The sequence below is a fragment of the Phalangium opilio genome, unplaced genomic scaffold (assembly GCF_054372755.1).
Source record: "Phalangium opilio isolate 3A_F unplaced genomic scaffold, DU_Popi_V2 ptg000043l_1, whole genome shotgun sequence".
Taxonomy (NCBI): domain Eukaryota; kingdom Metazoa; phylum Arthropoda; class Arachnida; order Opiliones; family Phalangiidae; genus Phalangium; species Phalangium opilio.
Window position 1 is genome coordinate 433,068 of NW_028324167.1, and position 60,948 is coordinate 494,015.

At 39.7% G+C, this 60,948-nt stretch overlaps 2 protein-coding genes across 2 annotated transcripts; both read right to left on the bottom strand.

The window, feature by feature from the left end:
- Positions 1-44,576: 44,576 nt before the first annotated feature.
- Positions 44,577-51,868, bottom strand: LOC149677254 (uncharacterized). Its single transcript, XM_089837254.1, has 13 exons — positions 51,442-51,868; positions 50,990-51,375; positions 50,690-50,905; positions 50,289-50,467; positions 49,992-50,217; positions 49,795-49,911; positions 49,614-49,715; positions 49,202-49,469; positions 48,027-48,183; positions 46,666-46,817; positions 46,212-46,367; positions 46,035-46,103; positions 44,577-44,659 (listed from the first exon to the last, which is right to left on the bottom strand). Exons 1-13 carry the CDS (start codon positions 51,575-51,577, stop codon positions 44,577-44,579), a joined length of 2,247 nt encoding a protein of 748 aa, XP_089693380.1. The 5' UTR covers positions 51,578-51,868.
- Positions 51,869-51,886: 18 nt separating this feature from the next.
- On the bottom strand, positions 51,887-54,062 carry LOC149677255 (uncharacterized). Its single transcript, XM_089837255.1, has 2 exons — positions 52,320-54,062; positions 51,887-51,916 (listed from the first exon to the last, which is right to left on the bottom strand). Exons 1-2 carry the CDS (start codon positions 54,060-54,062, stop codon positions 51,887-51,889), a joined length of 1,773 nt encoding a protein of 590 aa, XP_089693381.1.
- Between the last annotated feature and the right edge of the window lie 6,886 nt (positions 54,063-60,948).

A 60,948-nucleotide genomic window follows, 5' to 3' on the forward strand; every position in this document is an offset into this window, starting at 1 on the left:
ATCAGATAAAACTTCTTTTTTCATCTTCAGAGCGTCCAAAACAATTTGGCAAGACTTTCGTTTCTTAATCATTTCCAGAATATTTTTCGTTATTGGCATGAAATGATGAATTAACACTTTCTCCGCGGATGGTCGTATGTTTTGCAACAAATTTAATTCCTTCACTAACTGGATATATAGGTTTTTGAGTATTTGGACTATCCTTGTATATACGAAAAAAATGTCTACCTGATTTCTTTGAACCAAAAGTGGAAACTGCTCAGTAACAGACAAAACATAATTATCGAAAGCAAACTTTTGCCTCCACTTAGATGTCCTTAGCATTTTTTCTTCTATTATGGCGGAATCAGCCTGAGATTTTCCCATTTCCTTTGAGAGTGATTTTAAATGCATTTTAATGCTATCATCATCTTCAGCCTCACTTGATAGAGCCTTTATAGAAAACAAAAATAGGTCGAACACCACCTCAAATTAATTTTGGACAAACCCACTTCCATAAAACTATATAGTTATCTAGCCATTTCATTCAAAACACAAGAAAAAGGGTAAAATATGTGTCATAATTGAATCAATTACCGTTTTTGAGGATCGTTTTACTTTCTTTTTCGGTTCTGCTTTTTTCATTTCCGGGTCGCCTGGTTTCTCTGTACTTTCTGTTAATTTTCTTTTCCGGCTAAATACTTCTCTCATAGCTTGCACTTTTTCCAAATGACCCATAGTCATTCTTTCATGTCGGAATTTAGTCTTTAGCGCGGTTACCCACGTATTCTATCAGCAAGAGGATTAGAGATAAGATGAGCGCATAAATTTAGCAACAATATCAGAAATATATATATACTGACATATCCACGTTGGTTGGGCAGTCTATCCTTCAAAAACGTGTGTTTTTCAACTAGAGCCACGCCAACCCTGTCAAAATGGCTTCTTTCTGGGTATCTATAGAAATTATTTTCAATATTAGTTACAGTCATAATAATAAAAATTCATGAAAACATACGCGCCATATTGTAGCATATCCTCAAACAGCGTGTTTACAATTATTGACGAATATTTCTTCCGAAACACGGCATTGTCCCTTCCATGAATTAATTTCATTACTGTTGGCGGAAGATCTGGTACCTTGTACACTAGCGGCATTTGCCTTGAAGTCGAAGCTGATTCAGTACTTTCCGCCACTTTGGTTGTTTCAAATAAATCGGGTTTAGACGAATCGGATTGGGACGACGTACTAGGAATACTACAAGACCCATAAAATTACACGCATTACCAAAAAATAAACTAAAGACACACTATTACTTACAGAGTCATTTCTTTTGAACTTTTTTCTTTACAAACTAAGAATAGTTTTGACAATGAAGGAGGAAGGCCTTTATTTATGTCATAATCTACCCAATCTTGAAATTTTTCATTGTAAATTTGTATTATCTCCACTTTTTTGTTAAAAACATTTTCCAATTGGCTCCAAAAATCTTTGACAGGGCAAGACTTTTCACACTCGACTTTTTTTTTATTATTTTCACACGTTACATGAAATTCTAAAGTGGTCATCTAGAAACATGGCATTTAAACTCTGTTAGCTATTTTGTGGTTCAATATAATAACGTCTTTTCCATCTATTCTAAAAGCTGTGAGGGCATAATAATCTATGTTTTTCCCAGGTAGAATAATGTCCCAATCACTGTTTTCGCGAACAATATACGCGTTATAATGCTCCAAGTACTCAGAGCTGTATAACATTCTACCACACAAGTGCCAGGTTTCGTTAATTTTTATAATGTAATATATTTAAAAAAAAAAAAGAGGAAATTCTTCTGGCGCTACAGTTACTGGAAATATATAGCACGCTTTGTACGCAACATACTCATAATTAATTGCTGACGCTAAACGCTGAACATCAGAATCTAAATGGATGAACTGTCTTAGTTCATTCTTTAATAGTTCAGGGAGCTGACTATATTTGAGTTTACTGGTTTTAACCGTGTCACTGTTTTCAAATCCATTGTCAGCACTTTGCTCCCAGCATTGGAGAATTGATGTCTTTTGGCTATAGTTGAACATACATTTTTAAAATTTCGAGATATCGACGCTATATTCTTAAAATACTGGTGTTTGGCTTCGAACCGCATGCACCACAAGCAAATAAGAGGACCATAATTTTTAATTAACCTTGGGTAGTGTATTAAATAATGTACTTTTGGAATGAAACGTGAATTCGGAGTTTCTTTAAGTAAAACCATGGAATCACCGATTAGTTCATAAAGAAAAGGCAGCCATCTGCAATTTATAACAGGTGCTGAAATAATTTCCCCAATTCTAATTAAAAGCAGTAACAACTTCCAAACTTCGTCATCAAACGGTACACAAGAACCAAAAGCAAAGGGAAAAGATAAAGCAAAGTTTTTTTTGGGCAGCTGATCCTGTTAAATTGGCCGAACCTGCCAGTTTTTCCTTCGAAATTGGGACGCTTTTGTTTTTTATGTGCAATTCGATATAAGGGAAAGTTTCTATTTTTTCATTAATTTCATTAAGAGTAATAAATTTAGAATTTATGATGTGATTAAAAACTAATTTTAAAATAAGAGGGACAACACCCTCGTAAAAGTCGTGCATGATATCGGGGGGAAGACTTTCCGTAATTTTGAAGTGCTCAATAATAGAAAACGGAGAAGGGTTTTTAACCCCATATATTGAAGAATTATCCGGATTTTTCAGCACAGCTTCTAAATGATAGCTGTGTACTTCTTCGCTTCTAATGACCAATTTGTTTTCATCAAATACAGAAGATATGTTTTCTTTCATTACCATGCATTGCCGGCAAATTCTACCGGATGAAAAACTTTGCAAAAAACCCCCTACGCTGTGACTCAAAAGGTTGTCAGCTGATATGGTGGCAAGTGCTCCTTTAACAATTTGATTTCTAATAGCAAACCCATTATTTTGAAGATCTTCAAGGTCATCTAAAAGGGGTTTTAGCACTTTGGAGTATCCGTAGTGCTTTAAAATGGGGTATTTTACTGCCATTGCCAAATAAATACTGCTAAGCTTACTGCGTAGGGAAGGGTCGAAATTTCCTATCGTAAAGTAAATTAAAGTAACTTTATGTATTCCCCTTTTTGATCCTAGCGGATTGTTTAAATCAACTTCGTCCAAGTAAAAATGGAGTCTTAAAAAATTGGCATCTTTGGAAAAGTGGATGTGTTTTACATATCTCACCGTCTGCGTAATCAACTAATAATTCGGGGTCATGCTCTATATTTTTCTTTGAAAATTCCTCCCAGACGTCGTCATGGAAAAAAAGCTTTTTTAAGACAGAAATGATTGGAACATAGCTTAGCGTATTTTTGAAAGTTTCCCCATTTACCCGTTTCGTTCCTAAAATATAATCAACTGGCTCCACGTAATCCAAATTTTCCTTACAATATTTTTCCAATTTATAATTACTGTTAATAACACCCAGTACAGAGTTGGTAATTATGCGAGCTTGGTTATCAAAGTTGTTATCGGCATTCTGGGGTTCTCTTTGATAATTTGCGTTTAATGCTGTGTATGTTTCTAAACAGTTTCCTATCAATCCCGCTAAACTGTTTGATATGCATGCTGTAGCGGAAGCCGGCAACTTGTTCTAACATAAAACGAGCAGCGTTTCTGTCTAATTGAGAGTTGTTAAGCTCAACTGTTTCTGCAATGGGATCATCTGGGTTTCTACCTCTAAATTAATCTGATCAGGGTTGTTTATGGGTAAGGGATCATCAACTAAACTTATATCAGAACCCTCTTAATTAATAACAGTTTCTCCCATATTTTCTACAAATATTCCTCCACGGAAATGCTTTGTGTACAAGTGGCTTCTAAGGGACACGTACTTAGTAAAATCGTTTGGACATGAAATAAAACAACATTTAAACTTCCGGTTTGGCTCATGACCATGACAAATACGGGTATGTTTTAACCACTTGGAAACTGAGTGACGTTCTACATTTTTGACACAAATAGAACAAGAGTATAATACCATGTTTAAAGTAACCACTTTATATAATTTCGATAAACTGAAAAATACGTTAGTAAAATTATAATTACATAATTTAAACCGAAATGCTTCAAAACATAATCAGAAGTAAAGAGCAGAAATCATCTATTAAAGGAGAGCCTACCTATGTAAACAAAGTGTGACTGACGTAACGTCTTGCAGCACGTGTAGCTATATAAGGAACGTGTCGTCCGTCTTGAGTTTAGGCTTACATTAGAAACTTCGTGAAATTTCAAAAAAATAAGATCTGGATAAGCGGAAAGACAAAACCTCTCTCTATACTAAAACTAAAAATATCCTAGCAAGATAAAATGGAAAGTCAAAAGGTGGAAAAATCATTACATGATTATTTGTGCCTTTGTACCTTAAGACACTTCTGCAGCTACCCCCCCCCTGCCCCCTGTAAGAGAGCTCGCATGGAGTAATTACAACGGGAGCCTTAGATTTCAAACAACAGTCTATATCAGTGATTTCACTTGTATTCCTACTGTTATGGCTCCATGGGATCGCTCGGAATCGGCAAATAAAAAAACACTATTAGTTTTTTATTTGCCAATGCCTATTTTGATAGATCCCATGGAGTATAATAGAATTTCTAATTTAAAACACAAATATACTGTTTATTTTTTTAAAAAAATCCCGTTGTGATTATTTCCTGCGGGCGTTCCGATAACATGAGGTAAAAATCGCGAATAAAATGGCTGTCAATTTTAAAGTTTTAAACCGTTATAAAGCCGAGGCTTACGTCTAACTACAAGCAAGTGGCAGTGGCCATATTTATGGTTTACCGAGGTTTCGGTTTTTGCCAGCGAAAGCAGAGTTTGGAGGCACTTTCACACGGACTGCCAAAATTATTCTTATTTAGAACATGGGCTGCCACTAGTGTATTCGATATAAAAATTGTCAGACGAAAATTTGCTCAAATTTAGAACACGTGAGCTTGGTGGAATAAGGAGTGTTGGAAAGTACCCTCTTAAACAAGCAAAATTCACTAAGTTCTTGAACTTAACAATTCAAATGAGCTTTGTAAAAAAAATTAAATATGAAACTTACCTTATAATTAAAAGGTCCAACTGGAGTGTTCTGTTTGCTTAACGATAAGCTTAATTCGCTATAATCAGAGAGAATCTTATAATGATGATAACGGCACCGTTCATAAAAAACCCGCAAACGTTGCAACGTGCTAGAAGCCTCAACCACGGAAAAAAACGTGTCGCTCAGGAAAGACTCGGCGTAATTTTCTGGCGCATATTTGACGTCACGGTTCCCAACGACGCGAGTGGTAGAGAGAAACGAGAAAGTCCCGTCTTTCAGCAAAAACTATATTTAGTTTTTTAATTCATGACGTCACGGTTCCCAACGACGCGAGTGGTAGAGAGAGAGAGAGTCCCGTCTTTCAGCAAAAAACTATATTTAGTTTTTTAATTCATGACGTCACGGTTCCCAACGACGCGAGTGGTAGAGAGAGAGAGAGAGAGAGAGAGAGAGAGAGTCCCGTCTTTCAGCAAAAGACTATATTTAGTTTTTTAATTCATCCCGAACTTTCTCTCTCTCCTGCTGCGAAATAAGAGATTGTGCAAATTTGCACACTATCTTTTCAATTTCAGTGAATTTCGCCACTTAGAACGTTTCTTTTTTTTTGCACGCTATATTTTTACGAACTGTTCGTTTGTGAACGGAAACGTTCAAGTTTGAACAGCGTTTGAACACTTTTTTCTAAGGGTGTAAAGGGAAGCCACCGAGTCTTGCGGTATTCTCTTTGTTAGATGCTAGCTCGGCCGCGGGCCGGTGAATATTTTCACCCAGCAAGTCTTTTGTAGCGCCCTTTAATCATAGTAATTTTGCACGGCTGATAGATATTTCACCTTGTGCACATTTTATTTTATCCCAGCCTGGAATCCGTTGGCAACAATTTTCGGAGCACAAGACTCGGATTCGGATTCTGATGCGGAAGACCAAACACTAAAAGCAACCTTAGATGACGAAGGTTGGGAGAGAAAACGTTGCGTAGCGCAGTCCCTACAATTAGTTGTAAATGATGCCATTAAGGCCAATGAAAGATCGAAACAGTTACTCGAAAATGTCCAAAACTGGATAAACCTTTTTCGAAAATCGCCTAAATGGACGGAAGAATTAAAATCCAGAAGTGGCGGCGTTGATTTGAAAATGATAGGGGTTGTTTGCTGGGGAGCTGTTTTTCTTGGATTGGAACGATTTACGAAGGTCAGTTTATTTTAAGAGTCCATCTTTTCTAGAAAGAACCTCTGAATTAATGTTTTTTGTCTAACTTCAATTTGAAAAGTTAGACAGGCAAGTTCTAGAAGAGAATACTTTCTACAATAAACAAATATATTCCACGATAATATGTTGAAAGCAATGGCTTATGCTTTGAATAAAGCTAAAAAAGACGCCAAATGTCCATGAAAAATACTTTCCGTTACCAACGGAAGAAGACGTCGAGGACGCGAAAGAATTCCTCGATATTCTGAGACCTTTAAAGGTCTCAACAGACTTCTTTCAGAAGAGTGATCCACTCTCCTCAAGCGTTATAGGGGTATGTACTTTTGACCGTTTTCCAAGATATTTTCAAGGTGGAAACAAAAAATTCAACGATCGGAGTACTGGAAAACCTCCAAAAACGGTTTTCATCAATGTTGAAGGACCCATTTTACATAATGGCCTCTCTCCTCGATCCAACCCAAAAACAAACATACTTTTTGAGAGTTTATTATGAATATCGAACATCATTAGGCAGAGATCAGTTCTTATTATGGTACAGTTTTTTATATGTTGCTTTTCCAACTTTGAAGAATTTAATTTTGCTAAAAATAATATTCAATTTGATTCACTTTGAATATAGACACGTCAATAATACAATTCCATGTTCATAATTAACATTAATAAAATAAATTTACGACATGGATATAAGTCATGTTTATACTAATATTTCAAATCTTAAGGTTCTTATATACAACCAGTATGGATAAATTGGTATCCAAACGTCAAGTGCGTGACAAAGACAAGCGCACATTTTTTCATTAGAGAGAGTGTGTTACTCGAAGCTGCGCAGGATCCCCCTAAGGTTTGACACAGAACCAAAGCCATACTCGCCGTTTAATAGGTTGGACCTTGAAGCCACCGTACCATGTAATGAACGCAGCCCTATGAGAGAATTGGAAAAATACGTTTTACAACCGAGATGTCTACAGGCTGACATTGCCTTAGATTATAGGAGAGGTCACGAGGAGGGCGCGCCAAAAGAAGCTGCCTTTCGATAAAACACGTAGCAGACATTTTAATGTACCGAGAATACAACAGAAAATAAAAATTTTGCAATTTTTTGAAAATATTTTGATTTCGTTTTGTACGTTTTCCCATTGATAATACCATAAGTAATCCATTACAATTTAGCTAATTAATTTGGCAACAATACACGACTTTATTATTATCAATACTCGTCAATGTGAAACTCGGAGAGGTAAGGACCGGTGTGGGGGGTATGAACGGATAATCGGTTACACACTTTACACAATCTCATTCTCCATGACGCCTCAGTTAAGCAATAGACCAGTACCGTTAGAAAGGGGGTGTAGACGGTGAATCTCTCCCTCTAGGCGCTCTCTTGTAAGAGGGGATACTGTACACGCCCAGTAGGGATATTACACTGAGCTATGACGTTTCCATACTGACACTACTCTATAAACGGCAGTGTGGAAAATCAGGAAAATATTAGAGTAGGGCAATTTGTTAAACATATCGCCATACTACAGATGGAACAAATAATAATTTTTAATTTTTGAAATTTTTTTTATCGCTTACGATGTGTCTATTTTCTTACGACCTCCTTTGTTATTATGAAAACATTAAACATGACAAGAAAGAAATTTTTTACTAAGATTACTAGTAGTAGTTATAAAGGCTAGTAATAAGTCTATAAGAAAGAAGAAGTACCGAGTTCCTTATTTTTATTTAGTGGCAGTTACGACTTACGAGTTGAGGTAATTTTAGTTTAAGCAGAAGCAAATCAATTAAAGATAGAAATTGTCATACTTATGGAAGCGCTTTTATAAACTTATGGTAGTAATGAATCAATGTCACCGAGAGGGGATTGGCTTAGTTACGGGGACTTGACGTCAATATTGGTAGTCTAGATTTAAGAATCTTAATTGTGTGGCGGCTGTGGCCTGAGCTGACGACATCCAATAGAGTGGTTTCTTTCCCATATATGACAACGTCATAATCATGGATAAAGAATGCGTGTGAGGAAATTGTTTTCGCTCTACAGGATAGGCAACTCCCTATTACGGACGACAGCTTATTCTGAATATACTCTGTTACAACATCGGTTGTCAGCACGCGCAAAGCTATTTCTTTATGCAATTTAGCTTTGTGCGTGCTGTCAAGAGATCAAAAACTTCAGGATTTAAAATACCCGCCCATTTTTCAGCTCAAGTGCACCGACCTCTAGTTTCAAATACGTGTAATAGGCTGTATTTAATTTCATAAGTATTTGAAAATTAGGCATAGAGGTCCGTGCACTCGAACTAAAAAACTCGCGGATATTTTAAATCCTGAAGATCCGGAATTTTTTGGTTTCTTGACAGCACTTAAAAACCTACGTTACATAGAGATCTGGCTTTGGTCGTGCTGACAATCGATGTTGTAACAGAGTATATTCAGAATAAGCTGTCGTCCGGGATAGGGATTTGCAAATTCTGTAGAGTGAAAACAGTTTCCTCGCGCGCGCGTTCTTTATATATCCATGGTTATAATCCTCTATCTCTTACTTTATTGATATCCCCCTTCCTGTGGAAAATATTATTTTTTCTTACAAAAGTCACAAACCGAGGTATGAGATATGAGGGTGTGACGTCAAGAGACATTTCGTAGTACCACAGCTCTATTGGAGCATTTACACTTAAATATTTCTATGATTGAATGACTCTATCCTATATCTCATGGTCGCCTTACCAGTGCCACCATCGTGCAGCCCGTGAAACAAATTTTTATTGTTGTTAAATATTGTTTATAATTGTAATATATTTATATATTTTTAATTTTGACTGTAGTTCAATTAATTTATTTTGCCATAAAATGTTAATTTTCTGAGATTAATAAATCTTTTATATCTAAAATGTGAATTCGTAAATATTCTTCTTTTTTCTACCTTCTTTAACATTGGCCTTCCTTTCAAAAGAAGGAAGATTGGGTTCCGAGAGAGGAGATCTTCTCGAAGAAGAAGGCGCTGTCCCCTCTCTTGGAATCTTTCGTCCAACCATAGTAGGTTTCCTTCTAAAGAAGGTAAACTTTCCTTCCGAGGGAAGAGCCTTTTTTTACAAAGAAGGAAAAATTTTCTTCTAAGGGGGGAAACCTACAGTTGAGAAGGGGGAATATCACTTCGAACCCTAGACCTTCAGCCTCTCTGAGTTACTCACCCCTTTCTTCTCTCCAACACCCCTAATCTTGGACGGGGAAGGGAGAGGAGAGAATTTTTCAAAAAGCTTCTGAGAAGGTGAAGCGGGATTTGCCGGTGTCGCCCTCTGCGTCAAAGAAGGGGAAGGTTGGTCTAAGGAAGAAATCGCCAAATTCCCACCACTGCTTTTTACAATGCAATAGTAGGTTTTTTAAGCAACGCTAGTATAGTATTAAGATTTACTCTCATACGAAGTGTGTAGAGCCATGATAGTGTTCAGTGTTGTCTCTAGTGAACGCGGCGTGAACTGGTTAAGTCGCGATGTTCGGGAAAGAACGAGTTTGTCAAACAGGACAAAAACGCGAGCAAGCCAACTTGGTTTGGTAATTTAACGTGGTGAATGCCCCTTTTTGCTTCATAGACCCATTCATTTTACCTTTTTAAACGTCATACAGCTGGATTATTGGAGTATGGACTGTTTTAGGTTAAGGTGACATTTAGTGATCGAATTTAGAATAAGTGACTCTAAGTGAGAAAAATTACTTAGTATCAGCCCTGGAATTACGGTTACTTCACATCTCTACTCGTGCGCGACTTGGATTAGGAATTGGGATTCTATTCCAAAATCACGTCAAAACTAGAGGTTAATTCAAAAAATACTCAATTGAAGTTGTATGGTCTCTGTTGACAAGTTATTGATGACTAGCTGTTACCAGTGGTGTTTCTCGCGTGTAATAAGTATTTCCATCAACAATTTCAGAACTACTTTATTTCCTAAGACCTAAGTAACGTTTCTCCTCAAAAAGAAACATATTTTATATACCAAAACAATGCATTTATACGCAATCCTTGGCGAAACAACGACACTTTTTCAAACTCACGCAGAAATGATTATACATATGTATTGCAATTTGAAATTATGAGAAATTTGATTTTAATTGCGTAGTTAAAACATTTGTTATAATTAGTCTAGGGGATACCTAATAATAATGTTAAAGAAGTTTAATGGATTTAAAGAAACTGTCGTCATTGAAATAAAAAAATTTATAAAAAATGATTTAAGGTGAAAAAGCTGGCATACTTACAGTTTTTAATATGTACTCCGGCTGGATGTGAAAACAAATGTCCTCCCGCGAATCCATTATCGATGGAAATAACTGTTTTCGAGTTGTGATTTGAGTGTTTTAGGTCACCCTTAAAATACTCCCAATAGTAAATTGAAAACTATGGCCGGACGGCAAAATGTCATACTGCTTTTTTTGAAAAGTTAATATTCTTCCAGATTAACAAAACTGAATGGGCTTTAAGATAATCTCAATAATTATTTCTATAGCAATAATATTTTATAACGACTCAAAAAGTTATGGTTTCATATAAAAGTTATGAATATGTTTTTTGTGGAGTTTAATTTTTATATGCTTGTCCTTTAAAATACAGATTAAAAAGGTCGAATTAATTTCGGATCAGTTTGGCCTAATATCGGCAACTTTGGAAATAAATTAGAAAACGGAAAGGTTTTACTGAGTTCATGAGATATGCTCCGTAAGAGAGCTGGTCATAAGGTTTCGTACATCATATATTCTGGTAAAGCAACTCCTGGTCAGGCGTTGTCAAATTAAGGCTTTGTACCGACTAAATAGGAAGATGGCCTGCAAAACTAACCGAGTGTAGGACTTCAATTCTCGCTTCCGTCGTTCTGGAACTAGCTCTAGCATTACGAAGCGTCGGTTGTGTCATACTTATGGAACATATCTTATAGACTTATGGTTTTATTAATATTTTCTGGCATCATTTGTCATTCAAAATAAATTAACTTCTTTGAAATGAAAACTAATTAATAATATATTAAATAATATTTTATTTCGCTAATCTACATTTTGGAAAGATTTCCATGTCAGAAAGCAAATAGTTTATCCGAGTTCTCACGGAGGTGGACATGGTAACGTCTTGAAAATTATAGAGACGCCGCTTGAGTCGCTAGGAATTCCGGGAAAAATCTAGACTCGCGCCATAGCTCGCGTCCTCACTCTAAAGTCAACAGAGAGATTGTAGCAAGCGAGTTGGAGCTTTCGGTTTCTACTTCTGCGGTTGGTCATAAATGTTTTAATCAGGCGTGATAAATGACTAAGGACCAAAACTATTCAATGATTGTACGCTTGTTAAAAATAATACAACCATTAAATAGTATTAGCCCCCAGCTTATATATAGTGAGCTTCCCATCCAATATGGTATCGTAAAACTAAATCTGTCTGAAAAATAAAAATTATCTTAACAAACATTGACAATAGACAAATTACAATTTTGAAAGCTGGAGGCTTTAGGTCTATTATGAAATAATAATGGCCTCTAAGTAAATAATACCCTGTAGAGTTTAACTAAATCTGGAAGAATTGAAAAGCAGTTACTGACACAAAAGTAAATTTTTTTAGGTTTTTTTTTGCTTCTTCCCTTCCCCATTTAACTAAGTAACCGCTTCCCCTATGTCCGTGCAAAAGCTATACATTACGGAAAAAAATTCGTCTAAACTCTGTATTATGATGTCTGTAATAGGGACAACTTGGCTCATAATTAGAGTAATCTCGTAAGTTATTTTCGATATTTGTAAGCAAGACCCGGTTAATACATCTATGGCAAAAATAGGCATGACTGCACGGAAGTGCAACCATTACTGTATATTAAATCTTACATATTACGCATATCCTATTATTTAGGGGTGCATGATCCCCCTCTATTTCTAATTCCGCCCCCCCTTGTCCCTCCGCCCCTGGAACTTCGCGTCCGGTCTTTTGTCTTGCAATTGTACAAGGACTTTCTCACGTCATCGTACACGATTGAAGCGTTCGGGTACCTTGGTAATAATAAATGGTTTTAGGTAAAATACATCGTTCAAGCCGAATTAAGGTGGCGCTTTCTTTTATGGCGTTTAAAACTTTTTAGATTCTTAGACAGAAATTTTTCTCGACATTTTCTTAATGTACATTGAACGTTCATTTTGTAATTTTTGTTATCAAAATAGTAACCCCGCAATGTACTTTTGTTTGCTGTGGGAGCAACGCAAAGAGATGCGCCTATAATTTAAAACAAGCCAACAGCTTAACTAAATCTATATTGTAATAGCTTACCTTCCAGTGGCAATTTCTTCGGCAAATAGAGCGCTTGGAAGCTTTTGCGGCTCTTCTAACCGCCTTCTTTTCAGCTGTGATTTTAGCTTCGCGTTTTCCAGCTCCTCTAAATCTGGCCCGTGATTATGATTTTTTCTCACGACCAAAATCCTGTCACTGACTGTCGCTGTTGCGCCGCAAGACCGTCATCTGCATCTGGAAGTACCCCTTTCCTCCAACATCTTAAATTCATGTTACCTCCTCTCGAACCTTTGTTCTTGACGTATCCATAATCGTCGTAAACATACACGGCGGACCCAGATCTCTTTCTTTCGATTATCTCCAAGGTAAATCAGTTTCAAAGACTCGCTCTCTTCAAGCGAAAATTGCAGAATGAATGAACGTGCTGGATAAGTACGATTTGTTCTTCTTCTCGCACCCCTTCAGATTTTTTCCTCCCCCGCGAGCTTTTCCCTCCCGACTGTTTTAAGTTGGGCATAATTTTAGCCTTTCGATAAAAATAACAATAATATTAAAATGACCTATCAATAAACTTCTTATAATAAATTTCTTATTGAAATATTTAAGTAGGTTGATACCTCTTTCAGTAGATGATTGATTTATATTTCAGTTACCTCTTTCAGTAGATGATTGATTTATATTTCAGTTACCCCTTTCAGTAGATGATTGATTTATATTTCAGTTACCTCTTTCAGTAGATGATTGATTGATATTTCAGTTTCATTGATTTTTTTGTTCAGTGTCCGTCCTCCGCCAACTAGAATTATATATATGGAATAGAGAAAGAGGCCTTAGCACCTTCTGCCAGCAGTACTATCTTAGCACATTGGAGCCTTGCAATTTTTCGTTCTTGTATTAATTATATCCATAATTTCCGATACTGTATTTTACTGACCATATACCCCGTTAAAAGAAATTTAGCCACAATGTGATGGGTGTATCGTTCCCAAGTTGTCGTTCAATGATGCACTTGCCATGGAAAGGAACGAACCTAACAGTGTCAATACTTTTGAAGGCCTAGTTAAAGCGCTAAACAAGGATCCCAAAGTGGAACAATACAGGTATTGTAACATGGCTGCCAGATTCCTTGGAGTTTCTACTCCTTGGATCTGGCAGGGTTTATATGCCTCCATATTACATGCTCCTCCTCCCTACTTTGCTTCAGCGATATCACTACGATCAAAAACGCAGTCGTCAGTCAACTCCCAATGAGAACTGTTTGGTATTTTGTTAGTAAAGAACCGTAAAGTGTACGGGTATATTCGGGTTTATTCCTTTGTTACTTACTTCAATAAAAGTCTAGAAGATTCGTCTTCTATTTTTTGGATTTAAACTGTAAGTTGTCTTTAATTCATTTTTATTTCCCTCGGGAGAATCTCCCTATTTAGTTAAATTCTATTGAGGGTTACAAAAATGGCGCCCGAACAGGGACTCGATGCGACTAGGCCTTAAGCCTCGGTTTGTCCCGTTATAAAAAACTGTTTATCATTGTCGGTATATTCGCCCCCCACGTGACGGTAAGCCTTGGCTTCCACGTTGGTAAATAATTAAAGATTATTAATTAAATCCTAATTAATCATAATTGATTTTAATAATAAATTAGAAATTAAATTATCTATATATTTAATGTATTGAATTGAGATAACTTACTTGTTTATTTTGTACAACCTTAACTATTTCGATTATTGAAAAATTTAATTAAATAAAATAATGGCCTACTCGGACAATAAACAATGAAGATCTCCTCATGATACTGAGGATGAGGAGGATGACTCAAATTTACATAATGAGGAAGACAAGTCAAAGGAAGATCTATTTTGTCTCTGTGGGGGATGACGGCGACACGCTAGCACTGCCTGAGATTGAAGATCCGTTGGAGGATTATAACCGAATTCTTTGCTTTGAAGAAGAGAAGGATGAAGAAGATGCTGATACGAGAAAGAGCCTCTTCAGTCTCGGGATTTTCTCCCTATCAATTATTCACTCATAAGAGCATTCCCGCTCCCCAGGGAAGTTCAACACCCTCAAATTTCCCTCCTTAAACTGGGGTTGATACCCTTGTTCCTCCCCAACCAGAGTCTAAAAGCGTCAGGCCTAAAGTTAGTTTTGCAAACACGCTACCAAATCCTAGAGTTAAAACTACCGGAACTAAAATGTCTCCGTCCCGTCCCACGAGAGATGCTGGTACCAATAGACAACCTCTTCAATTTGGGCCAGACACTACTGATGAGGAATTAAGATCCTTTATACTGCCATTACTCCAAACTTTGGCAGATAATTCTACCACACAGGCTAATGCCTGGGCTCAAAATGTAGCAATAAACACTGCAATAGCTGATAGTTTGGACAAGTTAGTTAGGGATTTGCCTACTTTAATGAATAGAAGTACAATTCCCCAGACGGGAAAAGTCCCTATTGAGCCTCCGAAAAGGTTAGCATTTATGGGTTCTTCTAGTGATAATGCCTCAGAATTCTTAGCTGCTTTTGAGGAATATGCTAAACTAGCTGTTACCCGCGGCGTCGCTCGCGTGTAATAAGAACTACCATCAAAATGATACAAAGAATGGGTAGATTTTACTGATGACTAATATTTTTGTAGCATCCTAGGAGCGAAGGCACTCGGCGTTGCCCGTCAGCCCGTCTGGACATTTTTTTATTACTTTTCACGCGGACATTATTCCATAAAGAAGGGATTTTAGTTTTTGGCCGCCATTTATAAAGATGGCAACAAATCGAAACCAAAAGAGCATTCAGTCTGTCTATAGGTTAAAGGAAACCCGTGTACTCAATATCTGTGAAATCGGTTGAAACGCGCGGACTTTGTTGCATAGAGAAGAGTTTTTACATTTCTGGGCGCCATTTTTTAAGATGGCGGCGGATTGCAAAAATCTTTCTTAGTACGCGCCTACTTCTTATGAGTAACGTTCCTGCAAATTTTCAGCCTTCTAGGGCAAGCGGTTTGGGCTGGGCGTTGATTATCTGTCAGTCTGTCAGTCAGTCAGTCAGTCAGTCAGTCAGGACTTTGATTTATATAGATATAGATTTCACAAGCTATCGAATGAAGATAGGTTAGCAGCATTGCCTCTTCTTTTACGAGGGCATGCTTCATACTGGTACAGAGATTTGATCCGTCAGATTGACGATATTTGTAGCTCAAACCCTGCTCATTCTCATTTAGCTTGGAAAATATTTAAAAGACATTTTAAGGCTCAATTTAGAGATTCTGAAGCTGACTCTAAACTTAAAATAGAGATTTCCCAAAGGAGTCAGAAGGATAAGGAATCTGTAGAGGATTTTTTTCGGGGATTTTATGAAATTAAACTTAGGGATGACCCATCCTCTTTCCCAAAAGGAGTTAGTTCCCATTATCAAAAGTAATTTAAAGGATGAACTAAGAACTCCTCTCCTCATTTTGCAATTTACTAAAATGGAACAATTAAGGAATTCCTGTAAGACAATTGAAAAGGATATCGAAGTAAGGAAAAGGAATGCCGAGAAAAGGGAAAAGAGGAAATCTCCCCCTAAGCCAAAGGCTATAGCAAAGGTTGAGTCCTCTTGCCCAGCAAACTGGGGCTCCGCCAATAGTCATTGTTCCCCTGGGCAGTGTCAAAGCCCTTGTAATCCCCCTACTTCTCCTTCACATCCTAAATGGGAATATCCCTTAAAACCCTAAGACTCTAGATCGAAAGCTAGAGCTCAAAACACTTCAAATAATCAGAGAACCTACAACAGAAACTTTAGCCAGAGATCGAAATCTCCTGGTCATCAATATGCCTTGTCATACCCATCTACACGTACGTGTTACAATTGTCAGAAACCAGGTCATCTTGCACCCGACTGTCCCGACAAAAAGATTAGCAAGTCGGGGGAAGCCAAAGCGGGAGAGGTCCCTCGTGGTCCCTCTCCCGGCGTCCAGTAAATACCCCTATCAAGAAACGTGTCGCGTTCCCCTTGAGGATTGAATCCGTTAGAAAAGGTTCAAGTTATAAAAGGGTTAATATCCCTGTTACTTTTGAACACGCGACAGCTATTGCTAAGTTAGATAGTGGGGATGATGCTTCTTTTATTAGTCTAGATCAATGGCAAAAGATTTGTAAAATTAGAAACTCTTCAGAATTACCTGAAGATGACCAGTTAGATTGTATAGTTTGGGGCGATGGCCGCTATACTTTTACAAAAGGTTCTCATGAATTAGAGTTCTCTCTTAAGTCCAATGGATTTGAAAAACAATTTAAATTTCAATTTTATATCGTTCCTTCCCTGACTAGTGATTTTATATTGGGACAAGATTTCCTTGAAGAAAATAGGCTCAAATTATATTTTGAATCGTCACAATGTTTAGTGGGTAACCTAAGGATCCCTTTTTCAATTCCATCTGAAAAGGATCCAATAGAAAAGGAAATTGTCGATAGTATTAGGGAAGCGGGTTCTGCAGCCCCTATTTCTGATGAACAACGTCAGCAATTAGAATCCCTATTGTTAAAATTCCCTGAATTATTTTCGGATAAATTAGGAAGAACAGGACTAGTCTTCCATGAGGTTCATACGGGAAATAGTCCGCCCATAAAATCTCAACCTTATCGTGTTAATGATTAGAAGAAGAAAATAATTCAACAACATGTTAGGGAAATGTTAGATGACGGGATAATTAGACCCTCCGTGACGGGATAATTAGACCCTCCGTATCTCCTTGGGCTTCGCCCGTAGTTTTAGTTGAACAAACAAAACGGGGTAAACCCTACAGGTTTTGTATTGATTATAGAAAACTAAAAAGTGTTATCATGAAGGACCCCTATCCCTTGCCTAATATAGAGGACATGCTAGCTAGAGTGGGAAGACCAGAATTCATTACAACCCTTGACCTTAAATCAGGGTACTGGCAAGTAGAAATGCACCCTAAGAGCAGACCTTAAATTGCTTTTGTGACTCATATGGGAAAGTACGAGTTTAATGCACTCCCTTTTTAGGCTCTGTAACGCCCCTAGCTCCTTCCAGCGATTAATTGACGAAATTTTTAGAGACGCCGATTATTTCCAATTGATTGACTATTTAGATGACTTAATCTCTCTTAGTGAGGATTGGGATCAACACTTAGTGTCTTTAGAATACGTCCTAAATAGATTAAAGGAAGCGGGTCTCACCCTTCAGTTGAAGAAGTGTCTTTTCGCTCAAAAAGAAGCTACTATTTTTGGTCACATGGTTAACGAACTAGGAGTGCATATTGATCCTTCAAAAATTGAAGCCATTGAGAAATTTCCTCCACCTAAAAATATTAAGGAAGTCCAGAGATTTTTAGGGATGGCAGGATGGCACAATAGATTTTTTAGTCATTACTCCAAAATAGTAGCCCCTATTAGATTTATTAATCATTACTCCCAAATAGTAGCCCCTATTAACAAACTTAAAAGAAAAGATCAGAAATTCATTTGGGGTATCGAACAGCAACAGGCGTTCGAAAAGATTAAGGAAGAAATTTGTAAGGCTCACCCTTTAGCTTCCTTTAGAAGGGATTCCCGTGCATTTTAACTACAGATGCTAGTGGTGCAGGGTTAGGTGCCCTTCTTTCCCAAATTCAAGACAATATAGAAGTTCCTATAGCTTATGCTAGTACAGGACTTAATGACGCAGAAACTAGATACTCCAGATGTTTAGCCATCTGTTGGTCAGTTAAGAAATTTAGGCTCTTTTTAGAAGGTCGGAAATTCACTGTCCTTACTGATCATCAGGCTTTACAGTGGTTATTTAATATCAGGGAACCAAATTCTCGTCTAGTTAAACGGGCAATGTACCTTCAAACTTTGGATTTTACACTTAAACATAAGAAAGGAGTAGAGACTGTGGTAGCTGGCGCTTTATCGAGAGCTCCTATAAACGTCTTAAGGTCGAGCTAAAGCCAACTTGGGAAGGGGGAGGGGTTGTTCATATGCCTTTAGTTTCTGCTCATTTCCAAGGAAGTGTTTCAATTAAAAAATTTCAAGACTTTACAAACCGAAAGACAACATTTCAAAGATTACAACAAAATTGTGAAACTTTTATTTTTGAAATTACATTAAGTTAAATGACATTAAATTTAAAGTTACTAATTCCAATATATCTTGTCTTTCCGTCGTTTAAATTGCATAAATTTTGCATACATGCGCATTTACACCTACGCTAGTGGTTAATCGAGACAGTTTTGGAAAATGTCAATTATTTAACTAATTAAGTCACTAATTAAATTAATTTATTCGCTTAATTAGTTACATAATTGACATTTTGCAAAAGTGTCTCGATTTACCACTAGCGTAGGTGTAATTGCGCGTGTATGCAAAATTTTATGCAATTTAAACGACGGAAAGACAAGATATATTGGAATTAGTAACTTTAAATTTAAAGTCATTTATTGTTGTTGAGGAGGGTACGCGCCCTAGCACCGATGCCAAAGGCATATTGTGCATCCTCGTAATCAGGCCTTGAATAGGCCTGTAGCTGCAGCGTAGCGAAGAATTCGCTCCACCGTGAGAGAGGAGACCCTCGAGGGTTCCAGGGTGTGTGAATCAAAATATTCTAGTCTAAGCGAGGCGAAGCAGTCGCACTCGCAAAGTACGTGAGCGGATGTTTCTTCCTTCTCCTGACACGACCTACAGAGAGGGTCGTCAGCAAGACCCATCAGATGGAGGTGCCTATTAAGCCGACAGTGCCCGGTCAAAAGACCGGTGGCCAGCCTAATATCCCATCTGCTGAGCGAAATTAGGTCCCTGGCACAAGACCTGAAGGGACCATTGACAAAAAGTTTAGTCTGTCTCTGGCCCTCCATGTTATGCCAGAGCTGGTTTTGTATGACAGTCAACCTGTCATGCAGACACCGTTTGACGTGCCTGTAGGGGATGGGGACGGCCGGCTCCGGCCCCAAGAGCTTGGCCTCCGCACCCCTTTTCGCAAATCTATCGGCTTGCTCATTGCCATAATATCCGCTATGCCCTGGCACCCAGTACAGCAGAACCCTGTTGCAGGATGCCAGTCGCGCTAGCAGGTCGAGGCAGCTACGCACCAGTTGAGAAGTAATCTGACACTGGTTCAGAGCGTTCAGGGCAGCCTGACTGTCAGAATAAATTCTCACAGTCCGTCCGGTATACCCTTTGTTAATACAGTAATCTGCGAAATAACAGATCGCGGCAATTTCAGCCTGGAACACACTAGCGAAGGTGCCCAGGCAAGCAGAAAAGCCGACCCTTGTGGTTTGACAGTAATAGCCGGCGCCAGCGCCGGAATCAGTCTTGGAGCCATCGGTGAACCAAATGGTTTCACCCCCAGTGCCAAGAGGCAGCAGGTTAGTCCACTCTGCCCGACTGGGGAAGTGGATGCTGAATGGCTTAGTGAAATCAAAACTGGTAACGGTTTTGTCAGAGCACATCGTAAGCGACGGCTCAAGTGCGGCGTACTCCCGAAAGAGCTTCGTATGGCTGTAATCCCAAAGTCTTGAAACCCAACAGCCACTAATGTTGAGCCTGTAGGCTCCCATGACAGCCTCCTCCTCAATGAAGAGATGAAGAGGAAGCATGTCAAGGAGCACCTCCAGGGAAGCAGTTGGGGTCGATCTCATGGCCCCCGTAACACCAATGCAGGCAAGCCTTTGAAGCTTGCGCAGGGCAGCCTGCACCGTCTTAAGCCGGACCCTTGTCCACCAGACAAGTGCCCCGTAAGATAGTATGGGTCTGATGATCCCAGTATAGAGCCAGTGTACAGCCTTGGGGTTGAGGCCCCAAGTCTGGCCGACAGAGCTCCTGGTCCTCCAGAAGAGCATATTGGCCTTCTTAATACATCGATCAAGATGCGGCTTCCATGTGAGTCTACAATCAAAAGTCACCCCCAGGTATTTCACCTCGGAGGACTTTGTCAGGACCTGGCCAAAGAAAGAGATATCATTGAACAGATCCTTAGTATTCTTCCTCGTAAAAGGAACAAGGACAGTTTTATCAGGATTAACGGTGAGGTTAACCGCCTGACACCATTGCTCCACGCTAGAGAGAGCAGATCTCATAAGCGCGGTGACAGTATCCGGGAACTTCCCCGTAAAGACTATCGCTACATCGTCCGCATACCCGAAGCAGCAACAGCCCCCAGCACCCCCGAGCCTCCCCAGGAGTTCATCCACCACCAGGCACCACAACAGGGGGGAGAGCACTCCACCCTGAGGGCAGCCCCTGCTGGTAGTCACCCCTAGAGAGTCCCCAAGGAGGGACGCCGACACCTCGCGGTCGGTAAGCATGGACTTGATCCAGCGGCCAAGAGTGGCGCTGATGCCAAATCTCTCAACAGCTTCAGTAATAACCGAGCTAGAGACCTTGTCAAAGGCCCCCTCGATATCGAGGAAGACAGCCAGTGAAATTTCCTGAAACTCGAATGCCCTATCCAGGCAATTCGTAAGGCCGTGAAGGGCCGTCTCAGTGGATTTGCCTTTTTGGTAGGCAAATTGTGAAGAAGAGAGAGGAGTTACCGAAAGTACCTCGTCTCTGATGTACCTGTCCACCAACTTCTCCAGAATTTTGAGGAAGAAGGAGGTCAGGCATATGGGTCTAAATGCTTTCGCCTCGAGATAGGAAGCCTTCCCGGGCTTGGGAATAAAGATGACCCTAGAGCGTTTCCAGTCACGAGGTATGTGACCGAGAGCAATGCAAAGTCTGTAGATCTTGCATAGCGGAGAGGCGATGTGGTCTAAGCCCTCCTGCAAAAGCAGAGGGAAGACCCCATCGGGTCCCGGAGACTTGTAGGGCTCAAAACAGTTGACAGCCCACCGAAGCTTGGGAATCGTGACAACCTGTCTGGCTACAAGCCAGTCTTCCCTCTTAGCCCTGTGCAGGACAGGGTAGAGAGAGTCAGGGTTTGTTGGATTGATAAAAGTAGAATCAGGAAAATGGACCTCCAGCATGTGCTTGAGAGTCTCAGCCCCAGACTTAGTGTACACACCCTCCCGTAGCTTAATAGCATTAAGTCGATGTGTGCTGTCGTGCGCTAGAATCTTCATGACCCTAGCCGTGGCAGGGACATTGGAGATTTGCTCACAGAAGGTCCGCCAGGAGTCCTTCTTAGCAGCTCTAATGGCCCTGTTGTAGGTGTTAAGGGACTGCCTGCATCCAGCCCAGTCACCCATGCGCTTGGCTTTGTTAAAGAGCCTGCGCGTGTATTTACGAAGCCGGCTGAGATCCGCGTTCCACCAAGGGACAAGCCTCGAGCGGTTGACGGTCTTAAGTGGGCAGTTCCGGTGGAACGACTCCATGATGGAGCACTGTAAATCACCAGCAGCCCGATCAAGATCCTTAGGTGAAGTAAGTTTAAGAGTGTGACCCCCTCCGTAGCGTAGGTCTTCCCTATAGCCGGCCCAATTAGTCCGTTTTGGGTTGCGTATCTCCGTCCCCGCCGGGACAGAAGTAATCGCGACAGTAAAGCAGATGTGCCTATGATCCGACAGAGACGGTTCATTTGACACATGCCAGTTAGACACGGAAGACATGGGGTTTTCCGTGGCTAGCGTGAGGTCAATGACCTCCCTTCTATAAGAAGTAACAAAAGTAGGTTCATTGTTTTGATTAAGAATATAGAGTTTACAACCAACTAAATATTCTAGTAAATCATCACCTCTCTTGTTGCAGTCAGAGCTTCCCCACGTGATGTGATGAGCATTGGCATCGCAGCCAATGATTAGTTTGTCCCCTCTCTTTTCACATTGATTGACCAAATTGATCACCTCAATTGTCGGGAGAGAGTCCGCGTCGTGGGCAAAGTATGCTGAGGCAGCCGTAATAGTCAACTTGGCGTGGCCAGGACTAGATTCACGGCCGCCGTGTCCTGGGACGTGTACAGCGGTAGAGAGATACAACAAAGATCCCTCCGAAAGAAAATACACGCCCTAGGTCTAGCAGCAGTTTGGTCATAAAATAGTGACCCCGCCGCGTCAAGACCGAGGATTTTGCCATGGCAAATCCACGGTTCTTGTATGAGGGCCAGATCAAGACCCTCCATAGCAAACCTCCTGCAGAGTACCGCAGAGGCCGCCTTACTATGGTGCAAATTGATTTGAATTGCACGTAGCGTCCCCATGGTCCTTGAGAGAGGGGTTCAGAAGGGACCTAGCTACACCTCATCGGTCCCGAGAGGGCTAATGGCACCTCCCCCCCCCGACAGGCGAGCTCCCAGTCCCAAGATCCTCCCCCTCACCAGGACCACTAGAACGCTCATCGGCTGAACCCCGAAGGGTCCCATCCGATTCTTCCAGTAGGGTGGACTCATCCATGGAAGAACAGACTTCCGAATGAGCCACCCCCCTCCCCCTCTGTGCCTAGAGTGACACCAGAGAGCTCCTCCGCGAGATACCCCATCTCGCTAGTCCCACCCCCCGCCGCAGACTCGGCTACAGTGGTTTTAGTGGTTTCCGTGTTCTGAAGGAGTTTGAAGGAACCCTTGTCCACTCCAGTATAGCCCACGAAACCAGCATTCTTAATGGCTTCCAATGAGGAGCCATCGATGAGCAGTACCCAGTACCGTACGGCCCTGTCCACGTACGTCCGGATACATTTCCAGCGTTCAGTGGCAAAACCTGCATTAAGGGCCTTTAGGCGCCGAAACAGCACCGCCGGCTCCTTGGTGATCAGGTCCTTGGTGCGGAACATTACCTTAAACGGCTTAGGGAGTTCGCTAGCTCTTATTACTGAGAGCACCGCATCCCCCACCACCGAGTAGGCTAAGTTGTCCTTCAACCATTGCCCAGTGAACGAATCCTCACAGGAGTATACTAGGGCCCCGGTCGTCAGGCTAAAGGTCGCAAGGCGCGGTAGAGGGCTCCCCGAAGGTATCCCATCCAGCGCCCTTAGAATCGCCTTCTGAATTGGGCCCACGTCTTCCTCCGTGATGACCGCCGTCGGATAGCCTTTTTTGACAATGGCCATCTTTTCTGAGCTGGCGGCGTCACTATAGGACTTAGCCTTTTTCGACGCCGCCTGCGAGGTACTTGGTGAGGGAGTCGAATCCTCCGCTCTGGGCCTCTTCATTGGGTTGTCACGAGCCATCGCACCCCCAGCGGGGGTGGAGACCGTTTCAGACCCCGATTTGACCTTTTGCCGAGCAATCCGTCGTTTGAGACGACGACGCACGGTACGTTTCGAGGGCTTGCCAGACACACGCACCGATAAATCGGCACGAGTATCGCTGGATACAAGCCCTTGTAAAGTGGTATCAGTGTGGGTTCTGCCTTGAGCAGACCCCTGCACCGTAGGTTTGGTAGTGTTAGAGTTGTTTTTATTAGATTTATCCATGGGAATCCCACGAGTAAGGGGGCAAGTAAAAGGTCACCACCCGGTAGTCCCCCACCCGGGTGGAAGGCTAGATACAACGGGGTGTCGCCCGGTGCCCCGAGGGGATCGTTAGCGATACCGTAGTTTTACTTCCCCAGTACCATGCAGCCCTCGGCACGATGCCTCAACACCTTGGCTTGGGAAGGGCGCGTATCCGCTTAGCCCACACAACGTAGTGGTTAACCAGCTCTCACCACCGAGGAGGTGTGATACTCCGCATCGATGAGGACCCAAGCTAGCGTGTGTGAAGTTAAAAACGCGAGCGGGAAGCCAAAGCAAGGGGGGGAAAAAGATACACCCCATCTAGCTTGCGTCCCCAACTTCGAGAGCCAAAGTCATTTAACTTAATGTAATTTCCAAAAATATTGGAATTAGTAACTTTAAATTTAAAGTCATTTAACTTAATGTAATTTCAAAAACAAAAGTTTTTCACAATTTTGTTGTAATCTTTGAAATGTTTTCTTTCGGTTTGTAAAGTCTTGAAATTTTTTATTTGAAACACTTGCTTGGAAATGAGCAGAAACTAAAGGCATCTGAAAAACCCCTCCCCCCTTCCGAAGTTGGCTTTAGCTCGACCTTAAGCATAAATCTTAGCTCTTCCCTTTCTTTATCTACAAGCATCCAGGATACAACTAGTAGTAGTACAAGTTCAAATTCTACCGGTAGAAGTTCTTCAACTTCCTCTAGCGACTCTGTTTAAAATCAAATACGTCCCCCAGGTCCTAGAGCTTTATACTCAGTGTTTACCTTGGAACATGTGATAACATCACAAAGAGAAGATCCTTTTGCTTCCCCAATAATAAATTCTTTACAAGAACCTAACACAGTTAGACATAAACTGTTCGAACTAAAGAATAATCTTCTGTATACAAGACCATACAGAAATTATCCTGAGAAAATATATCTACCACCAAGATTAAGACTAGAAGCCATGCGGTTATTGCATGATCACCCTTTGTCAGCTCACAGGGGCAAAGATAAGACCCTTAGTAAAGTGACATTTAGATATTGGTGGCCAACCATAGTTAGAGATGTCCAGGACTTTGTTAGAAGATGTAATTTATGCCAACAATTTAAGGCTAGGAATAGGAAAAAGCCAGTGCTAATGCAACCCTCTGAGATAACAAGTCCTTGGGACCAAATTTGTGTCGATATAATGGGACCTTTCTCTCAAAATAGACACCACTGTAAGTATTTAATAGTCTTTGTCGATTATATAACAAAATTCGTGGAAATGATTCCTCTAAAGACTATTACAGCCAAGACTTGTGTCCAAGCTTTTAAGTCTATTATTACTAGGTAGGGAGCTCCTAAAGCTATTCGTAGTGATAGAGGGGTACAATGTACGTCGAAACTTTGGCTGCAGACGTGCAGAGCTTTCAAAATTAATCCAAAGTTTACCATCCCCTACACGCCTAAGGAAAATCCCACAGAACGAGTAAATAGAGTAATAGGCGAACTTATATCATTATATGTAGGGAATCACCATGACAGGTGGGATGAATCCCTAAACCTTCTTCAATTTGCAATAAATTCTGCACCACACGAAACTACGGGCAGATCCCCTTGCTTTTTGAATTTAGGGGGGGAGCCACGTCTCCCTTTGGATTTAGCAATTGAAGAACCCATTCAGGACCCTGATTACCCCGGTCTTACTAAAGCTTTAAAAGTTCTTAAGGAACAATTAGAATTCAGTAATGAATTATCTAAATTAGCCAAGGCTCATCAAAAGAAATACAATGACCTCCGCCATGATCCTCTAGAATTTGAAGTAGGAACGTTAGTATGGAGGGAAACCCATCCTTTGTCAAGTACGATAGGTCAAATTATGGGAAAGCTCAGTCCTAAATGGGTAGGTCCCTTTAAAATAATCGCCAAACATTCTCCTGTAGTCTACGAGTTAGAGGAGGCTAACTCAGGGCAGAATGTAGGAAAAGTCAATCTAGAACATTTAAAGTCTACTGTACAAACGTAGCTGTCTTCGACAATGCCGTCAATGCAACCGCTTCACAGTCAGAAGTGGCAGATGATCCTGAGTGAAGCTCTTCCCCGGACGGTGGTCATGAACACCAACTTACGAGGACTTCCTCAACAACTTCATCTGATTCCTCGACATCAACTACTCTGAACGATCAAACTGTAGATCAAAAGATCATTCCTGATATTCCAGATTTACCTTGTCAACCTACTGACTCTGATAGTGAACCGGGCATGGCCCTACTTGAAAACCCTCCTCTCCTACTCCATACCAACCATGATATGGGATTTCCAGCTCACTAGTCCATCTAGTGACAGTCCGCCTTGTGCGGCAGGGGAGGCTTCCCCGTCTGATCATGTAACATCAGTCGCGGAAACTGAGCAAACTTCTAGTTTTACGGAAGAGATTCTAACGCCTGAGCAAAATTCTCAATCGCGTGCGTCCGAATGTTCTTCGACCACGTTATCGGAGTCTGAGGACCCCAAGATTAAATAGGGTTACCTTACTCGATGCTTATTTAGAGCCTTTTCGATTGGAATGGCGAGGAGAAGTGTGCAAAAGGGCAACAGTTAGGCCAGGAGGAAATGAAGTCGACATTTACTATCGCTCACCAGACCATAAAATATTAAGGTCACCTTACGAGGTCCAAGTTTACCTCCAGAATAATAACATAAAAAATCTAACCAGGGAACATTTCTCTTTTGCCCGAGAGCCAATCTCTATTTTTCCATGGGAGTTTATATCTCAGGCTCACAAAAGACATATCTAATGTTAATATTTTTTTTTAAAGATGGCATCCAACAACAGTCCTTCACCTTTTTCGTTCGACATCCCTAAGGGAGTAAAAGAAAAAGTAGTAAACCCACGAAGGCAGATCAGCATTACAGAAAAATCAGTAAAGGTGTTGGAAGAGTATTGTCTTAAGGAACGGGGGAAAGCAATAAATTGTCTCAATTGTGACGATTTGGGACATGAAGCAAAGTATTGCTATATGCCAAATCGGTATTTAAACTCTACAAATTCATGCTCCACTTGCTACTCGTCGAGACATATTGCAACCAACTGTCCTTTTGATGAAGAGGACGTATTCATTTTAGAAGACACGAAGGAAGAAATGGGGGAGCTTGCCTCTTTGAGTCTAGCCTCAACTCCGTCCGTCCCGGACCTCTCTTTAGGGTTAATCCCTTTAGCAACTCCTAATTCACTTAATGCCGAGTCAGATCTTTGGTCCTTGGCGCATTACCTAACTCAATCTCTCCACCAAACGGACGTCAATGCCTTCATTACGGTACACCATAAGTTCAGGGCGCAAGTCCTTGCAAACTCTAGCCCCGAAATAAAAAAACCCTTTCCTTTTTGTTCTTCGTGATAAATTCGTTAAATCTAATGGCACATAGTTCCTTAAGCGGGGGATGTAACATGGCTGCCAGATTCTTTGGAGTTTCCACTCCTTGGATCTGGCAGAGCATATTTGCCTCCATATTACATGCTCCTCCCCCTTTCTAATATTTTGTGATTTTTTAATCTATGATTTTGTTTTTTTTCGTAGTCGTCTCTCAGAGAGAGCACTGTTACTTAAAAACCGTTAGGTAATTAATGTAATGATAAAATGTTTTGGGGGAATGGAATTGTGCCCGAAAACCCGGGATAAGTAAATTTTTGAAATTGATTACCAGTGAAATAAGTTATTTCAACGGGAAACGGTAACGGAATGTTGTTTTTTCTTAAGAATGCCTTTAAGTTTCAATTAAAAAGAAAAATTAATATATGAACCTTCAGTCAAGTGATAACCTCAGTCTTATCGATACTTTTTAGGTCTTGATTCTAATCAAGACATTTTTGATTAATATCTGCCACTTCAGTCTTAATTGTTTATTAATCTATTTAAATATTGAAACTGGGGTTGATTTTAGCCATTATTTCATCGCGTATTCTCTAATACCATATAATAGGCATTATTATTTAATTTTCGATTTCCTCATACCATAGCATCGGCATTAGTAATTAATTTTCGATGGGGGCTGACCAGAAATTTGCATTAAGCATTGGAAATTACTATTTATTTGTACTTATGAAATGAATGGTGAAATTACGTGTTGTCGGCTATTAAACAAAAGCATTGAGTACAGTAATTTAATAATTTTAAAAATTATGGTCAATAATTTTATTCAAGAAAATTGTTCATTAATTAATAAATAGGCTATTACATTATCTTGTATTTTGAAGTTATCTTTTGATTCATAATTCCTCATGAATCATTAAAGAATGAAAAAACATTATGAATATTTTGTTTTTTGAGTGTTAAACACGTATGATGATATTCTATGATTGTACGAAAGATTTATTTTATGCACACTTTTGGTTTGGTATTGGCTACATTTATTTATAGCATGAAATTTGGGCTTAAATTTCCATGGTTGATTTGTTATTATAAATTATCATTAATTAATTTTTTTCCTAGTAATATTTTTTGTTTTCCATGTTTAAGCTAATAGTTGCGTATTTTAAAAGGTTTTATTAGTAGCTTCCAAAGGAAAATAATTTTTAGTCTGCAGAATGGCTTTTTAAAATGATTAGTTTTTTGTTCAGGTAAAATTTCCAGTTCAGTGTTAAATGTATGGTTCGCTTTGGATTTATTGGAGAGATTAATGGTTTGATACGTGAAACGGTGAAGGATGGACTTAAAAAGTTCAACATTAGTCCTGAATGACTATAATCATTTTTCTAGTCTCTCAAGTGAAATATTCCATTTTGAAAAATATTTATACACATTTAATCCAAGGACTCTCAAATTAGGAATTTATAATTGTCTAGTTGCCAGAAAAACAGTAATTCTTTTTGTCTTTTTTTTCTCCTTTAAAAGGGCGGGTAGGATTGTCTTTGTTAAATCACCTTTAACATTATTAAAGATGCTTATTAAAAGCATACTGACTTTTTGATGTAAAATATGAGTTATTCAGATGCCCTTTAATTGTTAGTGATAATTAAAATTCATTTCATAAACATTTTTCGTATTCATTATTATTGCATGATAGCGTTAGTGATTTTTTAGTGAGTGTCATTAATTGGAATTTTTAATAACCGATTTCATTGTGTTTGTTTTGTATGTCAAACGTTCATTGCGATGGTTTTAATTACGAATTTTCAATGCAAATTGAATTGCGATGGTTTTAATTATCAAGTTTCAATGCAAATTGAATTGATAGTCCACGGTGGTGAAAGATTAACGAGCGAAGTAATTGAGGTTTAATCGAGTGGTGAAGGAGGGGGGATTTGGGGTATTTCACCACCCTCGGACACGGGGTAGTCAGTTCCTGTAGGGTAGGCATTCTGACGTCGCCTAGAAGCTAGGATTACAGTTATTTTGTGAATCCATTTACGAGCTTCTATTTGTTTAGGGACCGCTTTCCAAGTCGTAAAGTAGTTATGTAGCGAAGTTGAAGAACTGAGATGTATTTTTATTTTGCACACGACATCTAGATGGCGTTTGCAAAATCTTACTCCATACGGAAAATTTGACGAGGGAGAAGCCACTCTGTAATAAAGTCTTTCTGAGGACGTAAGATGGGAAGCGTATTACGCCGTTTAACGCGGAAATACACTCGGGATTACTTTTCACAGTTTCTTTTTCAATATTAGAACGGATTAAAGGCATATCTCCCGAATTTACGGCATTAAAATCACCAAAAAGGTAATACCGGGCACTTCATCTGGTGGTGTGTGGTACTAAATAGTGTAGCCTGGCTACCAGAACGCTAAGTGATATTTTGTGATGTAATAGTTGTAACCATCTTAACTCAAAAATCAAATTAAATTTTCGATTAATCTTTAAATTAATAGCAAAATACCTTAAATTAACATTATAAATATATTATTAGCCCTATCCTGGTACCTGGCCCGAGAAACTTCTAGAACATTTTTTTTAACCCTTAAACTGACCAATCCGTATTTGGTCCCAAAACAAAAAGTTTTGCCCATTCGCTATTAACATGAATACGCCCGGCTACGTCATAAATATGGTCCACTATCCGCCAAACCGAAGTCAATCAACAAACGTCATTGTCCCAGAAATCCTTGCGAGAAACTAGAAGTTATATATACGAAGTCCCACCTGTCCCACCCTCAGTCGATTCCTGAACTGCTTAATGAAACCCTGTCGGCTCATCCTTAAGAAACCCTTAGAAATCCGGAGTATTATTTTATATCGGAGATATTTTTTATTCATTTTGATACCTTTATTTTTCATCAATTTGAATCCCCAAGTTTTCGGAAGAGAATCGGAGAGATTTTTTATTCAATTTGATACCTTTATTTTTCGTCAATTTGAATCCTTGATTTTTTGGAGAAACTCGGAAACATTTTTTTAAACCCCTAAGTTGAAGAAGAGAAGGAGCGCGAGTGTGCGAGATATTAAAAGAAAAAGAAAATAATTAACCCTTAAATCGCGAGAAAAGAAAAAAGATCCTGAATTAAAACCCTTAAATCGAGAAGAAGAAAAAAGATCCTGAACCCCTATAAAGAATATGGAAGAGGAGCAACTTGTCGTAAGAAATTAAATAAAACTTGAAACTATTTTGATAAACTGACTTGAAACTATGGTTAAAGAACTTAGATTATGGTTAACGGATTGATTCATTTTTTTTAAAATCCTAACTTTCTATTTTTGAACATTATTGTTTTAGTGCATAACTGCACGATTTTAACCCAAACACCCCTAAAATTTAAATTTGAAACTTAAAGGAGACATTCCATAGAGTATATTACTTTTGATTTTTGTTTAATTTTTTTTTGACCCCTATAAAAGTGTGTGGAAATTTATGAACAAGATTGAATATTATGTTGAATATTAAAATTTGGATTAGAATCTATTTTGACTCTCAATTGACACATACCATCAAACGCGGTCACTTTAGATTCAGAAATTTTATGAGCCCCTCGTTCCCGTTAAAAGGCCTTAACTCTCCACAACTGACTGCATTCTAACATCTAGTCTAGCGTTAGCGAGGTTGAATCATAAGTGAAAAGAGGTAGGGTTGTCTTGCATCTTCCTAACCCCTCTAGTAAGAATCAAACACTCCACCTTACCCCCATAAATCTTAAAGAGCATAAAGAAAAGGCTTATATAGTTTATATAAAAATTTAATGTCTTGCAAATCCAATAAATGTTGCAAGGTTTTTAAGCCGAGACTATCCAATAGCAAGTCATATTGGTAGTCGAGGTGACGCATAAAAAACGTATGGGCGTACGAGACAAATTTTCTCTGTACGTTTTCCATGCGTTTAACGTATAAGCTACACCCACTCCAGGCAAGAAACCATACAATAGACGAGATCTGACTAAGGTGAGATATAGTAGTCTGAAGTGTTTCAGGGATTTAAGTGGTCGACAGATCTTTAATGCAGCACCGAGTGTGCGTCGACAGCGATTAACTGTTTGAGTAATATGCTCGCAAAACAGAAGAGCTCTATCAAACACAACTCCGAGATCGGTGACGAGTAACCGTCGTGGTATTGGTAATCGTGCGATGGAGTAGGTAGCGTGTATCTCTCTACAAATTCTACGCGTGAATGTGACGTTAACAGACTTGGCAGGATTTATTGGGAGGTTGTTGTAGTTGCACCATGATGCAATAGCATCTAAGTCTAATTGTAGATTTGCACTGTCTGCGCGGTTGTTAATTGAATTGCATATCTTATGATCGTCGGCAAATGCAATTAGTTAGAGTGTTTTATGCAATATTGCAAATCATAAATATATATGTTGAATAGGAAGGGCCTTAGAGAGGACCCCTGCGGAACTCCGCATGCTACTTGATAGGAAATGTTCGTTATGTCGGAATTAATTTTAAGTACGTTAACTGTATGTGAAAAGTAGGAGCGAAACCATCCCAGCAAGCCAGGGCGCACACCCAAAATGAGCATCTTTTCCAAAAGAAAATGGTGGGAAACACGATCGAAAGCCTTGGCCAGGTCGAGGTAAACGACGTCGACCTGACCACGGCACTCGACAGCAGGGGCGACATAGTCCATAAAGACGGATAAGTTGGTGTCTACACTTCTTCCCGGCAGAAAGCCATGTTGACAATCATTAGGAAAGAGCTGGAACCACTTCTGCAATTTGGTGTGAACTACCATGTCGAATAATTTGGCCAGAGTGCAAAGGAGTGAAATGGGACCATAGTTTTTAATGTCGCATGTAGGACCAGATTTATAAATAGGCACGACCACCGCCCTCTTCCACGTTGTGGGGAACACACCACTTCGAAGTGATTGATTAAAAATGTGGTCCAGGGCTGGTAGAAGGAGATCAACACAGCCTTTAATAATTAGAGCCGGTATGTTGTCCGTGCCAGTGGAAAATTTGTTTGGGAGTTTTAAAATTGCCTGGTAGATATCCCTCTGAGTGATAACAATGGAACAAAGCGTGTGGTGTGGTAGGCTAGTAGTGACAGGGTCGTATAGCCCATTGGGAGGAGTCCCGTCATTGGAAATGCGTGAAAAATGATCCTCGGAGAGTGAACCAAGTTCCTCGGAATCTGAAATCATGGCCTTATCAACCTTCAGCGATATACAATGAGATCTGTCCTTAACATTTCCATTGACGAAGTTCCAGAATTTCTTAGGGTGGTGGAGTGCACCTTGGCAGACCCTTTCACCATCGGAATGTATATCCCTTGTCGTATATCGGCGGACAAGCGCCCTGTGGTGCTTGTATGAAATGAATTCTTGTAAGACGTGAGTACGCTTGTATTTTCTATAGAAATACTTTTTCCGCCTTATGGCGGCGCGCAATTCAGGAGAGTACCAGTGGGGGAAAGCAGACTTTCCACTCGCAGTGAGAATAGGAATGGCCGCATTCATGGCGCCATGAATGTAGGCTGTCAGTAATTCCGCACATCACTGGAATCCGTGATGCACGACCAATCCGAATCGCGCAGCGTGTCATAAAGTAAAGTGTAATCACCCCTTTTGTACTTATAGCACGGCTTCGCTCTTCTCGTGTGTTGGGTTAATTTGACAGGGTAAGTGACCACAAAGGGTGGATGATAGGTGTCGATACGAACCATGGGTTCATCTAGCATTGAGATATCTAAATTATTTACATTAGCCAAGCAGAGGCCCAGCACAAATTGGTGCAGATTGTAAAAATAACATAATTCAAATATGTAAGTAGCTTTTTAGCAGTAAGGGAGGTGCAACCCATAGTGCCATTAATAGCCCAATTAATTCCAGGAATATTGAAATCACCCAGAAGTAAGAAGTTTGTGTCCTGTTGGGGCAGCTCTTTAAGCAGGCGTAATATGCATTTATAATAACGCTCATCGTCAGTTGCGAGAGGAAAATAAGCAACACCAATTAGTAGAACCTCACCAGAGGTTATTTTTACCTGGATAAAAACACACTACGTGACACCCTCCAGATCATGACGCCTAGAGCTAAAGTAGGAATTTTTAATCTCAGTAAGGGCACCACCACCCCGAGCATTCTTATACTCATGATCGGGTCGATCACTCCTATAGACTGTATAATTGTCCGGAAAATAGTTATTAGTAAAGTGATCTTGGTTAAGACAAGTTTCGGTCAAACAAATTTTATCAAAATCATGTGAAATCACATTGTTCAAAAATGCATCGCATTTCGTCCTCAAACCACGTACATTCTGGTAGGCGATGTTGAGGGCCTCCATTATTCATCAACATTTGATTCCGGAGGGTTGGTCTCCGAGCAATGATTGTGTTCAGGGCGTGGGACACCGTTGAAAGGAGAGATTATACAGTTTTCGGACCATATGGTAGGATCGCTTAGTAGGGTAAATTCTGTTTGGTCCGTGCACGTTACATAGAAAAATGAATGAGAAGCCGTAGGACTCTTTGATTTAAGTCGGATACATTGGCCTGTGTGAATTTGGTTGTCTTCCCGCAGGATAGTCTGGAGTTCCGCCGACAAGAGGGACTTCTCAAGGCAACTCACAATTAGGCCCTTTGGAGTAGCCTTCGTTGCAGTCTTGATACGAGACGTATTGGCCAACCCTGTTTGCACTGGTATGCGAACGCGGGTGGTAGGAATGCTTGGCCGGTTCGTGGGGGGCACGTGGGTAGCCAGGTTAGCAGCCGCAGTCTTGGTTGGAGGCCGGAGCCACGGCTGGGCCATTGGGTTAAGCAGTAGAAGGGCAGGTCGAGCAAGGGGACCAGCGATGGGTAGGCGTAGTGAGGAACTGTTGGTGTGATGTGGTTGGAGGGCAGCGGCTCGAAGTTCAGCGTTCTCCTTTTCCAGAGCTATTATCTTGGAGTCAAGTGTTGCTACTTGGGTTTGTAGGGAATCGAGTTTCGATAAGATAACATCGAGAACAGAATTGGGTTCTCGTGTGAAACTATCCACCTACAGAATGTTGTGGAGAGCATCGTGAAGATCGGTGAGTGTAATAGGTTCCGAACGTGTTTCACAGGTACCGCTACTGGAAGTCCTGACAGTGAACTTGCAATGCTGGCCGGTATAAGACGATTTGTTAGTGCAATCCTTGTGAACCCAGCGTTTACAATTTCCAGTGCAATCCAAACACTTTTGCTTGCCAAAGAACTGCGCTTCGCAAACCCCACAGGTATCCCTTGAACCCGCCATCCGTGAGCAGACGACGGTGGAGGTGTGAGCAAGTTCTGGGACAATTTTAATTATAATAACATAATAAAATAGCTTCAGCAGCAAGTGCGAGTTTGAGTGGAATTTCAAATTCCAGCGACGAGTCGAGCGACGACTCGAGAGATTCCAAAAATAACGATGGAACCGATTCAGGCGGTAAGGCTACTACGATCGCTTAATTTTTAACATAAACTAAAAAAATTGCAAGTAAAGTAATAATTTTCTAACAATCATTCTTTTAGCAGCTTCGAATCAAAGAAGCATTGATAACAAATTTCAAAATAGTGCAGAGGAAAAAAGTGGGGACGAAGACGAAATAAGAACGACATCATCGGAAATAGTAGAAACAAGTTGGGAAAACCAAAATATTACCTCTCCGTGTCGAGAAGATTATATAACCAAGTTTCCGACACACAAAATTAAGCTGTAATATTCCACTCGTACCACCATTTAAAGCTCAATAGAAAGACAATGAGTTTATATTTCAATTTATATTTATTTATATTAATATTTTCTTTTCATAACCATTTAAACTGAACCAAGTACAACGAACTTATCAATTATACTACAAACTCATTAATTGTGCAACATCAATAATTTAGTAACAATGGCATTAATTGCGCAACATCAATAATTTAGTAACAAAGTAATACATTCAACAACAAAATTTAATATCATGGCTTCAGATGTTAAAGAAGCCAATAATGAAGCCCTGGCGATAATTGTTGCTTCCTGTAAGTTCTGTTCTCTAGAGGAATGAATGTTGGTACTTAAAAAAATAGGGATTTCCAACCCAATATTAACTGAATAAAGATACTTTCATTTCGTAAAAGGACGTCACAAGTAATTTACTGCAATAGTGGATCTATCATGAAAATATCCCAGAATTGGCACACATTCCTGGAGACAAAATGCCATTTAGATTTTACACTCGCACCAATGTTACTACGTTTAGATAATTTCCTCTCTCACAATCTTTTGAGAAATGGCTGTGAACGTGACTTTATACCATACATCCAGTGACTTTGCCCGAAGCTTGGTTTTTGGCCAAGACTTACTAAACGGGATCGTTTGGGAAATGGCAGCGAACGTCATTTTTGGAACAGATTTGAATTTATGCCACACATCCAGTGACTCACCCGATGCTCGATTTTTGGCCAAGACTTACTAAACGGGATCGTTTGGGAAATGGCTGTGAACGTCACTTTATACCATACATCCAGTGACTTTGCCCGATGCTCGGTTTTTGGCCAAGACTTACTAAACGGGATCGTTTGGGAAATGGCTGTGAACGTCACTTTATACCATACATCCAGTGACTTTGCCCGAAGCTCGGTTTTTGACCAAGACTTACTAAACGGGATCGTTTGGGAAATGGTTGTGAACGTAATTTTTGTCCCACATCGACTAAAGCAGTAAATTATTTTCAATTAAACGCAATTTATCAATTTTGAATCCACTATCAGTCGCCTAGAAATCCTCAATTAGTTCAAATTCCTGACATTAACATACATCTAGACAACAGAACTTGAAGGACAACAACAACGTTCATTGATACAGAAATCCCAGTAGCTAGAGCGCCATGAAACCAAATGAGACCTGAAAACAATTGAATAGCAACTTTACATAACCACCCCCAGCCCCCACAACAAAAAGTAACAATCGGGAGTGTTCACCCTCTTAATTACGTAACAAACTGCTTTAACCCCCTGTTTAGTAGTATTTTGAGACAAAAAATTTCCTGGTCTATTTCTCTCTAAATCATAAGAAATAAGTCGACATTTTAGTGGTAATTCTAATAAGAAATGTCTTCCATAATAAATATATACTATCTAAAAGGTTTTTAGGTCAAATTATGATTTGTTACGTAACATTGCCTGGACCCCCCCCTCCTCCAATCCTTCTCATGACACGTAATTCGTGAACAGCCCCAAAACTATTTATTCCACACAGGAATATTGCAATTTGAATCAAGGATCGTCCTTGTTTGAATTAACACAGAATTCCTTATTCCACACAGGAATATTGCAATTTGAATCAAGGATCGTCCTTGTTTGAATTAACACAGAATTCCTTATTCCACACAGGAATATTGCAATTTGAATCAAGGATCGTCCTTGTTTGAATTAACACAGAATTCCTTATTCCACACAGGAATATTGCAATTTGAATCAAGGATCGTCCTTGTTTGAATTAACACAGAATTCCTTATTCCACACAGGAATATTGCAATTTGAATCAAGGATCGTCCTTGTTTGAATTAACACAGAATTCCTTATTCCACACAGGAATATTGCAATTTGAATCAAGGATCGTCCTTGTTTGAATTAACACAGAATACCTTATTCCACACAGGAATATTGCAATTTGAATCAAGGATCGTCCTTGTTTGAATTAACACAGAATACCTTATTCCACACAGGAATATTGCAATTTGAATCAAGGATCGTCCTTGTTTGAATTAACACAGAATTCCTCATTCCACACCGGAATATTGCAATTTGAATCAAGGATCGTCCTTGTTTGAATTAGCAAGTCGGCTAATGGAACCCCAGAGTTAAAGGGCGTTTTGCAAGCCATTTAGCAAGTTGGCTAATGGAACCCCAGAGTTAAAGGGCTTTTTTGCAAGCCATTTAGCAAGTTGGCTAATGGAACCCCAGAGTTAAAGGGCGTTTTTGCAAGCCATTTAGCAAGTTGGCTAATGGAACCCCAGAGTTAAAGGGCTTTTTTGCAAGCCATTTAGCAAGTTGGCTAATGGAACCCCAGAGTTAAAGGGCTTTTTGCAAGCCATTTAGCAAGTTGGCTAATGGAACCCCAGAGTTAAAGGGCGTTTTTGCAAGCCATTTAGCAAGTTGGCTAATGGAACCCCAGAGTTAAAGGGCGTTTTTGCAAGCCATTTAGCAAGTTGGCTAATGGAACCCCAGAGTTAAAGGGCGTTTTTGCAAGCCATTTAGCAAGTTGGCTAATGGAACCCCAGAGTTAAAGGGCTTTTTTGCAAGCCATTTAGCAAGTTGGCTAATGGAACCCCAGAGTTAAAGGGCGTTTTTGCAAGCCATTTAGCAAGTTGGCTAATGGAACCCCAGAGTTAAAGGGCTTTTTTGCAAGCCATTTAGCAAGTTGGCTAATGGAACCCCAGAGTTAAAGGGCTTTTTGCAAGCCATTTAGCAAGTTGGCTAATGGAACCCCAGAGTTAAAGGGCGTTTTTGCAAGCCATTTAGCAAGTTGGCTAATGGAACCCCAGAGTTAAAGGGCGTTTTTGCAAGCCATTTAGCAAGTTGGCTAATGGAACCCCAGAGTTAAAGGGCGTTTTTGCAAGCCATTTAGCAAGTTGGCTAATGGAACCCCAGAGTTAAAGGGCGTTTTTGCAAGCCATTTAGCAAGTTGGCTAATGGAACCCCAGAGTTAAAGGGCGTTTTTGCGAGCCATTTAGCAAGTTGGCTAATGGAACCCCAGAGTTAAAGGGCTTTTTTGCAAGCCATTTAGCAAGTTGGCTAATGGAACCCCAGAGTTAAAGGGCGTTTTTGCAAGCCATTTAGGAAGTTGGCTAATGGAACCCCAGAGTTAAAGGGCGTTTTTGCAAGCCATTTAGCAAGTTGGCTTATGGAACCCCAGAGTTAAAGGGCGTTTTTGCAAGCCATTTAGCAAGTTGGCTAATGGAACCCCAGAGTTAAAGGGCGTTTTTGCAAGCCATTTAGCAAGTTGGCTAATGGAACCCCAGAGTTAAAGGGCTTTTTTGCAAGCCATTTAGCAAGTTGGCTAATGGAACCCCAGAGTTAAAGGGCGTTTTTGCAAGCCATTTAGCAAGTTGGCTAATGGAACCCCAGAGTTAAAGGGCGTTTTTGCAAGCCATTTAGCAAGTTGGCTAATGGAACTCCAGAGTTAAAGGGCGTTTTTGCAAGCCATTTAGCAAGTTGGCTAATGGAACCCCAGAGTTAAAGGGCGTTTTTGCAAGCCATTTAGCAAGTTGGCTAATGGAACCCCAGAGTTAAAGGGCTTTTTTGCAAGCCATTTAGCAAGTTGGCTAATGGAACCCCAGAGTTAAAGGGCGTTTTTGCAAGCCATTTAGCAAGTTGGCTAATGGAACCCCAGAGTTAAAGGGCTTTTTTGCAAGCCATTTAGCAAGTTGGCTAATGGAACCCCAGAGTTAAAGGGCGTTTTTGCAAGCCATTTAGCAAGTTGGCTAATGGAACCCCAGAGTTAAAGGGCTTTTTTGCAAGCCATTTAGCAAGTTGGCTAATGGAACCCCAGAGTTAAAGGGCTTTTTTGCAAGCCATTTAGCAAGTTGGCTAATGGAACCCCAGAGTTAAAGGGCTTTTTTGCAAGCCATTTAGCAAGTTGGCTAATGGAACCCCAGAGTTAAAGGGCGTTTTTGCAAGCCATTTAGCAAGTTGGCTAATGGAACCCCAGAGTTAAAGGGCGTTTTTGCAAGCCATTTAGCAAGTTGGCTAATGGAACCCCAGAGTTAAAGGGCGTTTTTGCAAGCCATTTAGCAAGTTGGCTAATGGAACCCCAGAGTTAAAGGGCGTTTTTGCGAGCCATTTAGCAAGTTGGCTAATGGAACCCCAGAGTTAAAGGGCTTTTTTGCAAGCCATTTAGCAAGTTGGCTAATGGAACCCCAGAGTTAAAGGGCTTTTTTGCGAGCCATTTAGCAAGTTGGCTAATGGAACCCCAGAGTTAAAGGGCGTTTTTGCGAGCCATTTAGCAAGTTGGCTAATGGAACCCCAGAGTTAAAGGGCGTTTTTGCAAGCCATTTAGCAAGTTGGCTAATGGAACCCCAGAGTTAAAGGGCGTTTTTGCAAGCCATTTAGCAAGTTGGCTAATGGAACCCCAGAGTTAAAGGGCGTTTTTGCAAGCCATTTAGCAAGTTGGCTAATGGAACCCCAGAGTTAAAGGGCTTTTTTGCAAGCCATTTAGCAAGTTGGCTAATGGAACCCCAGAGTTAAAGGGCGTTTTTGCAAGCCATTTAGCAAGTTGGCTAATGGAACCCCAGAGTTAAAGGGCTTTTTTGCAAGCCATTTAGCAAGTTGGCTAATGGAACCCCAGAGTTAAAGGGCTTTTTTGCAAGCCATTTAGCAAGTTGGCTAATGGAACCCCAGAGTTAAAGGGCTTTTTTGCAAGCCATTTAGCAAGTTGGCTAATGGAACCCCAGAGTTAAAGGGCGTTTTTGCAAGCCATTTAGCAAGTTGGCTAATGGAACCCCAGAGTTAAAGGGCGTTTTTGCAAGCCATTTAGCAAGTTGGCTAATGGAACCCCAGAGTTAAAGGGCGTTTTTGCAAGCCATTTAGCAAGTTGGCTAATGGAACCCCAGAGTTAAAGGGCGTTTTTGCGAGCCATTTAGCAAGTTGGCTAATGGAACCCCAGAGTTAAAGGGCTTTTTTGCAAGCCATTTAGCAAGTTGGCTAATGGAACCCCAGAGTTAAAGGGCTTTTTTGCAAGCCATTTAGCAAGTTGGCTAATGGAACCCCAGAGTTAAAGGGCGTTTTTGCAAGCCATTTAGCAAGTTGGCTTATGGAACCCCAGAGTTAAAGGGCGTTTTTGCAAGCCATTTAGCAAGTTGGCTTATGGAACCCCAGATTTAAAGGGCGTTTTTGCAAGCCATTTAGCAAGTTGGCTAATGGAACCCCAGAGTTAAAGGGCGTTTTTGCAAGCCATTTAGCAAGTTGGCTAATGGAACCCCAGAGTTAAAGGGCTTTTTTGCAAGCCATTTAGCAAGTTGGCTAATGGAACCCCAGAGTTAAAGGGCGTTTTTGCAAGCCATTTAGCAAGTTGGCTAATGGAACCCCAGAGTTAAAGGGCGTTTTTGCAAGCCATTTAGCAAGTTGGCTAATGGAACCCCAGAGTTAAAGGGCGTTTTTGCAAGCCATTTAGCAAGTTGGCTAATGGAACCCCAGAGTTAAAGGGCTTTTTTGCAAGCCATTTAGCAAGTTGGCTAATGGAACCCCAGAGTTAAAGGGCTTTTTTGCAAGCCATTTAGCAAGTTGGCTAATGGAACCCCAGAGTTAAAGGGCGTTTTTGCAAGCCATTTAGCAAGTTGGCTAATGGAACCCCAGAGTTAAAGGGCGTTTTTGCAAGCCATTTAGCAAGTTGGCTAATGGAACCCCAGAGTTAAAGGGCGTTTTTGCAAGCCATTTAGCAAGTTGGCTAATGGAACCCCAGAGTTAAAGGGCTTTTTTGCAAGCCATTTAGCAAGTTGGCTAATGGAACCCCAGAGTTAAAGGGCGTTTTTGCAAGCCATTTAGCAAGTTGGCTAATGGAACCCCAGAGTTAAAGGGCGTTTTTGCAAGCCATTTAGCAAGTTGGCTAATGGAACCCCAGAGTTAAAGGGCGTTTTTGCAAGCCATTTAGCAAGTTGGCTAATGGAACCCCAGAGTTAAAGGGCGTTTTTGCAAGCCATTTAGCAAGTTGGCTAATGGAACCCCAGAGTTAAAGGGCGTTTTTGCAAGCCATTTAGCAAGTTGGCTAATGGAACCCCAGAGTTAAAGGGCGTTTTTGCGAGCCATTTAGCAAGTTGGCTAATGGAACCCCAGAGTTAAAGGGCGTTTTTGCGAGCCATTTAGCAAGTTGGCTAATGGAACCCCAGAGTTAAAGGGCTTTTTTGCAAGCCATTTAGCAAGTTGGCTAATGGAACCCCAGAGTTAAAGGGCGTTTTTGCGAGCCATTTAGCAAGTTGGCTAATGGAACCCCAGAGTTAAAGGGCGTTTTTGCAAGCCATTTAGCAAGTTGGCTAATGGAACCCCAGAGTTAAAGGGCGTTTTTGCAAGCCATTTAGCAAGTTGGCTAATGGAACCCCAGAGTTAAAGGGCGTTTTTGCAAGCCATTTAGCAAGTTGGCTAATGGAACCCCAGAGTTAAAGGGCGTTTTTGCAAGCCATTTAGCAAGTTGGCTAATGGAACCCCAGAGTTAAAGGGCGTTTTTGCAAGCCATTTAGCAAGTTGGCTAATGGAACCCCAGAGTTAAAGGGCGTTTTTGCAAGCCATTTAGCAAGTTGGCTAATGGAACCCCAGAGTTAAAGGGCTTTTTTGCAAGCCATTTAGCAAGTTGGCTAATGGAACCCCAGAGTTAAAGGGCTTTTTTGCAAGCCATTTAGCAAGTTGGCTAATGGAACCCCAGAGTTAAAGGGCTTTTTTGCAAGCCATTTAGCAAGTTGGCTAATGGAACCCCAGAGTTAAAGGGCGTTTTTGCAAGCCATTTAGCAAGTTGGCTAATGGAACCCCAGAGTTAAAGGGCGTTTTTGCAAGCCATTTAGCAAGTTGGCTAATGGAACCCCAGAGTTAAAGGGCGTTTTTGCAAGCCATTTAGCAAGTTGGCTAATGGAACCCCAGAGTTAAAGGGCGTTTTTGCAAGCCATTTAGCAAGTTGGCTAATGGAACCCCAGAGTTAAAGGGCTTTTTTGCAAGCCATTTAGCAAGTTGGCTAATGGAACCCCAGAGTTAAAGGGCGTTTTTGCAAGCCATTTAGCAAGTTGGCTAATGGAACCCCAGAGTTAAAGGGCGTTTTTGCAAGCCATTTAGCAAGTTGGCTAATGGAACCCCAGAGTTAAAGGGCGTTTTTGCAAGCCATTTAGCAAGTTGGCTAATGGAACCCCAGAGTTAAAGGGCGTTTTTGCAAGCCATTTAGCAAGTTGGCTAATGGAACCCCAGAGTTAAAGGGCGTTTTTGCAAGCCATTTAGCAAGTTGGCTAATGGAACCCCAGAGTTAAAGGGCGTTTTTGCGAGCCATTTAGCAAGTTGGCTAATGGAACCCCAGAGTTAAAGGGCGTTTTTGCGAGCCATTTAGCAAGTTGGCTAATGGAACCCCAGAGTTAAAGGGCTTTTTTGCAAGCCATTTAGCAAGTTGGCTAATGGAACCCCAGAGTTAAAGGGCGTTTTTGCGAGCCATTTAGCAAGTTGGCTAATGGAACCCCAGAGTTAAAGGGCGTTTTTGCAAGCCATTTAGCAAGTTGGCTAATGGAACCCCAGAGTTAAAGGGCGTTTTTGCAAGCCATTTAGCAAGTTGGCTAATGGAACCCCAGAGTTAAAGGGCGTTTTTGCAAGCCATTTAGCAAGTTGGCTAATGGAACCCCAGAGTTAAAGGGCGTTTTTGCAAGCCATTTAGCAAGTTGGCTAATGGAACCCCAGAGTTAAAGGGCGTTTTTGCAAGCCATTTAGCAAGTTGGCTAATGGAACCCCAGAGTTAAAGGGCGTTTTTGCAAGCCATTTAGCAAGTTGGCTAATGGAACCCCAGAGTTAAAGGGCTTTTTTGCAAGCCATTTAGCAAGTTGGCTAATGGAACCCCAGAGTTAAAGGGCTTTTTTGCAAGCCATTTAGCAAGTTGGCTAATGGAACCCCAGAGTTAAAGGGCTTTTTTGCAAGCCATTTAGCAAGTTGGCTAATGGAACCCCAGAGTTAAAGGGCGTTTTTGCAAGCCATTTAGCAAGTTGGCTAATGGAACCCCAGAGTTAAAGGGCGTTTTTGCAAGCCATTTAGCAAGTTGGCTAATGGAACCCCAGAGTTAAAGGGCGTTTTTGCAAGCCATTTAGCAAGTTGGCTAATGGAACCCCAGAGTTAAAGGGCGTTTTTGCAAGCCATTTTGCAAGTTGGCTAATGGAACCCCAGAGTTAAAGGGCGTTTTTGCAAGCCATTTAGCAAGTTGGCTAATGGAACCCCAGAGTTAAAGGGCGTTTTTGCAAGCCATTTAGCAAGTTGGCTAATGGAACCCCAGAGTTAAAGGGCGTTTTTGCAAGCCATTTAGCAAGTTGGCTAATGGAACCCCAGAGTTAAAGGGCGTTTTTGCAAGCCATTTAGCAAGTTGGCTAATGGAACCCCAGAGTTAAAGGGCGTTTTTGCAAGCCATTTAGCAAGTTGGCTAATGGAACCCCAGAGTTAAAGGGCTTTTTTGCAAGCCATTTAGCAAGTTGGCTAATGGAACCCCAGAGTTAAAGGGCTTTTTTGCAAGCCATTTAGCAAGTTGGCTAATGGAACCCCAGAGTTAAAGGGCTTTTTTGCAAGCCATTTAGCAAGTTGGCTAATGGAACCCCAGAGTTAAAGGGCGTTTTTGCAAGCCATTTAGCAAGTTGGCTAATGGAACCCCAGAGTTAAAGGGCGTTTTTGCAAGCCATTTAGCAAGTTGGCTAATGGAACCCCAGAGTTAAAGGGCGTTTTTGCAAGCCATTTAGCAAGTTGGCTAATGGAACCCCAGAGTTAAAGGGCGTTTTTGCAAGCCATTTTGCAAGTTGGCTAATGGAACCCCAGAGTTAAAGGGCGTTTTTGCAAGCCATTTAGCAAGTTGGCTAATGGAACCCCAGAGTTAAAGGGCGTTTTTGCAAGCCATTTAGCAAGTTGGCTAATGGAACCCCAGAGTTAAAGGGCGTTTTTGCAAGCCATTTAGCAAGTTGGCTAATGGAACCCCAGAGTTAAAGGGCGTTTTTGCGAGCCATTTAGCAAGTTGGTTAATGGAACCCCAGAGTTAAAGGGCTTTTTTGCAAGCCATTTAGCAAGTTGGCTAATGGAACCCCAGAGTTAAAGGGCGTTTTTGCGAGCCATTTAGCAAGTTGGCTAATGGAACCCCAGAGGTAAAGGGCGTTTTTGCGTGCCATTTAGCAAGTTGGCTAATGGAACCCCAGAGTCAAAGGGCGTTTTTGCGTGCCATTTAGCAAGTTGGCTAATGGAACCCCAGAGTCAAAGGGCGTTTTTGCAAGCCATGTACGTAGTTTTATACAGGCATGACGTGTAATCGAGTAGTGGCGGTAGAGAGGGGAGTAGACTATGTATTTCCCCTTTGGTCGCGCTCTTGTGAGAGCCCAGTAGGCGGACTAAGAGATAGAAGGGTATGACGGTTCATCTTACCCTACCGCCACCGCTCGAATTAATTAATTACAGGCTAAGACCCTCCCGGGTAAGCCAAGTAGATACAGCCACCCTCTCCACCCACTTTTATCTACTACTGGTTTTACTATGAATAGCCGGTTGATAAACATATCTTTAGACACCAAGATTTGCCAGCTTTAAACTTCTTTTTTTTTTCGACAAAACATATTTCTTTGTGATAAGAATAATAATAAAAGGCTTAGTATCGGTCTATAAAGCTCTGTTTTCAAAGCATAAATATAATTAGCAATGATAATCTGTTGAGTATTTTCACTTGAGACGAGGTAACAATGCCAGGAATTCCATCAACTATTAATTAACAAAGCTAGGACAACGGACACCCCTATTCCTTTTTAACAAACCATATTCCTTTATGATACGAGTAGTAAGTTTCTCTGTAACAGGCCTCGAATCTGTCTCGGAATAGTTTGCTAATAATAATAGCTAAATCTAACTGGCAATAAATTAATTTTGAGTTGAGAAACAAGATTATCTTTAATATTTAAATAAATATAATTATTTTTAATTATTTTAATCTTCAATAATTAACATTAATAATAGTTAGATCGTTTAAAATAAAGTTATACCTATTATCATCTCAAACTTTGCTAATATTGACGTTTAAAGTAAAGGGTACCCCTCTTGCCCGCTTTCTTCAAATTTTGGGGTATATATACGATTCGTTTCCATTATAATAGTGAGGAAAAAGCGCAAGTGCGAAAACCTTTGGTGGCGATCCCACCTTAGGGAGGCTAGACGTTTCTCGTAACCCTAGCTGATCGCCGCGTATATCCTAAAACCAAACGGTGATAATGGAGTAGAAGCCAATGAGACAGATTGGTGTCTATGTGGAATAGACGGAAGACCAGTAGATGGTGGTGTTTAGAAGCCAGAATGTACAGACTGGTGTCCAAGTGGGATGGACAAAGACCAGAAGATGGTGGTGATTAGAAGCCAGTATGTACAGACTGGTGTCCAAGTGGATTGGACGAAGACCAGAAGATGGTGGTGATTAGAAGCCAGTATGTACAGAATGGTGTCCATGTGGGATGGACGAAGATGAAAAGATGGTGGTGATTAGAAGCCAGTAAGTACAGACTGGTGTCCGTGTGGGATGGACAAAGACCAGAAGATGGTGGTGTGAGAACTCAAGTAGAGGAGCCATTTCCGTGACTGTGAAAGCAGTTCGGAAATGGCGAACACGTTTGCTCCGATTTGGAAACTGCGAACGCGGTCACGTGGGTGTAACAACAGACACACAGACAGACAGACAGACACACACGATCGTTACAGAACCTCTCCGTGACATACGTCACTCGGAGAGGTAAAAAATCGGAATCATCCATAGCTAAAGATCTATCAACTTCATTTCTATGTTCTAATTCAGTAACATCCACTTGAATTTCTCCATTTTCAAAATCTGCTACAGCCTGTTCCACGGCTTCTTCGTCAATTTCATTGTGAAATTCTTTCCTAACTTCATTAATAGTTTCGCGACAAAGCTCATATTCTGATTTCATAGCCTTTGTCAAAATATCATTACTTTCATCGCGCCAAGGCTTAAACAACATTAATTGTTCACGATAAAAGTTATCGGGATCTTTTTCTAAATTTAATCTAATAATTTTAGCACGGCCACGTTTCCTAATAAACCCTGATTCATCTTTAAGTTTCAGGCATTTACCACAAGCTTCAACTTCATTGCTCTCTCGCTCATCAACATGATCGTGGGCGGCTTTAGTCACTCTACGGGCTTTGGAATATTCGTACCAGTCACCAAATTGAGCTAACGTTATTGCCTCTAGTTTCTCTGGCCTTTGAACATAATGTTCTAGCATCCCAGAGGCAAAAACATCATTACTGTCTGCTGGTAGTTCTTCAAGTTCAGATTGACTCTTAAGAATGTGTACTCGATTTTCAGGGGCATTGGTGTTTATAAAAACACAGGCGCGACTGCACCTGGATACAGGAATTTGTAAACCACAGTAAGCCGCTTCCTGAGCGCTTACCTCAAGAACTGATTAGCAATAAGTTTCAACTTTTGTTTTACTGTACATTTATCATTTTTTCCTGTTTAGAAGCTTCGCGCAGAAGCAAAGACATCCCTCTCTGAGACTTTCCTATATATGATACAATATACATAACCAGTGTGTAAGCATCAAGAACGAATTGAATGTCCATATTCGCCTGCCAAAGACGCAAAGCGCACGGATTGTAAGAATTAACTCTAGTATCTTTAGGGTGTCTTTTCAACAAAACTGTTTTCCTTTTGAGGTCGTAAGTAACGGCAGAAATATACTCGTCTTCAGTTATACGCATCTTAGCTAGCAACTCCTCAAAACTATCTACCCAAAACTCTTTTCCTTTCGATTGCAACATCTCATACAATTTCTTTGACCTTTCCTTACATCTAAGTTCTTCCTGTACGCTACCAGGTTCTCTTAAACCAGGGTCGTAAATTATGGTTCTGGGCATAGGTGGAAACGGGATTCCAAAACGACAAACGGAATTATTATCGACCTTCTTTCTACAAGTCGTTGTGTGTTTGTGAATTTGTAATCGTGTTAACAAATCTAAATGTTCGTCATTGTGCTCAGCAGCACAAGAAATAACGTTATCAATAAATTCCTCTACTTCCTTAACATTTGAGGGATCATTTTTAAGTTTTGGAGCATCTTTTATCCAAATCAAACCATGTTGGTGGGGCGAACCTCTTTGCTGTATTTCAACTCTAAAATAATAGTCTTCTATAACACCAAGAGGACCTAATTTCTGTAGAGCCTTGAGCAAAGCCCGAAAACGGTGGTCAAAATATCTAGCGCAAGTAACAGGGTCATCCTGAATCAGTTTTGCCCTTTCCGAAAAACTTAAATTATTAATATCATCGTTAGGTAAACTCTCCTGCCCAGAGGTTAGTCTCAAAATATTCAGTAACTCAGGCCATTTACTTTCGGCAGCCGAAAACGTTATGAAAAAGGTAGCCGTACCAAGCTGTCTAATCATACCCATCAATACCTTTTGTCTGTGTTGCCAATAAGAAGGCGAGCTCTGTACTCTTTCTAAAACCCTAAAACCATCATCCTGCTTAATTAAAGCATCAAGAGAACATGCAGAAGCTAAATGTCCAGCAGTATAATTCGACCCATCTGTTCTTTTAGTTTTCCTCATGCAAACCTGTATAGATTGACTAACTTTCAAGGTTTCCAATTTGACAAAAGAGTAAAACAATTTCGAAGGATTTTTAGCACAGCGCCTATCAATATTACGAAGCTCCCATTTAAAAATATCACCAAAACTTCCCTTAACCTTAAGGTTCATTTTTTGACCCACGTAAATGCTCGGGAATGACAATTCTTCCGCATCCTTGTCAAAGAGTAGAGACATTGGGGTTTGACCTTCACCAGGAGCAAACTTCACATGCATGGTATTACTTGGCAAAAAATTACTTAAAGAAACTAATAATGTGTCTTGATTCCCAACTGTTAACGAACTACTTTCGTTGGGTTCATTCCACATATCATCGCTATCATTCTCTGCGTTTATTGGCGCTACTGGATTATCTCCTGATACATCAACTTGATTTACCTGACGGTCATTTTCGTCAACAATAAATTCAAGTTCTTCAGGAATGGGGTCTAATATGACACTCTTAACGGTAATTCCATGTTTAACATACAAAGGCGTTTTTGCCAGAACGTTAAGGGCCTCTAAAATGACTTTGGGTCTCACAGTTTCGTACAAATAGGGTGTGTTATACTGCATTCTTCTCATAAACTCAATTTGAATAGTATCTGTGTCTTGAGGTAACCTGGGTAAAACCGAGACGGTGGATTCTACATTTATAGGGACGTTAACCACATTTCCTTTAATACCACGTTGTTGGTCACACCCTAACCTTCTTATTTGCATGAATGGTATTCTTCGTGGTGATATCATTCTTTCTTCTAAATTACTTAAGTTACTTAATTGCGCAGGTATTTCAGGAAACACAAATCCATTTTCCCTTGAAAATTTTGGAATTTGCTTTCTCTTAACGGTTTTATTACAAGTACTACACAAAAATATTTCATCATTCAACTCTCTGTGTTCAATACCAGGGACTGACAAAAAATCTATGGACTTTACAATGGTGCCAGATGACTTAAAAAAAGATTTGAACATCCTTCACACGGCCACGTTGGGCCGTCTTTTATGCTATCAAAATAGGTCTGCTCTATAAGCGAAGGGTTTGCTCGCCTATCTGCGGCTGAAGATCTATTTCTAGAACGTTCAGACGTTCTAAAACCTATATCTTCACGCCGGGCAGCCTTAGCCGCCTGGTTTCTATCACATTCAGTGTCTCTATACTCAGGATCTTGGCGTTTAGCCGCCTTAGCCGCCTGGTTTCTATCACGTTCAGTGTCTCTACACTGCAAAATAAATTTTCACTAAGAGATCGCAAAAGGATCACTATCGGATTAGTCAATTCTGTCTCAATTTGAGATCACTAGATCGTGTTGGGATCACTTATAATATGTGTATCAATAGCAATCCGGAAGCGTGAAAGTGTTCTTTTTACGTTACTAAGTGATCAACTGAGAGCGATGTGACAGTGCATCATTAGCAATCTGGAAGCGTAAAAGAGTGTACTTTTTACGTTACTAAGTGATCAACTGAGAGCGATGTGACAGTGTGCTGCAAGTGACCGCAAAGATCGCATTTGTCTTAATTTTAGATCACTCACACACATAAGAACGCTTCTGTTACACTTTAAAAATTATTTGGGTCATGACTCAATTTTAAACACCATTTATTTATCAATATTTTTCCAAATTTTAGAAATTTCTAATTCCAACTTAATGGCTTTGGTACCAAGCTTATAAAAATTATGAGACAAGACAAATTTTCCCATTAGGCCCATTGCCTGTACAAATTGCTTTGGGTAGTCAATTTCGAAAGCATAATGGTATGCAATTATTAAGTGTAGAATGTTTCTCAGTTCAACATATTTTTCCGTAATTTGGACGATGTTTCCTAGTCCCACAATAGCACCTTGCTTCGGAATATTTCCTTCAAAACTGACAAGAGCCATTACTTGCCCATGGCTCTTATCAGATGCTTCTTCTTCAAACTTTTCTGGCTGTAATATACATGATCTTTATATTTGTGTTACTTAGAGCTTGAGGAAATTTTCTCTTGAATTGAAGATAAAGAGTTCCTGAAGCTATACTTTTCTGCCCATTATCACATTAAATGATGGTTCAGAAAATTAAGCTATTCTTACCGAGACTTCTTTGATAATTGGGATTGATTTCGGTCCTTTAGTATTTGTCACCGCAACCTTATTTTCAAACATTTGCCAGGCTTCAAATGGCTTACGGTCCAACTAAAGACGAATAGAGGTGAGAAATAATTCAGTCGACATATGCTATAGACAAAATTATGGGATTTTTCAATAGACGCACCTTTGAGCTGAGATCCGACTTGGTGATTTCAAGCAAAACTTTCACAAACACATCCAGGTTTTTGAAGCATTTTTCATATAATGCTGTTCCTAATGTTAAACGAAGTTCAATCAAAAGCTAGAGATGATAGAAATTAAAAAAAAATTCAAAGAAATGAAGCAAATATTTGGAAGCATAGATTTATATTTAACTCTTACTGTTTTAGAATTTTCGAAGCATGGATACTGTCTTAATAATTCCTTCATATCAAGGTTTTTCATGCTTTTTAAGTATCCAGACCGATTTGCAAATGTTTGACGCAACAATGCCCTCATTGAACCCCAATCAACTTTTGGCTTTTGATACTCCTTTTTCATGTTACTTATAGCTTCATCATATTTTTCTCCTGATAGAATGACCCCTTTGAAGTTATCTCTAGTATAACTAGGATTAAAAAAATTATTGCACAACCAGCGTAACTGATAAATGTCAGTTAAAAAACGACTCTTTCATACCTGTGACTTATGGTTCTCTTTTTACAAGCAGGTTCAGTTGGTCTTGATAATAAATCCCCATTTACTTCAACATTTGCTATTTTAAGAAAACCCTTGGGGTCTTTAGCTGCTCTACTATTAACTTTTAGTTTGCATCTTTCTTTTCTCATTCTCAAACTTAAAGCGGAAGTAAAAGTACTCTGAAATTATTTAGATTGAAATTTTAAACATCTGAGCCTATTTCGGTATTTTTCCAACGATTATACGAACCGCAAGAGAACTAATTTTGTACTTAAAATCTCATATGACTGATATAAAGAGGAAAAAATAGAAGCGATTCAGTTTTGTTTCTCTCCCGCAGTCTAAATATTCCACGTGTCGCTTCTATTTTTTCTTGATATTTTCAATATAATTAGGTTTACCCAAGCTTTTGTTCCTGGCGCTTTTATACACGGATATTGCGCTGTCATTTGCATCCCAATTTTGGCGTAAACAATTTGATTCGACACATTTGGTTCACGTACATAGTGAGCACTGCATTCTTGGATAAAAGCACTCCAATAGTCATGATTTATGTTGAGAACACCTGTTTCCAAAGCACTTAAAATCAAAGGCGAAAATTTCGGGAAATCCAATTCCTTTGGTTAAAAAAACAATAAATATTATAATCTAAAATGTTAACACAATCCTTTCCATGAATTTTATATGAAATTTTTATTTACCGAATATCTGGTAGCGGATTTCCCTGACACTTGAACAATACTGTCTCCAGAAACTGCTTCATTCTGGTGATTTGCATCGTCAATATTACGTTTTTTCGGATTTTTGTCCTCATGGGAAAAACTTGGTTCATTTGGTTGAACAATTTCACCTTTATCCGGACTATTTTTAGCTGAAATTTCCGTTTGATCATCATGACGATTATTTTCAACACTTTTTTCCGTGTTTTGTGACGTTTCTTCGTCACTTTCCTTAAATGAGTGTTTTCCATCATTATATTGCTTATTTGCTGTTTTTAAAGGGTCATTTTCCATAGATAGATCTTTTGTAACGTTGACTTCTTCCATATTGACATTTTCAGTTTCACGTGTAGCAATTTTCAGTGAAGCTGTAAAATATTTTGAAGATTAATTAAATAAAAATGATAATCCAGAATCAAATTAATAAGAATTACCATTCTCATGCTTGGTTGGGGGGCAGGCACAATACAAACACGCATTATTTTCAGTCGTTCTTGGTTTTTCATACTCAAGGCATTCTCCAACGCATTCTTTACAAGCGCCACGGTTACAGCCTCGGCTATCTAACATTTCCAGGTATGGTGCAGGGTACTAGCAAATAGAGCTAAATTGCCAAGGTAATAATGTAGTCTTTAAAGGGATAATGGAATAGAAAAACTATTTTTTTTATTAAGGGTGTTAAATTATGCATAAAATCATCAATATAACTTATCAAAACTCTCGTTAATTTATGATAAATTTTTAAAGTTGTGATTTTAGCTCACTAAGCCAAACTCCATTTTGATACAAAATGTTTTGCATAAAAAAAAGGAATTTGCTGTGGCCAATCAGGGGGGGTGACAAAAATGACTTGAACTCACTCTTTTCCCCGGTCAAGGTTTAGCCAGCTTCAACGCTCGTTGAAGCGGGCTTTGACCGGAGAAAAGAGTGAGTTCAGGTCATTGACTTAAGTACATTCCTTTTTTTTTAAGAAATTTACACATTAAGAATTTGTACCAAATTGAAATAGGCTTAGTGAGCTGAAATCACAACTTTCAAAATTTATTACGATTTAAAGAAAAAGTTTTGATAAATTACATTGATGTTTTTAAGCGTATTTTAACGCCCTAAATAAATAAAAAATTTGTTTTTCTATTTCATTATCCCTTTAATTTTACTTTTGATTGCCGCTTAAATGTTGATAGATTTATTCAATTAAACATGAATATTTATCTACTATAAAATGCTTAAAATTTAGTACTCTAAGGGTTAGTGGCCATGGATTTTCTAATTGATCTCTTTGTATAACAATTTCATCATCATTTACTCTTACTTCATAAGCATGTAAATGAGACTGATAACCAATGACTTGTGTTGATTTGCCAATGAATAATTGTTTTCTTTTCGTTGCAACTATACCATGAATTACTGCAAATTCTCTTATCTCGCTAGTTAGAGAGGACAAGGACAGTGCTGTTCCTGGTTTATAAACATGACCATGAACCCCAAATTCTTTTATAACATAAATTTGTAATTCATCAACATCCAAGAAAGGAGTTATCAGATGTCTAATTTCATCACTTAGATCACCGAGCAGAATTAAACTATCTATGTTTACCTCATCAGAGCCGTACAAAAAATTTTTATTTGGAGCCCCACTTACACTGTTTTGAAAGAAACAGTTTCGCAAGAGATGAAAGCGACTCATGCTAAGAGCAATGTTTTTAAAAGAACCCCACTTTCGACCTTTAAAAACGTTAAAATGCGCTTCGAATCTCATACACCACTGGTGTCTTAATGGACCGAAAAGCCTCATTTGTTTAGGAAAATGCACAAGATAGTGAAACTTTGGTCTTAGATTAATATTAGGATATTCGATCAAAAATGTCTCATTATACAGCTGAATGGCATTTTCTAATTGTTCGGCACTCTCCTCTAAACAATAAGGGGATGTACTCAAAAAAGTTATTTTTGCCAATAACACAAAATTTTTTATTTTCGGGTTGTCAGGTGCTACTTTAGATGCTAAAATAAACGGAAGTACTTCTAGAATAGTTAAAACTGCAGATGCCGAGAGCGATATGTGCAATTCATGCGACAAGTTTGAAGATTCTATTCTGGTTGGTTTATTCTTTTTCTCAGGATAGGAGTAATCATATCTCTCAATTTGGGCGTTCAACCAAGCTATATCAAAAAAACTCTCCTCATTAACGAAATTAGCAAGCGTAACTTTCAATGTGACTAACACTATTCCTTCTGAAAACACATGCATCGGATCGTGGACGGCTAGCTCTAATGACACATTTTTAATTGAAAATAGGGGGGAGAGACTATTGATCCCATATTCTTTACTCCAGTGCTTTCTAGCAACTTCAGTTTCACACTCAGAAAGAATTTCGCACATTTCTAGGTGATCAGCAGTTTCCCGCCGCTGAAAATCAGTCTCTCGGAAATTTTCCAAAATATCAGGTCTCTCGCCTAGACAAGTTCGACAGCATTTCTGAGCAAAAGCAACTCCCTCTTTGAAACCCCATAATTGGTTTGATGTTGGAGTGTCTGCAGGCGTACCAACAATCATTCCAGTAAAAACGTTTCCATCTTCAAGCAAATCAATACCAGTGGCTAAATTGTTCATGCTTTCAATAAAATCGGAAAGCACTAGTTTCAGACCAAATTCCTTGGCATCCGCAGACTTTACAATAGCTAAGAGTTGCTTAGTATGCAATTTAGACCTGAACGGGGGAGGTATATTCGCAAGCTCGTAAGAAAAAATTGTCAACTTATGAGTTTTCCTTTGAACACCTATGGGGTTAACTGTTTCAATATCGTCGACATGAAGTACAGTTTGACGGCAATTGGACCTTGAAATAGCGTTCTCTTTGTAATATAAACCATCGCACCAATCTTTCATAACGGTTGAATCACTGTCGTGAGAATTTTCAACCCAAAATTTAACATCAGGAGTTCTTAGTAAAGCTTTGATACTATTCAAGAAAGGAACGCAGTACGCATAAACATTCTTAGGTACAAATCTCCCTTTAACCTTAGTCCTTCTCGTGCCAAGATACAAAGGCATCACATCTCCTAAATGGAAATTTTCCCTAAAATATTTTTGTCTACCAGCATCATATAACATTCTGTTTAATGTGCTTGAAAAGTCAAATAATGCATCAAATTTGCAATCCTTAATATCTTTGTTATCTACGCTTTCCATAACTCGAGAAATCTCATCTCTTAAATTTTCTGAAATGTCATTAAATAATTGTAGAATTTCTTGAGCTATGCTGTTAATAACATTTTTGCTAAGCCCGTGTTTGCCTTCTAATCTCAAGAAAAAATAAGCCAATGACGCTTGTATGGATTTGGACTTAGAGCCTGGGAGGCTATTCTCTAAAAATCGAAAATCATTCGGATCACTCCGAATCCTTATGATCCGGATCGGGCTCATTCGGAGTGGACCGGGTATGGTCCCATTTCTCCCAATTCTGTGTTTCCCAAAATACATTTTTATCCCAAACTTTCCGATTCCCAGTTCTCCCAATCTTATATTTCCCAATAGGAATTTTTATCCCAAACTATTAAATTCTCATTTCTCCCAATCGAATGGTTTCGTCTAATATTTTATGCTGCAAAGGGTTGCTTTCAAAACGACTTTGATTATTTTTAATGCGAATAGGTTAGGTTAGGTTAGGTTAGGTTAGTTTAGTTTAGTTTAGTTTAGTTTAGGTTAGGTTTGGTTTGGTTAGGTTAGGTTAGGTTAAATAATTTTCCTACCAATTAATGTGAAGTGTTATTCCAAATGTATTATATTTTTCTGCTAGATCCACGAGAAAGTTCGTGTTTTATAAATCATTTAACTATGGTACGCCTTTTCCAAAATATTGATGTTTAGCTTCATTGACTTCTCAAATAATATGCCTTTTCCAAAACATTACTGTTGTGTTATGTTAGGTTAGGTTTGGTTAATAATATTTTATAAATCATTTAGCTATGGTACGCCTTTTCTAAAATATTGATGTTTAGCTTCATTGACTTCTCAAATAATATGCCTTTTCCAAAACATTACTGTTATGATAGGTTAGGTTTGGTTTGGTTAAGTTAGGTTAGTAATATTTTATAAATCATTTAACAATGTTACGCCTTTTCCAAAATATTGACGTTTAGCTTCATTGACTTCTCAAATAATAAGCCTTTTCCAAAACATTACTGTTATGTTATGTAAGGTTAGGTTTGGTTTGGTTAGGAGGACGTCTCTTCCTCTTTGGAGCGGTTATACGCTTCAAGTAAGTGTATCCCTTAAGAAATGAAAAAATAAATAAGTAAAACCATCAAATTCTACTCTATTTGAGTCTTTTTGGGTGTGCAATATTGGGTTAATTGGAATAGGAGAACTGGGATTTGGGTTGAATGATGTTTGGGTAAATGGGAATTGGGTGTTTTAAATTGGGTGAAATGGGGGGTAACCTGTTCGACCACCAAACAGAAAATACAAGATTCAGGAGGAAAGAATAAAAAAACTAAAATGGGAACTGGATGCGGGGAGAAAAACTCCACTTGAATATCTAGAAATCATAAAATGGAAATTCAAACTAAACTGAATATGTATAACATACCATTGTTAATAAATTCAAAAAATTCTCTTTTAATTTATTAACATATGTTTTATGCTGAATTGGGAGAAAAGAAATTGGGGGAAAAGGCATAGTGTTGGGTCAAATGGGATTGGGAGATATGGGAATTGGGAGAAACGGTTTGGGTTAAATGGGAGTAAATCCTTGGTATTGCGGAAAGGGTACCCATTGATCGAGAATCTGAAAATCCCCTAGGTACATATTACATGCCACATCAAGCAGTAACAAGGGAAGATCACCCCACGACGAAAGTGAGTGTAGTTTTAGACGATTCGTCAAATATTCAGGGAGCCCAATCGTTAAATTCATGCTTGAGTAGTGACCCCGCTTTAAATCCAGATCTATTGTTGCTCCTACTTAGGTTTAGGGGGCACAAAATTCTAGTTCTAGCTGACATTGAGAAAGCGTTTTTAAAAATTGCCTTATTTGAGGAAGACAGGGATTCCGTAAGGTGTCTCTAGATAAAAGAAGTCAATGATATAATAGACGAAAATCAGTTTAGTGTTCTGTGCATGACACGTGTAACATTCGGTCTCACGTCTAGTCCATTTTTGTTGGCTGGAACTTTAAAGGTTTACATTTTAAAATTTGACCAAACAATGCCGAAAGGCGCGTAGGTCTTAAACAATGACCTATATGTTGATTATTTGTGCAGTGGCGCAGATAATGTAGAACAGGCTCTAGAGTTAGCAACAGAGGCCTTAAAAATAATTAGCAAATCAACAAATGAAACAGCGCAAATGGCAAACCAATTCAGATACCCTTAGAGCTATTTGGGGGAAAGAATCTGAGCAAAAAGGTTCAAAAACGCAATTCGAATGTCAAACATCTCCTGATAAGGTACAAAAGGTTTTAGGGGTAGCTTGGAATCCTAGAACGGACCAAATTTCCTATGATTTCAAAGGCTTAATAAACTCAGGACGTGAAGCCAACAAAGCGCGTGGTTTTAAGTGCAGTGGGCCAGATATTTGACCACATGGGTCTCATAGCGCTCTTTACGATAAAGGCAAAATTCATTTTCCAGCAGCTAAGGCCTTAGAAAATTAACTGAGACGAAAATTTATCTGAGCAATACAACCATAATACAAAGGATTACATTAGGTAGGCATTATTTTTCAGAATGAATTGGAAAGTGTTGATTGAATTGTTTCTGCGATGCCAGTTAAAAGGCGTATTGGGCCATGGTATATGTGAGATTTGTAGAGTAGCGGTATCTTTAGTTACTAGTAAAGTTAGAATTGTTCCTTTGAAAAAGATTTCGCTACAAAGGCAACTTTAATGAGGAATATTTAGGCATTTACATATAGACAGATTCCACTATAGCACTAAATTGGGTAAGAGGAAATAAAACGGATATGAGGAAAATATTTCTCTCACAGGGTTAGCGAAATTAATTAGATAAGTAAGCCAGAAAACTGGGCTCACTGACCAGTAGACCAGAATCACGTAGATATGCCCACTAGAGGGGCAAACACCTAGAAGTTATTAAATGGAAGTGTATGGTTGGAAGGTCCGGCGTGGCTCAAAGGGCATGTGTTAAATTGAACCAAAGAAACTTAACAACCTGTTAGGAGCTGATCTAGGAGAAATCGAAAAGGAGAAGAGGAATAAAAGAGAATAATTCCATATCTAGGTAAATAAGTTTGTAGTAGTAGACCTCTTGACTCGGAGAGGTAAAATTTTGGTTTTCCCAACTTGTTAATTAATACGGTTCAAGAACCTGTAGGAAATATTAATAGAGAAATTATTGATGGCAATGCCGAAAATACTGTTGTTCCGTCAATTACCTTAATTAATGACTCTGAGTACAACGCCCTTCTTAGAAAATTGAATTCAAAACAAAGAGAGATATATTACCATGTTTTGTATCATGTAAAAAGCAAAGAAACTCCGTTGCGCCTCTTTGTTACAGGGGGCGCTGGTGTGGGGAAAAGTCTTTTGATTAGTGCTATATTTGAATCTGTGTGAAGGTTTTACAACAAACAACCTGGGAGTAATCCATCGGAAGCGAAAGTAATCCGTTGCGCACCTACTGGCAAGGCTGCCTTTAACATAGGTGGGGCAACTTTGCACAGTACTTTTAGTTTACCCGTTAGCCAATTTGGTGGAAATATATCGAGATTGGAAAGTGAAACACTTCATAAATGCAGGTTACTCTATGGTCAAGTAAAATTAGTAATAATTGACGAAATTTCAATGGTTGGAGCGAAAGTGTTTAATCGGGTAAACGCTAGGTTACAAGAGATTATGGGTTGTCCTGATTATTTTGGTGGTGTGTCTGTCGTTCTAGTTGGAGACTTTAACCAATTGAGACCAGTTTGCGATTATTTCGCATTTCAAGGTCAAAGTGAGAAAGATAATCCTTACGCGTCGTTAATTGGTAACCCAATATGGGAGCAATTTGAATTTGCCGAACTTGAGGAAATTATGAGACAGAGAGATGATAAAATACTTGCTGAAGCTTTAAATAGAATGGCTGTGGGAAGTATGACTCAAAATGATATTGACTTCTTTAGTAGTCTGGAGGTAACGCCTGAGCGTGTACCCCCAAAAGAAGCGATACATATTTTCGCCACTAACGCGGAAGTAAACCAATTCAATCAAAATAAGCTTTTAAACATGAATACGGAAAAGGCTGTTTCGGTTTCAGTAGATGTTGTCAATGGTGATCTTAGTAGTGAAGTTAAAAATAACATACTTTCCCAAGTTGAAAAGTTAGCAACGTCTGATACGTATGGTCTACCCAAACAATTGACTCTTGCGTGTGGCGCGAGATATATGATGACCAACAATGTTGACACCCCTGACGGACTAACTAATGGCGCGACCGGCTGGTTAAGAAAGATAGAGTACGGCACAAATAGGCTCGGGGATAAAATCCCGTTCAGGGTATGGATGGAGTTTGACGATCCCAGAGTTGGGAAAATGTTGAGGCAAAAATGTCATGGGTTATATTTGAATAGTAATATTAACGCTTCATGGACGCCTGTTGAAAAGGTCATAAAGTAGTTTAATAGAAAATGGAGACAAAATAATGCGTCAGTTTCTAGGAAACAATTGCCTTTGGTTGTTTCTGAGGCCATTACGATACATAAAAGTCAGGGTGATACTTACTCGTCGGTAGTGGTTCATTGTAAGGCTACAAAAAAAATTGAAAGAGCGCATTTATATGTGGCTTGTAGTAGAGCAAAAACCGTTTCCGGTTTATATATTGATGGAAAATTTAAAGTTCCTAATTCACCCGAAAACAACCTAGTAGAATTGGAACTTAATATTTCTTGGGACTGGGAGACGGTTTATAGCTGAGGTTTTGTCAGGATCTACTGAGACGCCTGCTTCTGACACTATATGGCCTAAAATTTTAGCTTCCCTTAGACAGAATTTGGTTTTTTCTGCTATTATAGTTAAACCAGCCTTTGTTAGGGTCGAAAATACTTGTTTCAGGGTCTCCATGTGCTCTTCAAACGTTGATGATATGATAATTATATCATCAAGATACGCGCAGACTCCAAGGTCTCGTAAGGGGGCAAGGAGGTTATCCACCATCCTTTGAAAAGTGGCGGTAGCCGTGGATAAACCAAACATGAGTACTTTCGGTCGAAACAAGCCACGGTGTGTGACGAAAGCGGCCTTGTCCCTACTGGCTTCATCTAACGGCACTTGCCAGTACCCGGCTTTCATATCAAGCGTGGTTATGTATTTTGGTGCTTTAAGAGACTCGAGAATGTCATCGATTCTCGGTAAAGGATAACTATCTTTCTTTGTTACGCGATTTAAAGGTCTATAATCGATACATAGCCTATAGGTTCCATCCTTTATAGACACCAAAATACACGGTGAAAACCACGGCGAATGGCAAGGTTCGATAATGTCATCTTCTAACATAAGGTTAATTAATTTATCTATTTCTCCTCGCTGGACGGGGAAATACCTGTAGGGAGCGCAAGCTATTGGGGTAGCGTCGCCAGTGTCTATAAAATGGGTTGCAGTGGAAGTTATACCTGGTGTAGTGGCAAATAAAAATTTAAAATCGGATAATAGGCTTCTCAAGTGTTCGCGCTCTAACTCAGTGACAGGGGCGGAAATAAGCGCTTCTTCTAACTCATTTAATCAATTTCAATTGGGGCGCTAAGCGAAACTGGATAGGGCTGATCTAGTTGGAAATCTCGCAAGAATGGATATATTTCCCCTGGGGAACTACGCCAACTAATAGTTCATATCACCACAGTCAATTATCATACCATTGTTATTCAAAACATCCATACCCAGGATACACGGAAATATTAGATTTTTAACAAAATACACAGTATTTGACGTAGTCTTTCCAGGGAAAATAAACGTAGCCGTACCGCTATCGGTCGTTGATACTCTAGTATTGTTTGCTAGCTTGAAACCCAATTTTATCCTTTTACTTTTGTTAATTACATTGGCCATACCATCACGAAATTTTTCGTCTACGAGGGTATAGTTCGACCCTGGATTCTGATTCATTAATCTCAATTTTAATTTTGGCTAAACAGGAAATTTTTAGAGATACTTGATTTTCAATTAAATTTAAGGAATTATTAGAGTTTAAATTTCGAATTTGTTAATTTGAAATTGTGGATCCAGCGTTACAGACCAAGGGGTTTATCGGCGTGCTGGGGGAGGGTTTGGATGTTTGTTCTCCCCCGCCTGACCGTTTCCCGAGTGGGGCTGACGTTGTGTTGAGCTATTATAGTGCCTCTCATGACCGAAATTCGTGTTTCGACAATTGGTACTGATATGACCGGCAACACCGCAACGGTGGCAGGTAACTCCGCCGCCATTGTTATAGCGTCGCGAATCGGGTTCCCGATAGTGAGAGAAATTTTGTTGGGAATAATTAGGCCTAAAGGTATTCGATCTAGAATTGTGGAAAGTTTGCGGGGGCCTATTAAAACGAGAGCATTTATCTTGGTAGTGTGGACCACCACACTTAAAACAAACTATGCCACCTGCTCGCTGACCATTGTTAGGGGTGCTAGTGGGGGTAGGTTTTTCCGCTGCAGGCTTGTCCTTGCGGGCTGCTTTGGCTTGTTCAATTAAGACGGCATCGGCTAATAAGGCTCTAATTGACGTAAATTTTGCCGCGGCTAACGCGACTCTAAGTTCATCGCATAGATTTTTACGAATTATTCTAATTTGTGCCTGTACTGGGAGAGGTTCTGTTAATTTTCTAATAATAGTTTGCATGGCCTCAACATAATTAGTAGCGGATTCTCCCGGCTTTTGAAAACGGTAATCTAAGCGTTCTAATAGAACATCATCATTCGCGTAAGCATTAAATTTATTCATGAGTGCGTCGGAAAA

Coding starts and splice junctions, on each gene's coding strand:
- LOC149677255 (XM_089837255.1), bottom strand. CDS start 54,062: ATGCCTTTGTATCTTGGCACGAGAAGGACTAAGGTTAAAGGGAGATTT. Junction 51,917..52,319: donor CTCATTTACATGCTTATGAA/GTAAGAGTAAAT, acceptor CTCCGGTCAAAG/CCCGCTTCAACGAGCGTTGA.
- LOC149677254 (XM_089837254.1), bottom strand. CDS start 51,577: ATGTTAGATAGCCGAGGCTGTAACCGTGGCGCTTGTAAAGAATGCGTT. Junction 50,468..50,689: donor CGCCAGGAACAAAAGCTTGG/GTAAACCTAATT, acceptor AAATAATTTCAG/AGTACTTTTACTTCCGCTTT. Junction 49,470..49,613: donor CAATTATCAAAGAAGTCTCG/GTAAGAATAGCT, acceptor TGTATATTACAG/CCAGAAAAGTTTGAAGAAGA.